The 69,156-nt window shown below is 53.0% G+C and overlaps 3 protein-coding genes across 6 annotated transcripts; all 3 read right to left on the bottom strand.

Annotated features, from left to right (window-relative positions):
• Positions 1-6,680: 6,680 nt before the first annotated feature.
• On the bottom strand, positions 6,681-24,160 carry HPN (hepsin). The gene is made up of 13 exons (XM_033128495.1): positions 23,989-24,160; positions 23,379-23,448; positions 17,250-17,351; positions 17,124-17,165; positions 11,729-11,858; positions 11,534-11,656; positions 11,350-11,390; positions 10,841-11,006; positions 10,550-10,740; positions 7,920-8,015; positions 7,587-7,729; positions 7,263-7,427; positions 6,681-7,047 (listed from the first exon to the last, which is right to left on the bottom strand). Exons 2-13 carry the CDS (start codon positions 23,392-23,394, stop codon positions 7,009-7,011), a joined length of 1,254 nt encoding a protein of 417 aa, XP_032984386.1. The 5' UTR covers positions 23,395-23,448; positions 23,989-24,160; the 3' UTR covers positions 6,681-7,008.
• A 1,915-nt stretch (positions 24,161-26,075) lies between these two features.
• SCN1B (sodium voltage-gated channel beta subunit 1) lies at positions 26,076-35,740 on the bottom strand. Its single transcript, XM_033128550.1, has 6 exons — positions 35,367-35,740; positions 33,548-33,714; positions 32,506-32,746; positions 27,353-27,494; positions 26,795-26,866; positions 26,076-26,705 (listed from the first exon to the last, which is right to left on the bottom strand). The coding sequence occupies exons 1-5, from the start codon at positions 35,404-35,406 to the stop codon at positions 26,800-26,802; spliced, it is 657 nt and encodes a 218-aa protein (XP_032984441.1). The 5' UTR covers positions 35,407-35,740; the 3' UTR covers positions 26,076-26,705; positions 26,795-26,799.
• Positions 35,741-38,008: 2,268 nt separating this feature from the next.
• Positions 38,009-62,886, bottom strand: GRAMD1A (GRAM domain containing 1A). 4 transcript variants are annotated; one of them, XM_033128405.1, is made up of 21 exons: positions 62,771-62,886; positions 61,624-61,942; positions 52,644-52,854; positions 52,536-52,556; positions 52,007-52,091; positions 51,768-51,871; positions 51,586-51,681; positions 50,667-50,747; positions 47,504-47,616; positions 47,183-47,333; positions 46,457-46,655; positions 45,314-45,457; positions 43,624-43,742; positions 43,403-43,545; positions 42,706-42,809; positions 42,449-42,622; positions 42,270-42,357; positions 41,356-41,367; positions 40,922-41,029; positions 40,719-40,839; positions 38,009-39,007 (listed from the first exon to the last, which is right to left on the bottom strand). In XM_033128405.1, the coding sequence occupies exons 2-21, from the start codon at positions 61,890-61,892 to the stop codon at positions 38,915-38,917; spliced, it is 2,436 nt and encodes an 811-aa protein (XP_032984296.1). In that variant the 5' UTR covers positions 61,893-61,942; positions 62,771-62,886; the 3' UTR covers positions 38,009-38,914. The 4 variants fall into 4 exon arrangements, with proteins under 4 accessions (XP_032984296.1, XP_032984297.1, XP_032984298.1 ...); XM_033128406.1 differs by lacking the exon at positions 41,356-41,367 and having other exon boundaries at positions 38,011-39,007; positions 62,771-62,885; XM_033128407.1 differs by lacking the exons at positions 61,624-61,942; positions 62,771-62,886 and adding an exon at positions 58,610-58,763 and having other exon boundaries at positions 38,013-39,007.
• Positions 62,887-69,156: the final 6,270 nt, after the last annotated feature.

Below are 69,156 nucleotides of genomic sequence, written 5' to 3'. Positions count from 1 at the left end.
GAGCCAGAGACTCGGTTGTGTGACAAGGGGGGACAGTGGGGGAGGGTGCCAAGGCCGAGGACGACCGCCCTGAGGGGCAATGAGGCCTGTGGTGAAGACCAGGCTCAGGGAGGCTGCATCTCTCCTGTGACCATCTGTCTGCCTCAGGCGAGTCCACCACGTGATTCACCATCTGTCCACCATTTGTCCACCTGCCCATCTGGCTCCCTGACTTCTGTCTTGCCACCTCTTCTGTTCATCCCAATATCATTCTGTTTTTCTGTTTTTCCATGAACCTGATGCTCTCTGTCCTTCTGCTGAACCATCCTTTCTTCCTGTTCGTCTGATGGTCCAATTTCTTATCTATCTCTCTGTCTGTCAGTCTTTCCATCTGCCTGTCCATCTGCCGTTTGATTCTCCGTCTGCCAGTCTCTGTGACAATCTCTGTGACGGCCCACTGTGCCTATCGATCCATGGGTGCCCCATCCCTGCTCTACCCTCTAGCCTAGCCCCCAGTCTCACTCACCAGCATGTGCCCTGTTGGGCCTGCCAATCTCACCACCACGTCCTGGCCGTGGACCACCCGCGGCATTAGGGCCTCTGGCATCAGGGCTCCCCAGCCCTGCTCCACCTCCATGCAGACACCAGGAAGCAAGGCCAGGGCAAAGTGGCAAGGCTGGAGCTGTAGCTGCCATCCCAAGAGTGTGCACAGATGGCCCTGGGGGCCCCGCAGCAGGAGGGCCCATGCAGGGCCTGGTGCGTGGGAAGCGGTGTGCAGGTGCACACTGCCGACCCACCTGGCAGCCCTCCAGCCAGCAGTGCACCTGGCCTTGCGGCCCACAGTGGAACCGCTGGCTACAGGCACTGCTATTCCAGAAAGAGGAACCAAAGGACAGGAAGTAGGCTGTAGGAGAGAGTGGGGCTGGAGTGGGGGTGCCTGCGGCTGGGGCTTGGACTCCTGGGGCTGAGGATGGAGTGAGTTGGGGGCCCAGTCCCCATGATCCTGGAGGAAGAGAGGGCTGGGACCTTGGGCTCCTGGTCTTGTGGGCTTGGACCTGGGAGCAGGCAGGTCTGGGGTAGGGCCCCCGCCACCTCACCATTGTAGGCACAGCCATGGGCAAGCACAAAGGTGTCAGTGCAGAAGGCTCAGTCCCCTGGGATGCCCACGTTGCTGGTGTCTGCCACACACAGGATGTCGGGGGTCCTAGAGCCAGGGAGGGTGAAGTAGTCCCTCTGCTGGCTGCTATTGAAGCCCATCTGGCGTGTAATTGAGGACAGGGTCAGACAGGCCATCTCCTCATCCTCCTGAGAACTGGGCAGCCTCTGCTGGTTCCCCACTCACCTGCGCGATGATGCCCCCAGCCCATTGTGGGGGTCCTGCCACTGGCTATGACCGTGGTCCACTGCGTGTCCTTGTAGAGAAACAGTGCCCTTGGCCATGGCCAACAACACCGGGAAGGAGGAGAGTGCGGTGGGAGCTGGTGCACTATGGGCTGGTCCAGGAGTAGCAGGCCCCCTCATGCCCACTCCTCAGCTGGGCTCCACCTGCTCCACCAAGCTGGCTTCTTCCCAGTCCCCTGTCCAGCTCCACTTCCATCAGAGCCGGTGGCGGCCTCCCTCTCTATTCGGTCTCTATTTTTCTATTTCTCTTTTTCTGCCTCTCCCCTCCAACCCTCCACCCTCTTTCCTTTTCTTTCTCTTTTTGTCTTTCTCCATCTGATTGTCTTGCTCCCCTTGCTATCCTCTGTCTTTCCTCTCTCTATTTCTCATTATTTCTCTGTCTTTCCTTCTTCATCTCTCTCCTGGTCTCTTTCCCTCTTTCTGTGTCACCCATGTTCTCTGTCACTGTGTCTCTATGTTCCCTTCTGTCTTTCCATGTCTCCTCCTTGTTTCTCTCTCTCTCTCTCTCTCTCTCTCTCTCTCTCTCTCTCTCTCTCTCTCTCTCTCTCTCTTGCTCTCTCCCTCCCTCATTGTGTCTCCCACTTGCCCCGGAACCAAACCTTTCTTCCCCAGGGGCTGGGCCACAGAGCCCCAACCTGGGCCCTTCTCCACCATCCCTTCCTCACCTGGGGGCCAAAGAACCCCAGAAAGGGAATTTGATCCCAAGTGGTCACGAGCAGGGCTCAGAGAGTTTGGAGGGGTGTGGGGGAAAGCACAGGCTGGATCATGTGCCCCCCGCTGCAGCAGCTCAGGCTGGTGACTGCTAGCACCACATGCAGCCCCCCTCAGTGTGGACCAATCCACCCAGGTCAGGGCTGCAAAGGCCCGGACCATCTCCAGGGGAAATGCCTCGTGCCTAAATAGGGACACAGGCTCCCCAAAGGATACCGGCCCATTGCTGCAGATCTGGGGGAGATGGGGAAGGAAGAAACGGACTGAGCATGTCATCAGATCAGGGATGGGGGTGAGGGAGACAGCTCCCAGAGACCTCTGGTCAAGTGTCGGGCCACCCTGTGCATGACTTCAGAGTGGAAAAGGGCTCCAGCAGCTGCAGCTCCTCAGAGCAGCCATTGTCCTTGGCGGGGAGGGGGCCTCATCCCTAGGCTCCAGCCCCTAGGGGTACAGGAGTGAGGCTGAGGACACTGAGACCACTGAGGCTCCCCCAGCCCCACCAGGGCCAAGCTGCATCTTCTCAGACCCCCCAAGGAGACGTTATGTCCCCTCAGTCCCCAAAGGCAGGGTCAGGTCCCCACAGGTCTCAGGATGGGGACATGTACCCTCAGACCTCCCCCAAGTCCTGCCCCCTCACCAGATTAAGGGAGCACGTCCAGCCTCACCTCTGATCCCCTCACTCCAGGTCACTTCGTTCTGCAGAACTGAGGGGAGGGGGTGTCAGCTAAGGGCTGGGGTCCACTCACCACAGCTGACCCCCTTCCAGAGCCCCCCTTCCTATTCACGCACCAGCAGCAGCCAGAGCATCCCCATGGTGGCCCCACGTGCTGGGTGGCTGGGCTGGCTTATTTCTGGAGCTGAGGTGGGGGCACAGGAAGTGGCCAAGGTGGGGACTGGGGCTGGCCTGTCACTCAGCTCCCCCAACCCATTGCTCGTGGATCCAGGGGGCCTAGGAAGCTCCCAGGGATCCTGGTTCTCATCTGGCCTGGCTGAGGCTGGGCCAGGCCTGTGGGTGGAGGGTGGAGCCAGGAGGGAGAAAGAAGAAAATGGCATCCAAGGCTTTCCCAGTGGGCAGGGTTACCACAGGCACCCAGGGCCCAGGAGGGGCTCCCCACTTCATCAGCAGGCCTGAGCCTGGGTCAAGCAATACACAGATGGAGAAACGAGTTCTGCTGCTGCTGGAGAGCTGACAGTGCCGCATACCTCTCCTTCTAGGGACCCTGCTGGTTCTCTCCCCAGTAGGTTGAAGACTGACTCACAGCCTCCTGGAACTCGAATGAGCATGAGCTGAGGGGGTGGTCAAGATGTACACCTGGGGAGATTCAGGAGCCGCAGGCCGGCCGAGGGGCCCAGAGGGGCATCTACAGAGAATGATGGGAGATTCTGTGGTAGAGACTCCTACATTTGGGCGTTTCAGAGTCACAGGGTTGTAAAGTACAGCATAGGGAATATAGTCAATAATATTGTAATAACTATATATGGTGTGAGGTGGGTGCAAGAGTTAGCAGGGTGATCACTTCGTAAGGTGTATAAATGTCTAATCACTATGTTGTACACCTGAAACTAATATAACATTGAATAATAAAAAATGGAAATTAAAAAGATGCCCAAAGCTGAATATCACCATCTAAGAATGAATTTCTGAGATACAAAAACAAATCTGAAAATGTATTAAACATGTATTAGTGTCAGAATTTTATTATCCACATTATAGCAGACAAATCTTTCAGGTTGAACACTTTAGTGAAGATCATTTCTCCACTTTGTCAGACGCCAACGTGTTTCTACAGTCAGTGAGTTTCTGTGGCTGTTCTAAAACAAGGCCCTGAATTTTTCTGACAGACCAAGAGGTGGGGTCTGTCTCTATCTCCTTTCCTTGGGTCTGGGCAGATTTGTGACTGTTTCAATCAACAGAGTGGAGCAGAAGTGAGGCTGGGTGTAAAAGGCAGCATTTGCTGGAACGCTCACTCTAGAGCCCTGAGCCATGTGAGAAGTCCAAATGTCCGGAGGCAGACATGCTGGCAGGATGGCCAAGCTACTGGGACAGATATTGAGTTGAGAGTCCCTGCTGAACCCAATCTCTGAGCCATTCCAGCCCAGGCCCAGGCTTGTGAGTAAACAAGCTCACCATCTCAGTCCCTTTTCACTGAGTCACTCCATCCTTTAGGTCTTCTAGCTGAGGACCTGGACATCACAGAGCAAAGACAAGCTGTCCCTGCTGCTCCTTGTCTGAATTTCCGAGCCACAGAATCCATGAGCATAATAAATGGTTGCTATTTTGCACCACTGAGCTTGGGGTGGTTTGTTATGTGGCAGTGGAACTGGCACAGCTGCTCACTTAATAACTGCAGTATTTAAATAGTATTACTTTTCTGAAGAAACTAAAATCCATTCCCCACTTATACCACTGAACATTCACGATAATGATTTCTGAATATAAAATTAATGGCCATCAAAATCATCGTTAATCATGGTGCCATTTTGCTTGTAGAATAAGTGTTGTGAAAGAATAATTGTACATTTCTCCTTTAACGTGACTGGAGAATGCCAACTTATAAACCACATATGGAGCTTTCCATTCCAAGTTACATCCAGAAGGCTGTTCTATATTTGAAAGTGAATATTCAGATATAAACACTAACTATGAATGCCGAGCCTTGCTTGTGTTCCTGATGTGGTACACTAATTAGATAAGATGCCAAATACTTCTGGCTCAGAGATGCGCAGCAATGTCATAGAAGTAAAGAGTTTCGATATTCAGCTCTTCTGAAGAAGACCCAGCATCCCAGCAGAACTTCAAAGTAATCCTGTGAATGGTATTATTTTTCTAATCTCTGTGTGGCTTCACGGGGAGAGCAGCAAGGTTGGTGGGAACAAAAGGAGAAATTGAGGCTCACTGACCTCTAGCGTACAAAGGAAACTGGTGAACGGCTGTTGGGAATCACAATCTCCCCACCTCCGCCCCCCTCCAAGACAGCACTGCTACTGGCAGAACCCAGAGGCCCTCCTCCTCATTGACATTTTCCCAATAGACTGCCTATTGACTTTTAATGCCCAAACTTCTGCCAAATACCCTAGAATACGGCCACATCCCCTCAGAATCCCCAGGGCAGGGTCATGCCCTCTTCAGCCCCCCACAGAGCAGCGTCACATCTGCTCAGATCAGCCCTCTTCCGGCCAGCAGTGGCCCCTCAGACCCTCCAGGACATGGTAGCGTGTACTCAGAACCCCCAGGGTGGGCCGTGTTCTCTGAGTCCCAGAACATCATAAAAACACATGTACAGTCCATTTTTCAGCTGACATTACAAAGGAAAATTTACAGTCACAGCTCCGTAACTCAATACATTTCTAACAAAGCCATGCGTGAGTCAAGTTTCCAATTATATCTCAAACGGGATGGGTAGGACAGTGCAGCCTCAGGCAGACATTTGGAAAACATGGAGCCCTGCAAAAGAGAGGTTGGGCTGGGGTGCTCCCGAAAGACAAAGCAATGGTGGGGATCAACCACGTTAGCAGTTTGGTGTCCAGGGAGTGATGCGTGAAACATTTTCCAAATGCATAGATGGTAAGTTATTCAAAGGCATTTTCCTGTGTCTATTTACATTTTAGGAAATTGCTTTGGGGCTTGTAGTTGATGGGCAGAACGTTATCATTTTTGTCGTTGAAAGTCATGAAAAACAGGCACCGGTGAGCGATTTCCTGCAGCCTCTGGTTTTGAACAACACGTGGGCAAGACTAGGCAAATAAAAACCTTAATTTCTCACAGTTTCAGGGGCAACAGCGCCCCCTGGTGGCCATCAGGGGCCTATAAGCTCTGCAGATGTTCTCAGAAGCTGGGACCTAACCTCCAGCCTGGATGAAGAGGTGTGGGTCTCAGGCTGTGCTCTCACAGGGCCTGGTCTCCATCCTACAGGACTTTGTTTCCTGTGTTGGTCCATGGTGGATGTATTTGTTCTTTATTGGGCATGTACATCCACTTTTTTTTTCTGGAAATAGCACTCTATTTTCCTTTGGGGAATCCCCCCGCCGCCACACACACACACACACACACACACACACACACACACACACTCATGCAGGTCTTGAGGATCAAACCTCCCCTCAACCCCATGCGTCAGGTGCACAGTGATTTGATGAGCGATGAGCCTAAGACCCAAATCTGTCTAGTGAAAGCCAGGCCTGGGGCTTTTATGTTGTAGCTATTGAGAAAGAAGCATTCCCTTTCCACCGGGGCTGCTAAGTGGTCCATGGCATATAAGCCTAGAGTTTGGGTGCGTGGGGGGGGACATCTCTGTCTCTGGTTGTAGGGGCGGCTGCTTGGAAGTGAAGCTGACCCAGAGAAAAGCAGATCTGAGAGGAAATGAGGCACAGTCCTGACGAAAATTATTTGAGTAACTATATCCAGCGGTACCTGAAGCCAGATGCTGCAGGGCGTGGCCAGTTAAGTGAACCAACTAAAATCTTTTCTCTTAAGCCAGTGGGAGTTGGAGGATCACGGTCCCTGCCTGATTTGTGCCAGGCTCCAATTCCTCTCTTCCCTCCCCGCAAAATGTCCTTATTGCTACTTACATTTGCAAACTCAGAGGCCATTTTAATCAAAACCATCTTTATTATTTAAAGAGCAGCCTGTCATCAGGGGCACCTAGGTGGGGGCCCCCAGATGGCAGAACAATATTTACATGGGGGTCAGGAAGGTGAGGCTCGGGTGGGTGGGTCAGGGTGGGTGAGGCCAGGGTTGAGTGGGCCCGCCACTGAGGAAGACAGGACACTGGACGGAGGGTATCCTTTGATCTGTGGGCGGGGCCCAAGAAGAAAAATGTTCCAGCCCAGGCCCAGGGTGGACCCCACCGTGTGGGGCTGGGGCCACCTAGATCAACTTGAGCCCTGGAAGCACACGAAGCAAGGAGAAGCCACAGGTCAGAGCTGAGTCACCATGCCGCTGGCTTCGGAGTGAGTCTGGGGAAAGACAATTGGGGGCTTCTGAGGTCTGAGAGACTTCCCAAAAAGATCCATAACTAACCTTCACTCCCCAGAAGCCCTCTGAAATCCACTTGTTCCATAGGGTGCCTCTTCTAGGTCTGAGCACAGGTCTCAGGAAAGCTTCCCCTTCCCCCATGAGAGTCCCGCCCAGACAATCCCACCCTCTGGCTCTGTATGGGCCCAGCTTTCACCTTTATGGCCTGGAAGATCCACTCCCGGAAATCGCTGACTTTGGTATAGACGCCTGGCTTCTGGGCCAGGGCACAACCGGTGCCCCAGCTCACGATGCCACACAGCCGCCAACGCGGCGTCCGAGAGATGCTGTCCTCACACACAAAGGGACCACCGCTGTCGCCCTGGTGGGGGAAGGGGAGGCCTGGCTGGAGGCCCTCTCAGATGGCAGTAGGCTGTGATCAGAGCCCTCCGGCCCTGAGATAGGGAGCCCCACCGCCCACTGCCTTGTGCCTCCATCCCTGGAGTGGCAGGGCCAGGGGCTGCCCCACACGCTCCCTCACCTGGCAGGCATCAATGCCACCCTCAAGGTAGCCGGCACAGAACATCTTGGGCTTGATCTGGTTCCCATAGAAGTCAGGACCATTGCAGACATCATTGCTGATTATGGGGACTCGAGCCTCCTGGAGGACCCCAGCCTGTTGGCCTGGGGGTAGGCGGGCAAGGCTGGCCAGAGCTGGGGAGCATGCACACCCCTCTTCCCTCCTGGTACCCACCCCAGGCTCCTCAGCACCCCTACGCTCCAGGGCCAAGGGGCACTCAACCTGCCAGACTGCCCTTCCCCGGCCCAGATCAGTCTCCCTAATGGTGGCTTCTCAGGCAGGGAAGGGACTCACCATAGTACTGTGTGTTGCCCCAGCCAGTTACTGTACAGATCTTGCCATCCACCAGGGCCTGGCCAGCAGCTGGGAGGCACACGGGCTGGATGTATTCTGTGAGAGAGATGACGCCAGTCCAGTCCCACCTGGTACCAACCTCTGTTTAGCTGCCGCCAGTGCTCCCGACACAACTTTTCCTCTGTTCTTTTATAGCAACCACCATAGAAGTTGCCCTCTACTGGGAGCTCATGTATTAGGCACCTTCCTGTGTCAGTTCCATTAATTTTCCATCAGCCCACAGACGTCGGAGCGACTATTACCCCATTTTACAAAGGGGGAAATGAGGCCAAGTCACTTGTCCAAAACTTCATGAGTCAATGGCAGAACCAGATTTCGAACCCAGGTGGCCCAATTTGCAAGCCTTAACCATGGCCCATGGGGCCGCAACCCACCTACTAGAGGGTGCCCTTGTGAGAAATAGAAAAATGCACCCATCTTAACGTACGTGACTTCCACCTGTCAGAAAATTGAAATAATAAATACACAGGTCTATACCAGCTGCAGTGTGAATGGCACCCCTGAGATGTGACGTCCTTGTGCAGTGCACAACCCACACAGCAGTCCTGGCAGCCCTGCCTGCTGCCTGTTGGTGACTTCACCTGCCTGAGCCTCAGAGCTCTCTGGTGCAAAATGGAAAAAATAATTGTTTCCCCCAGAAGTTGTAGCGAGAAATTGGTGAAGCATTGAGTAGCGTGCCTGGCTAGTAGGAAATGCTTACATATCTAGTAATAGTAATAAACAACAACAAAAGCAATGACTGCTAACATTAACTGAGGGCTCATTATGTGCTGGCATTGCTCTAAGCCCTTTACTCATGTTCACCTTTTTAATCATCTCAATAACCCTAGGAAGTCATTTTACGCTGAGGAAAACTGAGGCACAGAGAGGTGAAGCTATGTGCCTGAGGTCACACAGCTGGCAAGTGCCTGCACCTGCCCCGGAGGCTATTACCCCCTCGGCCAGTGTGTCTCAAACCCAAGCTGCTCCCACCTCACGCCTTGTGGCCCATGGATGACACTTCCTTACTTCAATGTTGTTAACCCCACACTCTTTTCACTAAAGAAGAGGCTGTGTTGCTTTAAAGAAAAAACAGAGATCACTTCCTTAAGTGAAAAACCAGTATCACTGACCATTAAAAAGTAAATAACCATAACAATAAGTATAATGCAAACCACAAAATGGTCCTGACTTCCCTGGCAGCACAGCCTGGGGGTTATGGGCACGGATTCCAGCGCCAGGTGGCCTGATCTCAAATCTCTGCCATTTGCCAGCAGCAAGAATTTGAGGCCTTATTTACTTTCTCGATGTTGGAACCTTTCTCCATGTGGAAAACAGGGTCATAAAAGGACCCACCCTTCCGGGCTCAGTAAAAACCAAATGAGTGTGTGCTCAGGACCGTAAGAACAGTGCCTGGTACACAGTGCCTGGTACACAGTGCCTGGCGCCGTGAAAGTGTTGGTGGTCATTACTCTCGTCACCACGATATTATTTTTTTGAATTATTTCATTATTAGTAGCAGATGTTGCCAGCTGGAGGCTGATTGATCATCATCACTATTATGACTCTGGAATCATCATTGTCACCAGGATTTTTATCATGACAATCCTGGCCTGCTAAGAGCTGAAGCCCAAGGCCTGCTCGCAGCACCCCAAGCGCACCTAGAGAAGTGTCAGAGACACTCTGGCACCCACGTGAGTCTATCTGAGAGCAAGGAAATGCTCCAGAGAGCTGTAGAGGGAAAAATGCCTAACTGCCTCTCTGATTCGTTGATTTAATTAAAATATTTTTTTTTCATTTCATTTAATTATTTGTTTTGGTAACAGTTTTTGAGCTATAATTCATATACCATACAATTCACCCACTTAGGGCGTACAAGTCAAGGGGTTTTAGTGGGTTCACAGATAGATGCTGAGTAGGGTGCCGGGCAATAGGAAGGTGAATCCACCAACACAATCAGTTTTAGAACGTTCTCATCACCCCAAAAGGTATCCTTTACCTATCACCTCCCAATGTCCCCATCCCCATCCCCACCCCTGGCAACCCTGGCAACCACGCATCTGCTTTCTATCTCTATAGATGTGCCTACCGGGGACAGTCCATATACATGGAATCACGTAGTGGCTCCTTTCTGAGCATATTGTTTTCCAGAGGCATCCATGGCGTATCATAAATCAGTACTTCATTCCTTTGTATGGCCAAATATTATTCTATTGTATGGATTGACCACATTTTTATCCATTTATCAGATAGGCATCTGGGTGGTTCCCACCTTTGGACGACTGTGTATAACGCTGCTGTGAACGTTTGTGTACAAGTTTCTGTGTGGACACATGTTTTCATTTCTCTGGGGCATATCCTGTCGGAGTGGAATTGCTGGGTCACAAGGCAATTCCATGTTTCCCTTTTTGAGGAATTGCCCATGTTTCCCTTTTCTGAAGCAGCTGCACCAATCATTTCTACTTGATGGAGTCTCAGTTGTGCCCCCTCAAGAGCGTTTGCCTTCACACCATGGACTCCTAGACCCCTGGCCCCGCCTCTGTCCTCCGGCCTCTAGAGTCCCCAGGCCGAGGCTCAGCCCCTAGACTTACCTGTGAAGGGCAGGGGGCTGGAGAGGTGGACCAGGGCAATATCATTGCTGTTCTCCTCGCTGTTGGGGTCTCGAAAGGGGAGATAACCCCTGTGGTAGACTACTGCCTGCACCCCCAGCTGCAGGCCATGGGGTGAGGCCTGGGCCACAGCGCCAGCAAACACTCGCCATCGAGATAGGACCCGGTTCCGCCTACCAGGGAAAAGGAAGGGAGGGTGGCAGCCTGCTTGGGCACAGCCTCTCCACTTCGCTACCCACTGCTACCCCCCTCGGCACTGTGGAGGTCACTCACTCAGGGAAGCAGTGGGCAGCTGTCAGCACCCAGTCTCCAGAGAGCAAGGAGCCCCCACAGAGGTGTGCTCCATCGTAGCGAAGACTGACTTGCCATGGCCACCTGCCCAGGCTGGTGTCCTGGCCTCCCACAATGCGGTCTACGGGCGTCTTCCTACGGCCACAGTCTGTGGGAGATGGGCAGTTAGGGGCAGCAAGGAGCCCTGGAGCCCTAGGAGCCAGCCCTGTCCTAGGGGTCTGAGAGAGCATGCCCCAGTCTGGGGCATGTGAGGGGAAAAACCCAGACCTGGTCTGAGGGTGCGTGGGCCCACCCTGGGGGGGTCTGAGATGACACAGCCCTGTGGGGCCCGGAGGAGACATGGCCCTACCCGGGGGTGTCTGATGGGACATGGCCCTGCCCGGGGTTGTCTGATGGGGCATGGCCCTGCCCTGGGGTGTCTGATGGGGCATGGCCCTGCCCTGGGGTGGGGAGGGGTCTAAGGAAAAGGGTTCTGAGTTTCAGGGTCTCACCTTGGCAGATCGTAGCCAGGAAGCGGCCCCTGGGACAGTCACTGTGAGAGAGACAGGGATGGAGACAGAGAGAAACAAAAGGAGCGGCCAATTGAGACAGATGGAAGGAAGATGAGGAAGAGCCGGTGCCTTGGGGGCTGTGGGGCCCGGGTGTGTGCCCCCACCTGCCCGCTGCCCTCCTCACCACACAGAGATGACCTCCAGCAGCCTCTGGGCGTAGGGCAGCCTTCCCTCGTCCACGCAGAAGAAGCCCGATGTGCTATTGGCGCCTGCCGTCCGCACGTCCAGCTCCGAGTGGGCGAGTGCCCTGAGCAGGGCAGGGGTCAGACCTGCTCCTCCCACACTCCCACTGCCACCCTTCCAAGGGGCACCCTAGTACCTGAGGAAGCCCATCTCCTCACAGCTGAGTCCTGCCACCCTGGCGTTGGAGCGTGAGGAGCACAGCAGCCGCCACGTCCCCTCTGTCTCATCAAACACCGTGAGCCGGGCATCTGCTGGACTGACCTGCACTGCACGGCGACAGGACAGGCCACCTGGGTCACCTTCCCGCTCCAGCCCCTCCTGGCCTGTTCTCCGGCCACATGGTTCTAGTCCTGAGTCCCCGCAGGACTGATCGGGGCACCCCATGCCCCCCATACTCGTGATTGCGTGTGGAAGGGCACGTGCCTCAAGGCATGGCGGTGGCACTGGGACTTTGGCTGGCCCTGCTGAGAATTGCCTCTTTCTGGGATTCCTGAGCTGGTTGTTCATGCGTTGTAAGTATGGAACTTTACTGAAACATTCGGAAAGAGGGAAATTCTTTCAACCAATCTCCCAAGAAAATGGTGTGGGAGGCTGGATCTACTGGGGCCGTATTTATCCCTTGAAGGGAAAAATAAGCCAACATGGAGAAAAGCCAAGAGATTATAGTTGTAAAGCTGATAATAATTGTAAAGCCCCTTGATGGTGCCAGGCTTTAAGAACCCCCAGAATTGCTGGTTAAGTGAGTTAATCATTTCTTTTTTCATTTAGCCAGTTCCTTTATTTTTTTCTTGTCTTTTGCTGTCTGAAGACCCTTGACTAACACATCATACTTCTAAAATATTTAAATAGATATCCTATAGTCTAAAAAAAAAAAAAAGGAAAGAATAGCTATCTTTTCCGCAGAAGTTGTCAGAGCCTTGATTATACTACAGTACATGATAGTCCTCCAAGCAGAGGATGTAGCATTCATTCATTCATTCATTCATTCATTCATTCATTCCGCAAATGTTAACTAAGTGTTAATTAGACACATACTCCATGCCCAGTCCCGTGAGGCGTGATACTGGGTACACAAAGAGGACCGAGGTAGCCGTCACCAAGCCAAAGTCTGGGGTGGGGGAGACAAACAATAAAAGAATCATCCAACCAAACACATCCTCACAAATTGAGAAGGGGCAGGGTGACAGTATACGGGAAGGCTGGAGAGAGCTTAGGGGGGTGTCCTCAGGTCTGGGGCTGGTGGTGCTGGAAGTGATGTCCCCTCAGCCCCTCACAGGCTGCTCCCTACACATGGCCAGAGGACCCTGTTCACACCTAAGCCAGGTCACAGCCCTTAAGCATATTTATTTCCATTCACCAAACACCCCCTACATGCAGGGCCTAGTTTAGGCAATGAACAAATCAGACAAAACTCCTGCTCTGTGGAGCTCAAAGGCCAATAGGTGAGATGGATAATGAAAGGGATGAATAAGGAAAATAGATTGTGTGTCACAAAAGAAGAGGCCAGGGAGACAAATCAAGCTTGATGGAGGCAGGGGTGCCGGTGTGCAGGGTGAGGTCGCGGTTTTCGGTAGGTGGGAAGAGAAAGCTTCACTGAGAAGGTGGGGAGTGAACAAAGATCGAAAGGAAGTGAGAAAGAGAGTTGTGAAGACAGGTGAGGGAACAGAGAACAGGCCAAGGAAACTACCAAGTGCAAAGATCCCAAGGCGGGGGTGGGGGTTGAGGAACAGCAAGGAGGCTGGAGCAGAGTGAGTGAGGGGACATGAGGCGGAAGATGGACTGGATCAGCACGAGCTAGGACTTTGCTTTGAGCTGAAATGTGCTGCAGCCAGGGAGGCTCTGAGCCAGGACTCAGGCTCTGGCGTGACTCAGGGGTTCACAGCTCCCTCAACCTATGTGTGGGGAGCAGTCTGTGGGGACAGGAGCAGGAGACCAGGGAGGAGGTGACTGTGAGGTCCAGGAGGGAGAGGATGGAGGCTGGGACAGTGGGGGGGGGGGCTTAGATTCTGGAAAGATTTTGTGGGTGGAACCCACAGGGTTTTTGAACAGACTGGATGTGGGTGTGAGGGGAAAAGGGGGCTCAAGGGCAATTCCAAGGTGTTTGGCCTGAGCCACTAGAAGGACAAAGCGGCCATGGACCAGGATGGGGAAGTAGGGGAAGGAAGGTTTGGGGGAAGATGAGCTCTTGTCCTTTTCTCCTGGGCCTCCTGCTTGGCTGGTGTTCTGAGAGCACATTCTGGGAAACCGAATCTGGTGCAGTCACTTTTGCATCCTCTCAGGAGGAACCTGGCGAGGCCACACCCAAACTAAGCAGTCTTCTGGACACGGGGAGGCAGGACTTCCAGGGAGAACCCTGTCATGAGGAGGACCTGCTGTGTGCCAGCCAGCGCGGTGCTACATGCTCTCCCTGCCACCATCAACCGAGGCCTCACCATACCTCCGAGGCCACAAAGATCATCCTCATTGTCTAGATGGGGAAGCTAAACTTGGAGACATGCAGTGACTCGCCCAACATTGCCCACTGACTGAGCGGCAGACAGAGGATTTGCATTCAGGCCTGAGTGACTCCAAACCCCAAGCTTTTAACAGCCTCTCAAGTGACTTCCCCTCCTGAGGGTTAAACAATAATAGCACAGTAATAATAACACTGGCTACCTTTCCCGGGGATGTCAGTGGGCTGGCCTCATGCTATCTGTCATATCTGGGGGGTTCTTTGAATCTCGCAATCATCCTGGAAGGAGAGACCATTTCTATGCCCATCTTACAGATGGAGAAACTGAGCCTCAGAAAGGATGTACTTGCCCAGGGGCATTCAGCTAAGAACTAGCAAACTCAGGATTTGAACCCAGACCTGCCAACCTGCATATTCCCTACTCCTGTGGGTCTCACAGAGACACTTCCTTACTTGTCCCCACCTCCAAATACATTCACTTACAGCCCGGACTAAGACCTTCCTGGCTGGCTTGGCTTAATCATGACCACCTGCTCTGGGGAGAGGGCAGGGGGTTCCTGACACCTCTGAAGGGTAGTGACCACCACCCTAAGTTCCAAGATCAAGACTTGGGGTTTGAAACACCAACTGGGGTGGGGGTGAATTCTTATTTTGAAATGACTTCTAAGTGCTCCAGAAATATAATTTCCAGAAAGTATGAGGCTTTAGGAAAACATAATCATTTTATGGATGTGTGTTCAAGAAGATGGAAAGGGGAGGGAATACAAAATGCCCACTCCAATTATTTTTAAAGCCACATTCTGTGCCACTGTTTCCCACTTTTAAATACTTTATTCTCTCGTTTGTATTATTTTAAGCAATGCACACTGTGTTCTGGGTTGCCTGGTTGCTTACGAAATTGTCTGATATATTTGGAAGTGTGACAATCCCAGAAAAATGAGGTGAGGATACAGTTTGGGGGGTTGTTTTTGTTTGTTTTGTAATTTCCAAGTGCTTTTGAAAAACCCAGGTATAGATGAAGGGTAAAAGTGCTAGCATTGGCCAGAGCAGGGTCTGAGTTGGTGCCTGGTGACCTTCCTTCCAGCTAGAGGCCCAGGACAAGCTAGTTAATCTCAGCAATTTATCTTCATGCTTATTCATTAAAGCAAAGATTTCCTGAGCACCTACCATGTGCAGGACACTTTGGAGCAGTAAACAAAAAAACAAAATGCCCCTGCCCTCCTGAAATTCACCAGGAGTCAATAACCCACTACGAATGTGAGAGCTTTAGTCGGGGCAGTGGGGATGGCCACGGGCTTGGGGGAAGCATGGAGTCTGGGGTTACAGGAAGGCCTTGCTCAGGGAAGTTCAAGCCTGAAGGGTGAGACACAAAAGCCAACATTTACCAAGTTGGCTAAGAGCCAAGCCCTGGGTGGATCATCATGTCCTTTAATTCTCACCCCCAGCTTACAGATGAGGACATCGAGACACAGAGAGGGCAGGACTGGTGAGGTCCAATCGCCCGCAGTGACACTGCAGAACCCTGAAACCTGCCTCTAGGTGTGAGCTGGAAAGAGGTGGGTGACAACAGGCTGTGGTGCCAGGAGGGTCCGCCGAGGGTGTGAGTGCCGGGAGCACGCGTGAGGTCAGGGTGGAGAGGGCCCACACCCGGGGAGACGGAGCCTGCAAGCCTTTGGGATTTTAGCCCAGTGGTAGTGGGGAGCCACGGACAGGCTTTCGGCAGGGGCATGATCTCTCTACCCTGCCACTTATGTCATGTGTGGTCTTGCGCAAGCCAGTTCACTTCAATGGGCCTCAGTTTCCCCCATCGGCACAACAGGAGTGATGAGAATAGCCCCAACTTCACAGGGCTATTATGCCCAGGCTGTAGCCAGGCATATACAAGCCCTCACTATGGCAACTCACCTGGCTGTTTCTTGAGAGAAACAGTATCGTATAGTAGTTAGTTTTACACAAGAGCTGGACCCAGGCTGCCTGGGTTCAGATTCCAGACCTGCCATTTACTAGCTCTGTGACCTTCCGTAAGTCATTTGGCCCTTCTGTGCCTCAGTTTCCCCATATTAGAAAGGGCTGTTGTGAGGATTGAATGAATTAATACCTGTAAAGCCCAAGGCCGGTGCCTGGCACGTGTAAATGCTCTCTAAGTGCTTGCTGGCTATAATGACTACCACTGATGTTGGCTTTCCTTGTCTGGATTTCCATTTCTTCTCTTAATGTGCGCTGAGTCCTTTATGGAACTAGATGAGGTTCATGGGAGTGAAAAATACATCCCATCACCCAACTTCCTCTTTCTTCCTGCTGCCCTGGGCCAGGGGATGGTAGCTTGGCATCGGCATTTGGGATGATTCATTCATTCATCCCACAATGACCCTCTGTGTTTATTTATCAACATGGCCATTCTTTCCTACGGCAGACACATCCTTAGCAGGCAAGTCTAAGAGCTATTCCTGGCCTCATCACTCATCAGCTGTGTGTTCTCTCTGGTCCTCACTTTCCACATCTGTGAATGGGAATAATAGCTGCTACCTCCCAGGTAACTATTAATATAAGGGTTTACTAGTTTCATATGGCATCTCTCAGACATGTTTTGACTGCGCCCTGTAGTGAGAAACAGTTTTCCACTATGATGTGGTCCTGAACTCCTGTTTTCGGAGGCAAACCATCCCATCGCTCTGAGCCTCAGTTTTCCCATCTCTAAAATGGAGAAAATAACAGTCCCACCCTTATAAAACCAAAAGATTAACAAGAGTTTTTCTTACTGAGAGGGATGCATGCAAATATTTTCTAACCTAATCTATTTCATACTTTTAAAAGGTTTTTAAAAACCTTTCGACTCACTAGTTTAATTGCATGATACATTAAGGGGTCACACATTTAGAGCCTGAAAAATACTGGGTAAGACAAGTGAAGTGCTTAGAATAGCGCCTGGTCCACAGCGGGCTCACAATACGAGTGCACTCCTATGAATAGCATTTCTTCATGCATTTGTGCATTCATTCAAAAAGTCCTTCCATTGAGCTCGCACCAGATACAGGTTATCTACAGGGCCCCCCAGGGGTTCGCAGCCTGCTTTACTCACCCGGATACAGCGGCTCCTGATCACTCCTGAGTAGAACGGTCACTGCAGAGAAGGCAGAGGTGAGGGCAGGCATGCCGGGGCCACAGGGGGGCAGGGGAGGGCAGAGGCGCAGGGAACCACTCTCACCAATGGCCCAGGACGCTGCCCCGATGCCTGTCAGGAGCAGCAGGGTCCCCGCAGTGAGAGCTGCCACCTTGGGTCCAGAGCAGCATGGCACAGTCTGGCCACCTGCAACAGACACCATGCTGGGGTCACTGCCAGGCCTGTCCTCATCGGGGCAGGGTCTGAGCACAGGGCCAGCTCTGCCCTGCCCCCAAAGCTAACTTAGCATGCCTGAGCCTGCCAGGCCCTGCTCTTAGTTTCCTGGGGCGGAGAAGTTGGCAGAGTTGTCCCTCGCCTCCTGAGAGGACGACCAGGTGTCCAGTTCCCCAGGGGTTCCAACTGGGAAGGGGTGTGGCTAGGATGGTGGCCACGTTTCCTGCTTGCACTCCCAACACTTAGGAGGTGTCTCCTCCTCAGTGACACTGCACTTCTGTAGCTCCCTCATCACAGCCGGTCATCTCTTCTTGGATCTCTCACTTCTGCTAACTTTCCCAAAGGTTCTTGGAGCCTCTTAGGGGCTGTGACCCCTAACCTTTGCCCCCTTGGCAGCTCTCTTCCCTGCTGTTTGGCATTTTCTCACTGCCTCACTTCTTTTTGCTGTTCCAGATCCTCTGTCCCTGGGTACCCCCAAAAACCAGACCTCTCCCACAGGACCCAGCTCCAAGGTCAAGTTTGCCCCTGGAGGTTGAGAACTTAAGTGTGGAAACTTGCCAGCCTCACTTAAAAATACTGGCCTTCCCCACTCTTAGCTGGGACCTTGAGCAGGTGACATCACCTCTTTGAGCCTCAGCTTCCTCATCTATTTAATGGGTATCCACCTAGCACTCACCTCTAAAAATAATACTTTAAAGTTCTTTCTAATAATAATAATAACAATAATAATAAGAGCCAAACTCTTATCAGATGCTTACTATGTACCAAGCATTGCTCTAAATGCATTAACTTATTCAGTTCTTATCTCAGTTATGATTCCCATTTTTCAGACAGGAAAAACTGAAGCTCGGAGAAAGAAAGGCACATGCCCGAAGTGACTCAGCCAGCAAGAAGCAGGGGACAGATATGGTGCTGGAGCCCAAACGTATAATCGTTAAGCCACGCTACCCCTCCCTGTACTGTAGTCCCTGGCACACAGCAAGTGCTCAATAAAGGCTTTTAAATCATTAAAGCTGTGTGGTCCTGGGCCACTCCCTTCACCTCTCTGGGCCTCAGTCTTCTCATTGGTAAAATGGAGCTTTATTCATTCATTATCCTCTTGAGCATTTGCTATGTACCTGGCGCCACTCTAGGCTCTGGGGACACATCCCAAAACAAGATGGATGAGATGCTGGCTCTCTTGGGGTTCACATTCTCATGTGTGTAACGTGAGAGTGATAAATAAACAAGCAAATGCACTTGATAATTTCCAGATTGTGGCAAAGTCTATGAAGAAAATAACGGAGGCCGGGGCAGCAGATGGCTTCTCTAGGGTGCTCTAGGAGGGCCTCACTAAGAAGTGGCTTTTGAGCTGAGACATGAAGGTCGAGACCCGAGACGCAAACACCTCAAGCAAGAACTCTGTGGGCAGAGAGAACAGCACTGGCACAGGCCTTGAGGCGAGACTATACATGATCTGTTAGAGGGCAAGACAGGCCATTGATGTGGCCAGAACTGCACGAACTTGGGGAAGGCTGTGGGACGAAGGCTGGGGCCTGTTAGGGAGCCTGGGGCCCTGAGGAGAAGAGGGGTTTTATTCCCAATGCTACAGGGGCCCTGGGGATTAAAAGCCAGCCCGTTTCCTAGGGATTGCAGGAGGACCAAAGAGAAAAGGCTGCTAAAAGCCTTCAGCCGGGCCTGGCGTGCAGCCGACTGCCATGGCATCTGTGAGGCACTCCCAGGGCTGCAGGAGAATCCAGCTCTCCCATCTCTGTCATGGTGGTGAGGCGGATAGGCACAGAGCTAGGCAAGCACCCAGAGCAGAGGGGGGAGTGGTCCAGGACCTCCCTGGGGTGGTCACTGTCTGGGTGTCTTAAGAATTTGAGAGCCCAGCAGTACCCCTCAAGGCATAAGAGAACACTCTCTCCCTCCAAAGAGGCCCCAGTGGGCCAGGCCAGCTCAGCCCCAGTTGGCTGACCTCTCCCTGTCTCAAGAGGGCCTCTCAGGCCCGCCCCCCAACTCTGTACCAACCTTCTTCCTGGTTCTAGTGGGAGGTCTTGGCTCCCTGCAACCATCAGGCTGGTGCTGGTTCCTTTGTTTTCAGATGTGTTCTGACATTCAGAGCCCAGCCTAGAGGCTCTGGTATGTCTGTTGGAGCAGGCAGCATTGCCACCCATATCTCTTAGGGACGAGAAAGAACCTCCTTCCGTGACCTCTGTTTCAGGGGATTTAGGACAACCTCAAAACAGGTGCTTCTGGTGGACAGGACGCATCCTTACTCTGTGAGAGGACCATCCTTGTCATGATTCTTCTGGAGCTATAGGGCCTTGGCGATCAGTAAGCCAGCTCCCCGCCCCCCCCGCCCCAACTTCTCCCAGAGGCTCTGCTCTCTGTTCCTCCATGGACAGTTCTTCTGCCCCCATTTGGCTGCAAAACTCTCACAAGTGACATCTCTCTGGGTTGGCCCAGCGGCTCAGGTGGTTGGAGCGTCCTGCTCCTAACACCGAGGTCGCTAGTTCGATTCCCACATGGGCCAGTGAGCTGCGCCCTCTACAGCTAAGATTGTGAACAACAGCTCTCCCTGGAGCTGGGCTGCCATGAGCAGTGCTGCCATGAGCGGCTGGTGGCCAATGTGAGCGGCCAGCAGCCAGCATGAGTGGCCGGCAGCCGGCAAGAGAGGCCGTGAACTGCTGTGAGCGGCCAACAGATGACTGGCAACCGACTGCCTCAGCTGGGGCAGAGCACAAGGCTCCTAATACCAGCATGAGCCAGGAAACTGTGTCCTACACAACTAGAGTGAGAAACAACGGCTTGAACTGGAGTGATGTGTGGGGAGGCGGAAAAAGGGGGGGGAAATACAAGCGACATCTCTGGCTCCTTGTCTCTAAAACAGGGGTGTCCAAACTGCAGCCCGCGGGCCAACTGCGGCCTGCGATCCATTGCTTATTGGCCCGCAGCAAATTCCAAAACTATATTTAGTTTACTTAAATAAACCAGGTAAGGCAATACGTCCTTCACCTCGAGTGAGTAGCCCGGCTGTTTGTGAATTTTACCGCATATGGCCCTTGGTGAAAACCGTTGAAAAACGTTTGGACACCCTGTTCTAAAACCACTCAACTGATAGGTCTGTGTCTTAGTCCTCTTCAGACCCAACTCCAACTTCCGGAATGAAAGTCCCCTCATTTAACTTCCGGACACGACAGGAACCTGACTTTCCTTCTACTTCCCTGATGGTGCCTTCTGCTATCCACTTCCTGAGGTCTGGAGTTCATAGGGTGGGCCAAGACCTTCTCCCCCTCATGTCTCCTTGGTTCCAAATCTGTCTCACCCACCTCTACAGCCTCAGTTTCCCTTTTCTGTCCCGAGCCCTGGACTCTCCTTAGTCCCAGATCAAGGGTCCTGCTGCCTCTTAGATACCTCCCCTGAAATTGCCTAGGTCCTTCACACCTCCCCGGTCCCATACTAGCCTCCATGTCTCCCCAAATCCCCAGGTACCGTCTCAGGGGCCCTCACCCTTAGCACTGTCCCGCCACTGCAGGACGCCTCCTTCCCTTCAGAGCTTGCCAGCTCCACAGCCTGCAGGCTTCCCGAGTGTCTCCTGTCCATCCTCACCTTCCCTGCCCCTAGCCCCACTCAACCCCTGGCTCAGGCTCCCCCTCTGGTCCAGCCTCCATGTGGAAGCCTAGGGCTCTTCCCAAATATCAAATGCAACCTGTCTCTTCTTTACCTAGAGCCTCCATGACTCCCAGTGTCCCCCAGGACAGAGTCTAAGGCCCTTAGGCCTGTGGTGCCAGCCCCTCTAGGATACAAGCACGGCTGTTAGATATTTAAGAGTGGAATATTTCTCCCAATCTTCAGACAGCCTCATGGTCATTATGAGACCATGAAAGTTTCCAAAGTTTCCAAAAAGAAAACAAAACCATAGAAATTATAAATTACAAGTTAGAAAAGAGAAACAAAGAATAACCTCCGTGCCATCTTGTGGAAAGGCCCAACACTGTCAAGGTATTGCCCTGCCCTTCATCAAAAACAATCTGAGCAGAGCTTGGTCCAGCTGGCACACCTTGTCACCTTCCAGCTCCAATTCCAACTTTACCTCCAGAAACACCCAAAATAGCTATGTGCTACTGCACCCCCAGTAGTTTGTCACCCCCCAGCATTTAGCTAGGCTCTTCCCTCTGCCTAACACACCCTACTTACTCCCTCCTCATCCTGAATGTCAACTCAGATATCACCTCCTCCAAGTCTAACACCCCAGGGAGCACAAGACCCTTGGCCTTGGGTGTACTTCAGCCCATAACGGTAACACAAACGCGAGCAGCCATGGCAGCAGGAATGGCTCTCAAATCACACAACGACTCATGGCCCTATCCGAACCGTCCTGCAGTTTCCTTAAGTCCTTACAAACTGTTCATATGGAAAGTGTCATTGTCATCATCCCTGGTTTATAACTGAGGAAAGGAGGTCCAGAGAGGTGCAGCCACCTACCCCGGGTCACCCAGCAAGTAAGCTCAGCACCAGAACCTTCTGGTATCTGTGTCCAGGTTTGACCACCCCCTCCAGCCCCAACAGTCTGACTGCCCTCCAAGACCAGAATGAGCTGCCTGGGAATGCCCTGGGAGCCCACTCTGCCTTGGTTCTCTCTGTACACACAGACCTGTCTCTGGCCATCCTTCCCAGGATGCTCTGCTTTTCTTCCCTGGTTCATTCACCCATAGGCCCCAGCCCTGGTGACTCCCTTCAGTCGGCTCCAGGAAGGAATCCTCCAGAAGGTGTGGGGCTCTACTGTCCACTTGCTCAGCAAAGACGCAGGGCCTTCTCCTGAGCCACTGGGAGCCTGGCTGCACTCTGGGCCATAGCTGAATGACTGGGGAGTCTGAATGCCTAACTGCTGAGACCCAAGGAGGCCAGTGATCCACACTGATCATTTCATAGGACATACTCAGCACTTCCTGCATTTAAATCCTCACACCACCCTGTGAGGTGTGCACTGGTACCATCTCCATTTTACAGATGAAGAAACTGAGGTTCAGAAAGGGTAAGCTGCTTGCTTAGGGCCTCACAGCTAGAAAGTGCTACTGCCTAGGACTGAACCCAGCTAGCCTGGTTCCAGGAAGGCGAGAGGGAGTCAGCCCAGCTGGGGAGGGCAGGAAGAAAAGGCTACCAGTCCTCAGCCCCTCCAATTGGCTCCCAAGTATGGGAGAGATTGAGAGGAATCTAGGCTGTAGGAAGCCCTGGCTCGGGCTGCCAAGAGCCCTTGAGTGCCGACCACTCAGCGGTGGCTTCTCTACGTCATCCTGGAATGGTTTCTCTGCTCTCTCTCCCAACTCCATCCATCCGGCCGAGTCCAAAGTCCTCCCTCTGCTCTTTTGCCCACAATTCCAGGAGGTGGGAGGAATGTCTGGAGTCGGTGGGGGGTCTTGAATCCCTTGGACTCCAAGTCTGCTGACCTCTGTCATAACGGCTTTGGTTCACAGTGTGTGTCCGACATGCTAAGCCCCCTGCTGGTGTCCCTGCTCCCAGCAACCTCATATAGGTAGGTAGGCAGCATGAGGATCCATGCTTGACCCAGGTGGGAATTGAAGCCCAGAGAAATGATGTCATTTGCACAAGATCACACAGCAAAAAAGTGGCAGAAGCAGATTGGCAAATGCAGGCCAGTGCCTTCAACTTCAGTGTCTGTGTCCTTAACCGTGACAGCTAGTCTCCCCACTGTAGCCCCAAGTAGAGGGCAGGTCCAAGGTCAGCTGAGGAATTGCGGGGAGGGTGAGGGGAAACTGAGGCAAGGAGCCAGGAAGGTCATACAGGGTAGCAGGGAGGCAGGTGGTGGCACAGCCCCACAGAAAATTTGGTTAATAGTTAATCAGGTGGAGAAGGCTTCAGAAAGGGTTGGGGATGGGCCCAGGAGGGGTGCCAGAGAGAGGGGGCTCTGAGGGGGGCGGAGGATTGGGAAGAGAGCACAGAGGGAGGGAAGGGTGCCAGACAGAGCTGAAGTCGGGGACCGAGGAAAGGGGGACTCACCCTCCTTTTCCGCCATGTCACGGCCTCTTGTTAATGATTCCCCGGCTGACCTCTTGGGCCGGGGCAGGACCTGTGGGGAGATGAACAGGGAGGCAGGGCCTGGGGGAGCCCAGCCCAGCCCCGGTGCCCCCAGTCCCAGGCGCCCATCCAGGGAGGCTGGAGAAACTGGGCGCTGGCCAGAGCACGCCATGATCACGAACGCAGATTGGTCTAGGTTCAAGGATGGGGTCAGTGTCTGACCAGTGACCGGGGGACACCTGGATTTGCAGGGCTAGGGGCTCCCATGCCTGGGCCTGGAGGGGAGAGGACGGAGGGTCTGGACTGCTGAGTCTGAGGAAGGAGAGAGCAGGGGCCTGACATTCTGGGTCCTGGGGAAAGAGGGCAGAGGGGTGTAGGGGCCCGGACTCCTGGGTTTGAGGGAGGAGGAGACGGAGGCCCAATCTCTGAGTCTGAAGAAGAGAGGGCTGGAGCTCCGAGGTCCTTGGAGAGAAGTCAGAGAACCCACCCTTGGCGTCCCTGGGACTCCCTTTATTGGGAGGTGGGCATTAGGTTGAGTGGGGGCGAGGGGACCCCCGTCTTGGGGACTGGAACTGAGGGCGCTGGTCCTTACCCTGGGGTCCTGTAGGTTGGGACGAAGCTGAGAGATGGTGCTGGTTGAGGGTCAGTCTCCAGGCCTGGGCAGGAGCATGGTGGCCCCGCAGCAGCGGCAGCCAGGAGGCAGAGGCAGCGGCGTGGGGCCTGCTAGGCCTGGCTGCCTCACCTGAGGAGGAGGGGGCTGGGCAGGAGGCGGGGATAGGGGCGGGGAGGGGCCGGGCACAGGGATTGGCAGCGCCAGAGGCCACCTGGCTGGTGGGGCAGGGTTTGCAGGGGCTGGAGCTGGCCAGCCCAGCCACCTGCCTCCCTCCCGCCTGGGAGGTGGGCCCAGGTGTGCCAGTCTGAGGGGAGGTGGGAGCAGGGACAAGCTTGGCCTGAGGCCTGAGGGTTTGGGGAGACAGAGCAGGTTGGGTGTGCTTACAAGGACTAAAGGATGGGGATATGAATTAGAAGGAATCAGAGTGCCCCAACTGCCCAAAGCCCACCCTGACCCTGCTACTTCTGCCTCCTGCCCAGCTCCTGCCCTGCCGGAACTCAGGCCTAACTCGGTTCCTGTCCACCCCGGCCCGTTCCAGCACCCCCTGTCCAACTCCTGAACAAGGCAGTTCCTGTTTCTTCCCCAGTTCCAGGCCCTGCTCCAGACCTCTCCCCACAACCTCCTCCCCTGCCCCAACTCTTGCTCCAGCCTCTGCCCCTTCCCATGTCCCCAGCCCAACCTGTCTGCTTTTCCCTGTTCACCCTACCCCCCCTCAGCCCCCTCCCCCCAGCTGCTTTCCTACAAGTCACGGGGGCTGGTTTGCTTTGGCAGCCTCTCTGCAGCCTGCAGCAATGACCTCTGGAGCCAGGAAAGTCCTAGATAGGGGGAAGGGGGCTTGGCCCGTAAAAGCCAGCGCTGAGTGTGGAGGCCCTCGCCAAGTGGCCGGAAGTGTCCAGAGGCAAATACACTGTCCCGCCAACAGTCAAGAGTGATCCACGTCACACCCCAGGACCAGATAAACACCCAGACACACAAGGGTCACCATCAGACACCTGCCTGTAGGCAGCCACACAAACACAGACTACAGCAGCTCACCCCCAATAGGCTGTCCCCATACAATCGGACCCATCTGCTCACCCCATTACCCCCTTCACTCAGAGCCACAGCCTCCCACAGGGGACAAATTGGGGTAGAAATGGGGCTGCCCATCCCCTAGTCTCTCCCTATCTCTCCATGTTCTTCTCTCTCCTTCCCTCTCTCCAACTCCTACCACTCCAGAGAGACCCGTACTGCTGAGGAAAGAGTGAAGAAATAAAATGGAGTCACTATAGTCAAGCTGGTAAATTACTGAAATCAAGTAGGTTGAGGTATGAGGAAACAATTTTATTCTTGCTTTAACTAGCCTGGGAACTTAAACTTTTGAACTTTCCAATCATGCATCAATGCCTGGAGATATAGATAAACCCTATAGATAAGCCTCTGAAGAACTTAGGAAAGAATGGTCACATATCCAGACCCCTGACATCTGGAAGATCATCCGCTCAGACCAATACAGAAGCTAAGAATGCAACTGATTTTTTTTTTCCCCTCAAGAATGTACTTTTTACTCTAAGAGCTCTCAATTTTTCTCTTTTCTTTGGAACACTCTGGATGTTGCCTGGTAGTGTTTCTGGGTTGGAAAGCCCAAGTCCCTTGAATAAAATTTTGCCATTTTCAATTTTAACAAAGCCTCCTGATTCATTTATGTTCGGTCACCTGGTCGACACTGCTAGCCTGGAACACAGCAAACCCCACAGAACTGCTGCCTGGCCTCTTTTCTCCATAGCAGCACCCCCCTTCCCGGGCTGCCTCCTTGGCTCCATCCCGACCTCCCTCCTACTCATGGTCCCCACTAAGCTAATGACCCTCTCAATCCCACATTAATTAAGTACCAAGTGGCTGCATCTGCTGGGTCCTCAGGCAGGTGCTGAGTCTGAGATGCTGCACCCACCTGATCCTTAGCCATCCTTATACCTGAATGTGTGCAGAGGCCCCACTGCCTGCTTGAGAGGGCACGTCCTCAGAAAAACTGAGGCTCATGGATTTGGGGTCTAGAGGGTAAGTGGGTTCACAAGAGAGAATATGAATCAAGTCCAAGAATCTTTATTTCATGAACAAAACTATTTGTGTAAAGAGAGACGAGGCTGAATGGGCCCCTTTCTAAGTGGCCACAATCCAAGGCTGGTGAGAGAAGGCGGGGTTGGGCCGGGCAAGAGTGCATCACAGGAGAGGGGACCCCAGGTCCAGCCAGAGGAAGCAGGAGGGGAAATGTCACTGAGGGTTGAAGTGAGCCCCAGAACCCCCTGCCCCAAACTGTTCCAGCCTGTGACAACCCACTCTGGGCAAGGAGGGGCTGGGCCCCAGTAGTGCATGTCTGAAGCGGCCAATGTGTGCAAATCAGCAAGAAGAAGGGGTGCAGAGCCACCGCCCCACCTCACCGCCCCCCCTCCCCCCGCAAACAGGCAGCAGAAGCAGGGGTGGGAGCAGCGTTAGTATTGCTTTACCCATCATGCATGGTGAGGGTGGGTGAGGGGGCAGGAGGAAGAAGGCTGGATTAGGGGTGTGAGCCAAGTCCCCTGCCCTCTCCCACCCTGGCGGCTCCGCTGGCAGGACTCTGAGGCTGTGGAGGCCCAGGAATGGCCAACCCCCATTGGGGGCAGGCTGTGCCCAGATGTTCCCCACTAGGGCTGGCTCTTCCTTGAGGCGGAGCCCAGGGCCTAAAGGTGAGGAAAAGACAGGGAATCAGGGACCTAGTGAGCTGACACCCTCCCAGGCCCACCAGCCCTTGCCCACCCACCCACCTTACCAGGGTTATTCGGCCACTTGGACGCCTGTACAGTTCTCTTTGCTTTCTGATGTGATGGCCAGGTATTCCGAGCTGTGGGGGCAAAGGCCAGATGGACAGTGACCCCATCATTAGTCTGGCCCACCCCCAGGAGACTGAAGAGGGTTGTGGTCTCTGCCCCAGGTACACAGGGCTCTGGAGTTAGAGAAGGGGTGGGAGGGTGGCTGCGAGCTGGACTCCTAGGGATCCACAAGAAGTGCAGGCTGGGGGCCTGGATTCCTGAGTCTGAGGTAGAGGGGACTGGTGGCTCAGACTCCTGGGTCCTGGGGAGGAAAGGGGCTGGCGCTTCGACTCCAGTATCTTTGTGGGACAAGATGCTGGCCTGAACCCTGGGTCCTGAGAGCTGGGACCTGAGCATGGCCTTGTCCCATCTCTGACAACAAATGCTCCCCTCTAGGGAGGACTGGCAGATGGCACCCTGGGTTGCTCCCTTGCCCCCTCCCCACTCAGCTCATGCTCCCCTCTGGGAAATCCTGGGTGTCCTGGGATGCCTTAACCCTCCTCACCAAACCCACTTACGCATTTTCTTGTGCAGCAGCCTCTGTAGCAGCAGCGATCTTCTTGTAGCAGTAAACCATCTCCGCCACGAGCCATATGGTCAACACCACGATGAGCACATACATCATGATCTCAGACACGATGGACGCCATGTCTCTGTTGGCTGCAGGGGCCAGGAGGGTTACGTGGCAGCCGAGGCCAAGCTCAGGAGGTATGACAGCCTGAGTGTGCCTCGAGCTTGTTGTGCCAGCTTGGGCAAATGGCTCAACCTCGCGGGGCCTGGTCTGCAAATGAGAACGTGCTGCTTCCCTAAAGTCATAGCTGTTACTGTGATTCTTAACCAGCTGAGGATGGACTCACCCCGCCTCCCTGTGTAACTCAAGGGTGCATCTGTGTCAGTCAAGTGGCTGCAGGTACCCAAGAACTATAGCTCTGCAACCAGAAGGCTCAGGTTCAAACCCCAGCTCTGCCACTTGCAACTGTGTGACTTTGGGCAAGTGACTCAGCCTGTCTGGGTCTCAGTTTCCCCAACTGTAAAAAGTTGATAATCACAATATCTCTTTCATGAGAGTGTTGTGAGAATTAAATAAGCTTTAAAAATCCTTAGAATAGTGCTTGACGTATAGTGACAACTCAGTAAATGTTTGCTATTATTACTGTTATTATTGGGGCAGTACAGCATAGTGGCTAAGAGCAGGGGCTCTGTGGCCAGACTGCCAGGGTTCAAATCCTGGCTCTGCCTCTCAGTAGGTGTGTGACCTTAGGCAAATGACTCGCCCTCTCTGGGCCTTGATTCCCCCTCTGCAAAACGGGGGCAATACTCATAACTTCTCACAGAGTTGCTGGGAAGAAGAAATGCCACTTAACATCCCTCACGTGCTTGGATGCACTCACAGGCAGCACTGCCTAAGTGTTGGCTACTGGGAGCCGTTTTCCGGAAACCTCTATCCTTCTGCAGCATTGGCTCTTGCCGCCACCAGTTTCCTTTCATTGAGCCTAAATTTAAACTGTAACAGGAGAGCGCTTAGCCAGGGAACCAGAGTTGAAGGCCACTGTGTCATCCTGGGCCGGATTTCTCAGGTGTCCACTCTGCATCTCCGGCCCCTCCTTCTGGCTGGCCAGGATCTCATCTCCCCTGCTGTCTCCACATGGTCTTCCTGTCAGTGGGCACTCACTGCTGCTCACCCATGCAGATGGCATCAGTGCTTTCTGGGCCAGAGCGAGTGAGGGTGCAGGGCTGGATGCTTCTCCCCTACTTTCCCACAGGAGGAGCCGGGGACAGGGTCCGTACCTCATTCACTCATTGATTCATTCGTTTGTTCATTCACTCACTCAAAAGATCTCATGAATGCATCTCATGCAGTGAAAACATGCTCATAGCCAGGCTCTGTGCTGAGTTCTTTATCTAAGCATCCCTTGACTCTTTAAAACAGCCCCAAGTATAGAGACAGTCCTAGTTTCCCATGTCAGCTGACCTCAGGAAGTACACTGAGTTGGATATATGTTGAATAAAGCTCACGTCATTGGAATTCTCAACCCTGCACCTGGAACTCAGTGCCCAAACAGATTTAGGTAATCCGGTATCTCCTGCTCTCCGAATATGGTAAGGACAGTGACAGGCTTGGCTCCGTAGCCCATTTCCAGACAAGAAAACTGAGGCACAGAGAGGGGAAGGTGCTAGGCAAGGATGCACAGCCAGAGTTGCATTTAGAGCCAGGATTCAACTCCAACTATAACTGACTACAGGGTCCGAGCTCTTGTCTGATCTGGAAAGCTTCCACAGCCAAAGAAAGACTTGGTAATAGCTGCCGTACAGCGAGTGCCATCTCCATCAACCCACACACACATCTCAGGAGGTAAGACTGTGATTCACCTACATTACAGAGGAGGAACTGAGGCAGAGAGGTCACAGAGAGGGTCAGAGGCACCTTCTCTGGGAGACCTTTGATTTCTTCAAAAACTCCCAGTCTTCCCAGAACTTCCCCTGCCTGCCCACACAGGCAGCCGCCAGATCTGAACCCCAGCCTGCACCTCTGCAGGCTGGACTTCTCACCAGCCTCAGACTGCTTCACCTCAAGACATTCTTCACTCATACTGGGTACATCGGAGGAAAGGAGTGAAGAAATAAATTGGCGTCACTGTAGTCAGGCTGCTAAATTACTAAAATCAAGTAGGCTGAGGCAGAGGAAATGATTCCACTCTTCCTTTATCTTTCCTGGGAACTTAAACTTTTTAAACTCCAGTTATGAATATATATATTTTTATCTCTCCAATTATGAATACATATATACATATATATGTGTATATATATGTTATGAATACATATATACATATACATATGTATATATGTATTCATTATATATATAAAATTCTGCTAGGTCATTATATATACCGTGTTTCCCTGAAAATCAGACCTAGCCGGACCATCAGCTCTAATGCATCTTTTGGAGCAAAAGTTAATGTAAAACCCAGTATTATATTATATTATATTATACCAGGTCTTATGTTGTATTAAATTAAGACTGGGTCTTACATTAATTTTTGCTCCAAAAGACGCATTAGAGCTGATGGTCCGGCTAGGTCTGATTTTCGAGGAAACACAGTATATATGATCTTACGATAACCCTCTGATTACTCTTTAAGGAGTTAGAAAGAATGTCCACGTGTCCAGACCGACTGACATCCATTATTTAGACCACTGGTTACCTAGAAGATTATCATCTCGTTTTAATCCAGAGTCTAAGAATGCAAGACTGATTTCTCTCAACAATGCACTTTTTATTGTAAGAACTCTTAGCTTTTCTTTCTTCTTCAGAACACTATCCAAAATAGAATAAGCCCTCGTCCCCATTTGCCAGCCCCACTCCTGGTGGGGGACCCCAGGTGCTTCCTACCATCTTCTGTACCTCTGCCAGGCCAGTAAAGGTCTCCCCACCAATACCATCTGTCCCTCCTTTGGAAATGACTCAGTTCCTTCCTTACCAGTTATTACCAGGAGCCAATATAGGCTGATGGGTAATGTTAAAACTGCAGTAAGACAGTGGACTATAATAAAACAAGTGTATGGCATGGCTGACAATGCTAATACTACAATAATATGGGTAGTGAAACAAATACTGTAATGTGACCCGTAATGCTAAAAATACTAGAGTACGGTAGGTGATGAATATATTATACCATGTTTCCCCGAAAATAAGACCTAGCCAGACAATCAGCTCTAATGTGTCTTTTGGAGCAAAAATTAATATAAGACCCAGTCTTATTTTACTATAATATAAAGACTGGGTATAATATAATGTAATGTAATATAATATAATATAATATAATATAATATAATATAAGGTATAATATAATATAATATAATATAATATAATATAATATAATACCGGGTCTTATGTTAATTTTTGCTCCAAAATGATTGTCCGGCTAGGTCGTATTTTCAGGGAAACACGGTATGTTGGTAATTTTAAAATAGCATAGTATACATCATAGTATAAAATATTATAGTATAGTGGGCAATGTTAAAAAGGCAATACTATAATGTGGTAAAGAAAAACACTAGAGAATGGTGGATAATGCTGAAACCACAGGCTCTGGGAAGACAACATAAAGAGCTCTGTATTATGGAAATGTAGTTAAGAACACAGGCTCTGGGAGGTATCGTAGATAATGTTTAAAAAGAGAGGCCCTACTGGGTTACGGGCATGCCTGAGCCCCAGCCTCCACCACAGCCTGAGCCAGACCCCACCACAAGATGGAAACAACCTGGGTGTCTGAAGGGCTCACAGAGCCTCCCTGGCCTCCTGACTCTTCACCTCAGCACTGATTTGGGAGACAGGATCGACACAGATTTCATTAGGCCACAGTATTTGGGGGCGTCTTTGTCACGGCCATCCCACTTTCCCCCCACTCACACAGGTGGGGCTCCATCTTCTATGTATATGGGTGGCCACCCACCCAGCCTCATGTCCTACACCGAAGAGTTGCTCAGACATATCTCCCGCATTGAATTCTGCTAGGTCACTTGGATAATAAATACAAAAATGCTAATTATCAGAAGAAACCCACTGGCTCTGGCTGCCAGCAGAGGACAGTGAATCATGCCAAGAACAGGAAATGACAGTCACACAGGTTTGGTTGGCTTCCAATTCAGGTCCCAGCTCTGTGACCTTGCCCATACACTCTTACCTCCCTGAGTCTGCGCTTCCCCATCTGTAAAACAGGGCAGTAAGCACCCCAGCCCAGAGGGTGAGTGGAAGCTTCACCAAGGGACTCCTGTCTCAAGGGAAGGAAGGACAATGCATGTCGCCCATGATTAGGTGTGTGCTGCAGGCCCCAAGGGATGCCTTGCCACAGTTCTTTGGTGGCCCAAGGTCTGGGATGTCTCTCTGACTTTCTATGGGCCATAGAGCTCAATTTACACCCATCAGAAGATGGTTCAGAGAAGAGGTCCAAGGCAGCTGAAGCCAAATGATGAAACAGTTCAAAACCACTTTAGATCCTACTGTTTACTGTGGCCCCAGACCTGCAGCACTGGCCTTGCCTGAGAGCTTGTCAGAAATGAACCCTAGGCCCACCCAGCTCTGCCATCAGGATGTACACATTAGCAAGACTCCCGGGGGGCTGTGTGCACAGAATGTGAGGAGCACTACTCTAGGTGACACACTCATATCTCTTCCTCCACTGTGACAGAGGGAGGTAGGGCTCAGGCACTGGACAAGCAGAACTGCCACCATCACCCCACATACAGAGGCCTTGCTGTGAGCCAGGCACGCCAGCAGCTGGTACCCAAGCATATCACTCAATCCTCACAAGCTCCCTGGAACATAGGAATGGTTCAACTAACACCTTGGAGGTAGATACTATTATCATCCTGTTTCCTACGGGACCCTTCAGCTCAGAGACAGGAACACACCTGCTAGAGGTCACACAGCACAGGTAGCAGAGGTTTTATACCCAGAACTTTCATGGGAGATGCCTGCTGTGCCCCCTCTGTGGGTTGAAGGGAAATGGAGGCAAGAGCTGGCGCTGGAAAAAAGGTGCAGCTGCCCCTGCTGCCATGGGCGGTTGGCTGGCCCAGAAGTGGAGCCAGCTTGTCCCTTACCTACCATCTGTCCCTCCATCTGGCTGCCAGGGGGCAACAGGAACAAGGGGGCAGGCCGGGCCTGACTCACCTTTGTCCACCACCTCAAGGTGGATCTTTTTGACGACAGTGGTGTTGTGTTCGTAGTTCTCGAAGAAGAGCAGGCGGTAGACGTGGCACTCGTAGTCACCCGAGTGGTTGTAGGTGACATTGGTGATGAAGATGGACAGATCCTGCAGGTCCTTGGTGCCCCGGCTGCCGTTCCACACTACACGGCCCTCAAAACGCTCGTCCTCCTCCAGCTGTAGCATCTCGTTCTCATACCGCAGGATCTGGGAGCAGCCAGTACAGGGTCACTGCCTGGGCCCACGTCCCCCACCTAGACCTCTATTCTGTCCCTTGTTCTGACACACAGAGAGACAGATGGACACACACATGGGCTCAGGCACCATGACCTCAGGCAGGAAGGACACAGTGGGATGAGGCTCACCCCTGGGCCTGCCCTAGACCCTGATTGTGCCCCGGGTCCTGAGACACACACACACATTCCTCATCATCCCTGAGCCCCCATTTGGACTTCCTGGCCTTCATTCTCTACGATTCTGTCCTGGCCACCAGACAAACTCCTCATGCAGAGACAGAGGCAGCCTGACCCAGCCACTATACACCCCAATTCTCCAGCAGGCCCTAAAAGTGTATGGTGCCTTCTCAGATGTAATTAAAAATACACATAGTATAAAGGAGGTCCAAAAAGTTCTGCTTCTCCTCCATGATGGCCATCCGAGATGTTGTTGCTGGTACTACCTAATTCTCATAACACTGACTTTGTGCCAGCCATGCGCCAGAGGCATCTACTCAATCAGTCCTCACACAGACCTTTGAGCTAGAGACCACCACCACCCCATCTTTACACAGGAGAAAACTGAGGCTCGGACAGGCTCAGCGACTGGCTCAAGGTCACCAGCTGGTCAGTGGTGGAGCCGAAATTTGAATACAGGTCATCAATAATAGCACATTATTGAAAACAAACAACCCTTCCCTTGAATCCCACCTCCCACTTGGACACCGACGTCCATCCTCCCACTTGGACACCGACGTCCATCCTCCCACACCCACGCTGGGCACCCACACACCTTGACAAAATCCTCAGTGCCCTTCTGGCGGAAGGTCCACTCTGTGAAGGTCTCAGCAGTGGTCTCACTGCGGCGCTTGCAGGAGATGCACAGAATTTTGAAGGCCATCCCGTACACAGCCTCGGTTTCTGAGTCCACCTCCACACAGCCCGCCCAGGCTGAGGACACTGCAGGGGCAGCAGGGGCACCCATCACCCTAGGCCCTGCCAGGCTCGCTGGTTATTGGCCCTCGGGCCCCTGAGAAGCCATCTGTTTCCCCTCAATAAGGATGATGGATGGACAGAACCAGACACTGAGCCTGGCCCTGCCACTTGCTGCATGCCCTTGGCAGGTCACTCATCTTCTCTGAGTCTCAGTTTCCCTCTGTGAATGATGAGGGAAGCAATCATCTTCGCTTCTGGAGGTGCCTGAGCAGATTCCATAAGTTAGGTAAGACCCCAGCAGGGGGCTGGCACTCAGAAGGCCCCCAATCAATAAGGCTGTTACTGGGGTAAGTATTAATAACTCCAAGTCTGTGCTACCCAAGTACCCCTTCCTCAGAAGGCCACTTGTCTGAGGTACTGCAGCATCTAGGTGGTGGGTCTAGAACTCCTGCTGCGTTAGAAGTTCAAGGTGGCAAAGTCATTTCCACCATTATTGTTCTGCAAAACCAGGCAGCCCCAGAAACATAGGCTGGGAGAAGGCAAGACCTGAGAGGGGGAGATGGGCACTGGAACCAGGGCAGACCCACACTCCAAGCCTGTTCCCCAGTCCCACAAGTTCCTGTGTCATCCACCCCCACTCCAACTTCTCCTGCCTCTGTTCCCAGGCTTCCACCTCCGATCAGCCTGTCAAAACTCACCCAGCCTTTCCCTGCCTCGGGGCCTTTGTAACTCCACTGGATACCAGTCCCTTTGGGTCCCTCCTGCATATTCTTACCTGCCACCTCCTTCCTGCCCCCCAAAGCTCACTAGCTAATGCTGTGTCTCTCCAGCTCCAGCTCTGGGTCTTTTTCTTTGTCCCTGAGTCTCTTCCTTTATTAATTTTGGGGGCTTCTGTCCTCCTCCTCTGTTGTCTCTTTCCCTCTCCCTGAGCATATCTGTCTGTCTCCTTCTCTTTGTATCTCGTAGGGGTCTCTCTGACGGTCCCACCACTTTGTATCCTCTTTGCAGGCTCAGACACCCTCTCCCTGTATGGGTCTCTCTCTCCACCTTTCCCTGTCCCCTTTTACACTCCATTTATCTGTGAGTCTACCAGTGTCTATCTCTGCTTCTCTCAAGTTTCTCTCTGCAGCCCAGATTAACTCTCTCTCCTCAACCCCTCTCTTTCTGGCAAACTCTGCGTCTCTCCTATCTCCCCCTTTACTTCCAACTCCCCAGGCTCCCAGAGGAGCACTCAGGAGTACTCCGGGTCCTTCTGCGTCTCTCACCCCTTCCCTCCCGTCACCATTTCTCCCAGCCTCTCCTTCTCTCGTGTCCCACTCACCGAGCACCACCTCCCTCCTTCCTCCCCCCGCCTCCCCGCCCCCCCAGCCGCCTCCCGCGGCTGTGGGTGTCACATTGCAGCCTGCGGGGTTCCGAGAGCAGCTGACTCCGCGTTTCCTCGCCCCCGGCTGAGCGCCCGCAGCCGCGGAGCCGTGCCAGCCGGGCCCCCGCCGGCTCTGGCCCACCCGCACTTCCACCGCCCCTCCAGCCCCGCGCGCACAACTTCTGAAGGGACTCAGCGGGGCCGGGGGATGGGCGAGGGCGGCCCTCGCCCCGCTCTCCCGGGTCCCGAGCGCGACCCCGCCGCCCGGCGGTACCCTGCTGTGTCCCCCGCCGCGCGTCCCCTGCGTACTCACCCAACGCTGCCCCGACCACGAAAGCCAGCAGTGTCTCCATGACTGCTCTGCGCGCGCTGCGACCGCCTTCCCGGCCGCCGGTATTAATAGCGGGGCGAGAGGCGGCGGGACCCGGCGGCGGTTAGAATGTCCCCGGAGCGCGCGGGCGCAGCAGCTGCGGCTCTGGGACCGGCGAGGGGGGAGGAGAGGGGGGGCGCGGCCCCCCCGCTCCGGTTACCGCCGGGGGCCCAGCCCCGGGGCCCGGCGTCCGGGCATCCCCGCCGCGCGGGCGGCAGCCGCTACTCTGGCTGCTGCGCGGCGGGGCGCATCCACCAGATGCCCCGACCCCGGCCCCCTCCGGCTCTGGCTCTCCCGCGCGGGCAGCGCTCTCCTGCGCACTGCAGCGGCGGTGGCGGTGGCGGCGGCCCGGGAAGGAGGAGGGAGAGGGAGAGGGCGGGATGAATCACCGCGGGGGGAGGGCGCGGCCGCCCAGCCTTTGCCGCAGCGGCCCGGGAGGCGCCCGCTGCACCGGCCTCTCCCGGTGGCGCAGGGACCGCGGCTTACGGGCTTGGGCACATGGTCTGGGTGTCGGACCTCTCCAGACGCTGGGGACCCTCAGCATCAGAATCTGGGAAAGGTCACCCCCAGAGTCACAAGGGAGTTGAGAGGGGGGCTTGGGGGACAGGGCTTCAGACTTCAAATTATAGAACAGAGATCATGCTCCATGGGATTAGGGGTACTTGCTGGGACCTCCAAGTGACCTCCCGCTCATATCCCTGGCATCGGGGGAACCCAAGCGGGCATGGGGGGGAGGTGTCAGGCTGCGGTTACTGATAATACTCCAGACCCCTCCCAAGCAGGAGGGACACCCTGGATCCAAACCAGACAGGCTGCCCTGGGGGGTTGGGTGCCATCTTTCAGGAGGAGGGCTCTTCTTGATGCCTCCTCCTCGTCTCTGATGTCATCTTCTACTCCTCTCTGCCCCCGCTCCCAGCTGGCTGTCCAGGTCCCTGCTGTTCCCAACACACCAAACCCATTTCTGCCTCAGGACCTTTGTCCTTGTTCTTCCCTCTGCCTGGACCATTCTTCTGCAGGTGATCAAAGAGCTCACTCCAGCTCCTACTGCAGCTCTTGGCTTCAATGTCACCTTTGGTCTTCTGTACATTCCAGGGAAACTGTTTCCCGGTCCTTTACTTGACCTCCTTTACTTGTTTAAGATTTTTTTTTCCCCACAGGAGTTGTCACCAGACATTATACTCTTCCTTTACATAGTTTCTCTGTTCACTGCCTGTCCCTCCAACCCTGGAACATAAACGTCCCCAAGGTGAAGACACTGTCCTGTGCACCAGTGTCTCCAGCATCTTAAACTGTGCCTGGTACATTGTAAGTTTCGTACTTGTACGGATGAATAAATGCCAATGCTAGAGCCTTTGTGATATGCTGAATCCACGTCTACCTCCCTAAACAGTTGCAGCAAGTTCTATTATCCCCATTTCACAGAATAGGAAAACTGAGGCCGAGTCACTCCCTTGCCTAGGGTCATACCCCTGGCCTCAGGTGAAATCCTATCCTGTGATGGCGGGTGGCCTGTCTTATCAGTAGGTTTTGCCAAATGGAGAGGATGGGGGTGGGGGCTCTGGGCTGTCAGACCTCCGGCAGGCATTGCTGTTCAGGTCCTGGCCACCAGGTCTGGGTGAAGTTCCAGAATCCCCCTGGCCTAGCCTTGCCAGGCAAGAGGAACCAGAGGGTGGGGCAGGCCTAGGGCAGAGAGATAGAGGAAGCCAGGGATACCAGACACCATTGTGGTCTGAGCCTCTGTGCCAGCACCTCCTGGGCTGTGAAATTCCTGTGCAGAAAATAACTTTCTTGCTGTTCTGAGCCCTCCCTCTGGCAGGGGTGGCAGACAGAAGCACAATGGGGACAGGCCTCTGGCACCAGGCAGGGGTACCTCCTGACACCCCCACAAGCTGATGTTCCCTGAGCACCTGCTATGGACTTGGTGCTGCTCTATGCACTTTACTCACATTGCCTCACCTAATTCTCCCTACAAGGTAAGTATCACCATTATGCCTACTTTACAGGTATGGGAAACTGAGGCTCAGGGTGAGTAATTTGCCATGACCACACAGCTACAGGATTGGAGAGGCTGGCTCTGCTCTTCACCACCTGTGGTCCATCCTGCCTTTATCCAACCTCTCGTCCAGTCCTCTGCCCCAAGCCATCAACTACAAAGATTCTTACAGCCTGTGACATATAGAAAGTCTCTATCCCTCACTCACTCTGGAACCAGCACAGAGTTTGAGTGGACAGATCTAGGTTCTACCCAGACCAGAGACTTCATGTCTAAGCCTATTTCCTCATCAGTAACACGGGTCCAGACGGCCTCAACCCGAATGGGCCGTTGTGGGGTCCTGAAGGGGTTAGGACCTTGCATCTAAATATAGAGCCACCAGGGGCCAGGCCTATAGCCCTTGCCTCCCTGCTGAGGGGCCTCAGGCATGTACTATTGTCTCCATCTCATGGAGCCACTGTGAGAATTAAATGAATATCAGACCATGGCACCTTAGCCTGCTACGTACTTGGTGCTCACTACAAAGTTACTAGTCTCCACTCAATTTTTATGCATTAAGAGTAACATTATTGAATATTTATTCTGTGTCGCGCTCTGTTATACTCCTTGCATCCTCACAAAGAGGTTCTCAAAGTGGGGTCTGGACAAGTATCGTCAGCACCACCTAAGAACTTGTGAGAAATGCAGGCTGTCAGCCCATCCCAGACCTGCTGAGTCAGAAACTCTACAGGTAGATCTGGCGGTCTGCCTTTTAACAAACCTTTGGTAGATTCTGATGCAGCTAAAGTTTGAGAACGACTCACTTCTAACAACCCTGGGATACTGGTGCTATTCTTATGCTCGCTGAACAGAAGAGGAAACTGAAGCTGGGAGAAAATGACAGCCCCAGATTATATGCCTGCTAAGTATCAGAGGAAGGACGTAAACGCAGGCCACAGGGCACTAGTGTGTATCCTAGGAGCCCCTGCACTGGACCCTGATGATGCAAAGCTTGTGCAAGATGCTGGGGAATTTCACGTGACATCAGTGACTATGGCCCCAGAAAACGGACAGACCCCCCGCATCCCCTGCAGTGGGATCTGGGTGCCAACAGGGGGCCATCTGCTCTCAGGGCCCCAGAGGCACAGCCACAGCCATTTCCAACCCTTTATTGGGGCTCTGTCAGCCCCAAATAAATATAATACATTAAACCCAGAGCTGAGGAAATCGTGCACCCCGGGAGGCGCCCCCCACAACCCCAGCCCGGCAAAATAAGTTAGCAGGAGGCCTGCTGAAGGCCAGGCCAGCTCCCTGGCTGGGCAGGCAATGGCAGCTGGACTCGCACACGCTGGTCTAAAGTGCATCTCGGTTCTGTGGTCCCCATGTCTGCGTGGCCCCTGGCTGGGCCACTGGGAGGGGTGGGCAGGAAGCTCCCGGCGCTCACACCGTGCCAGCAGTGGCGACCGAGGCTCTGTGTCCGTCTGTCCATTTGGGGGGTCGGCTATGTGGCCTGGCGTCCTCAGGAAAAGCTGTCATCGGGCCGTGGCCGGGAGTCGGAGGGAGGGTCTGAGACAGCGATACCTTGATGCAGCTTCTCCAGCGAGAACTTCATCTGAGGGAGAGGTGGGCAGGGTGGGGGGTGAGCGCGGGGCGGGGTGATGTCGCCCCACCAATCCTGCAGGTGAGAAACTGGGGAAGGTCCAGAGAGGCCATGTCCCCTGCCAAAGTCACAAGAGCAGAGACATACTGGACCCCGTATAACGTCTCACAGGCAGCAGATTAAAGGGGCCCAGATGGCTGGGCTCAAGTCCCAGCTCTGCTACTTACTGGGTAACCTTGGGCAAGTCCCTTACCTGTCCCGGGTGCCTCAGCTGAAAGATGGGTCAGTAACATACCTGCTTCACCAGGTTGTTTCAAAGATCTAATGGTGACCACCCAGGACCTGGCACACAGGAGGTGCTCAATGCATATTGGCTATTCTTACTCCCTGCTGTACAACCTTGGGCAAGTCTGAACGCCTCATAGCTCAGCACCCCTGTGTTAGATGGGGGGACAACAAGAGTATCTATCCCCCTCATAGGCTGGCCATGAGATGCAAAGCAGTTGGTCATTTTAGTACTGAGAACAGCCCTGCTCAATCGGTATCTGCTATTAGCAGTCATTTGAGAAGTCAATTCTGTGCCCATGGCAATTTGAGAGGGAAAAAACAAGAATTTAACTCAGGATGGGGAAGCCCTGCCCTCCCTCGCTCTGAGCAATGGGGTCCCAGCCTCAATACCCTTCCACATTGCCCTGCACAGCTCTTCCCGGCATAAATGTCTCCATCCAAACATTTCAGGGTACAATAAGGCCCCAAAGGTGACCCTCAGCATTATGGCCCATAGTGACGAGACACGATTTTCACTGTCACCCATCACCTTGGGCTCTGATATGCTTGGGTGCCCAGCCAATGCCAGCTGCTCCCCAGCTTCTCACACCTGCTCCCCACCATAAGCACTTACCCCAGCATCTGACCTTTGTGTTGACCCACCACATTGATTGAGCACCTGCTTTGTGCCTGGCACTGGGCTCACTCTACTACCAGCAAAAACATACACAGTGTTTACTATGAGCTTGGCACTGTTCCAATGCGAACTCCATTAATCCTCACAATAGTCTTTGAGGTACTGTCAATCACTACCCCGTTTACAGAGAAGGAAGTCAAGGCCCCAAGTCATTTGCACAAGGTCAGGCGCCAGAAACTTGAACGTGGCCGTTAGAATAGATGCTGCCTCTGAACTACAGGGGTGTCTGGGGCAAATCCTTCTGGAGATGAGACCCCAATACCCTTTGGAGAACCTATCTCCCACCCTTATATGAACCCTTAGTCACCCCAAACAGGGCAGAGGCTCAGGAACCTGGTTCAGGGATGGGCACTGACTTCAGTAGCTATAAGAGTGAGCCCTTTCGTCTGGATGCCAGCCTAGAGCTGCAGGTACCACCTTGGTCATCCTGCGGGAAAGGATGCCCCAAAATTAAGCCAAAGCTGGGGATGGCAGGGTCAAGAGATGGTACCAGAGACCAATTCTTACTACCAATGAGTGGCTAGATCCAGCTATGCCTTAAGTCAGACACCCCTGGACTTTTCCCCTAGGATAAGAGCCAATAAATTCTATCCTCCGTTCTGATTTTTCCAGCAACCCTAGGAGGTGGGGACTATGAATGGCTTTCCCATTTGAACCCTAACAGCAAAGTCAGGGTTCAAACCCAGGCCTGTCTGAGGCCCAGAGGCTTCTGCCCCGTCTTGCAGTTTGGATGCAGGCCCCGCCGCCCCAGGGCCGCACCTCGTCCAGGAGCTCCACAGACGCCCGCAGGATCTGTCTCCACTTGTGCACCTCGACGCTGTGGAACTGCTTCTGCAGGGCCAGGATCTCGGCCCACTCGGCGGCCGTCTGGGGGAACTTGCTGTGGGGGATGCAGGGCCACAGTGTAGCCTTGGCCTCCCCCGACCTGCCCAACTCCCGGCCCCCTCAGGGCACCCACTCACCCCTTGGTCAGGGCCAGACTGTGCCAGGACTCGAACGTGTGGGCCGTCCGCTCCAGGGACCAGAGGCGGTAAAAGAGGAGGACGTTGAGGGCGATAAGGATGATGAGGCTGGGGGCAGGGGTCAGAGGTCAGGAGTTGGGCTGTGATGCTGCCACCAGTCAGGCACACACACAGCCACACCTTGACGGGACACCTACGATTACCTCTTCTTCAGAGGAAGAAGCTAAGACTCAGAGAAGGGGAGAGACATGCATAGGGTCACACAGTCCATGAGCAGCAACGTTGGGGTTCAAACCCCGGCTTGTCTGATACCCACGCCCTTAACCACTACGCCAGACAACCTTACTGGGAGAGCCGAGGGCAGGGAGTAGAGAAGGGGCTGCAGCCAGGGGTGAGACAGGAGGTAAAGGGAGGTACAGGATGCAGGACCCTACCTCACACAGATCCTGAGTAGGCAGTGAGGAGAAGACAAAGAAATGAGAGCTACCCAGCCCGTCCTAGCCACCCCAGCCCTCAACCCCGGCTCCCAGCAGAGCACGCCACACAGCCTCTCACTGGACAGCTGCTGTCGGGAAACTGAGGCTGGACCACAGAGGCTGAGTGTATGGCTGATCTGACTCACACCTCCCAGGGTCTGCTGGAAGCACGGATCTCACTTCCATACCCTCAGAGCGTCCTGCCCCTTCACACCGCCAAGCCTTTGCACAGGTGGGTCTCCTTGCCTAACCCTCAGGTGTCTCAGCTCAGGAGGCCTCTGCTTTCCCTGGAAGCCTTCCGTGACTGCCCCACTGTCCCACCTGGAGGAAGCCTTTGGTGGCCTCCCATGGCTTCCCTATCCAGGCCCTGTCCCCTCTGCCTGTGTTTCCCCCATCACAACCGCTGTCATTCCAATCGGTGTCAGTCTGTCTCCCACAGAGCTGTCTGTCACCACTGTGGCCCCACATCACCCCGCTTAGGGACAGGCACCGAAAGCATTAATGAAATGTCTAAGTGAAATCGCTTCTTTTACATACCTCTCCCGGTTCACCTACTTTTGCCTCCTTTGGGTGTCTGCTCCTCCAGAAAGCCCTCCCTGCCCCGGGGCAAGGTCAGGCCCCTCTAACCTCCCAGAGCCCCAGGGCATCCCTCTCCCAGCAGGAAGACTTCTCCACCATGAACTGAGCAGTACACTGTGCACGGAGCTCTGCTGGGAACATCGCAAACATCGGCTCCTTTAAGCCTTGCTGGGACGTAAGCCCACACTCCCACTTAAGCAGAGGCCCAGAGAGGCCAAGGACTCGCGCGAGGTCACACAGCCAAGATGCAGATGCAGGCCTGTCTGATCCCGAAGCCTGGCCCTCTTACTCACACAATGCTGATGAGCACCAGAGCGCTGGGGATGCCTGCCCCGGGGCCCTGGTCCACGGCCGGTTCTGAGAAGTGGGAGCTGAGGGAGCCTGCAGCAGAGCAACTCGGAGTCAGACCCATCCAGCCCACTCCACCGGGCCCTGCTCCTCTGCTTGCTCTGCGCAAGCCTGACAGACGCACCCGACGTATGCATGCCAGCCCGGACACAGGGGTCAGGGTCTGGGTGCTGGGGCCCGTCACCGTGACCCCTCCAGCTCAGGGGCCGCTTCCGCCTCCGAAGGCCTGACAGCAGTCCCCGGGCATCCTTCCCGCCTTCCTCCAGGGACAGCTTCTCGGCCTTGGCGAGCTCTCGCTCTGCGGACACAAGAGAGGGCTCTGTATGTCTGCGCCCACCAGGCCACAACCCCAGCCCACCCTGGCCTCACTCAGTCCCCTACCCAGGTGGTGGAAGTAATCTTCAATGCCACTCCACGAGTTCTTCTCAATGAGAGACTTCACGAGGCTCCAGGGCTGCTTCCGGTAGCGGATCTCAGAGGACACTCTGGGGTTGGGGGAAAAGAGGGAGGGGGTCAGGGTCTGACTCCAGCCCCGCCCCATTCCCAGGGGTGCTTTCTTTCCCCTAATTCAGAGAGGGCCCTGTGTCACCCACACACAGAACAGATGCACTCTCCCCACCCACCCATGACTACTCTACGATCCCCACTCACCCCAAGTGCCAGCCAGTCAGCCCACAGTCCCTCTGTGTCCACACCCACTACCTTGGCCACTACCCAGCCGTTAAGTGCTGCCTGGGCACTGCCCACACAAACTGGTGGCTTAGTCACACCTGGGGCCGGAACCCCTTTCATCTTGCTGCTGCGCCCAACTCCATACGGAGGTCTAAGAGGCAGCCACACACATCTCCAGCTGAGCTCCTCATCTTCCCCCAAACCTACTCCTCCCCGTCTGCCCCCGCCAGTCAATGTCACCCCCGACCTTCTGGAGGCTCTGGCCACACACCTCTGAGTGTTCCTGATCCCTCAGGGACCCAAACTTCTGCTCGCCTGCCAGGGTGGCACCCAACATTCTGCTGCTAACTTGGGCTGGGGAGCATGGGATGGGGGCCCTGGGATCACCAAGGCGTCAAGTGCTCACCGGAGACGGGCCTTGTTCCGGGCAAGGCCCAGGATGCAGTAGCGGTGGGCGGTGTAGAAGTAGTCCTGGTAAGGGATGCCCTGTGTCAGGACTTCCGAGTCCACGACACACCCGCCTGCCTGGGGGCTGCGCCGGAACAGTGTCTGCAGGGACAAGGGAGGAGGGAGTCAGGGCCGCCCCACCTGGCTGCCCCACCCGGCAGGCCACCCTGCCTGGCCTACCTGCGTCTCTACCACGGAGGCGCTCTTGGGGCCCAGCGGATTGCTGATGGGAATGGTGTAGGTCAGCACTCGGCGCTGATGGCACTTGCTGTCCCCACTCCAGGGGCTCAAGGACACATCTGGGGAAAAGACAAGCAGAATGAGACCATTCTCTAGCGCTTTGCACACAGGCCGTGGGACTCAGCCTCTTTGGAAGGCTCCCGTTCTCTGGGAACTTGCCCCCTAACCCACCCTGTCTCCATGTTCCCATCTTGGTGTCTGCCCCACCTTCCTCTGGACACCTAAAATTTTAGATGCTGACGATACTCCAGAGCCAGGACCTGTCCCCTTCCTATACTTCTTGCCCCTCCTGGGGCCATCGCATCCACTTCTGCAGCTTGTTCCCTCTGAGCCTCAGACCTAGGTTTCCTGCGACCTCCTGAGCACCTTCCCCAGGAAGTCCCCTGGACCTCTCATACCCACTGAGCTCAACGGCCTCCGCATCTCCTCAAACCTGCCCCTCCTCTCGGGGCCTCATCTCAGGGGTGGCCCCACTGTCCTCCAGGCTCCCCCTTGAGCCCCAGGCCTGGACACTCCCGCCCTCCCCCATCTGTTCACTCCACCTCCTAAGCAGCGCTCCTGGTTCAGGCAGTCCTTGCCTGCCCAGGGCCCTCGCCAATCTCCCCCAGCTCCTGGTCTCAATCTCCACCTCTGGTCCACGGATAGCTTCCTCAAGGCTAGCCAGACCCTGCCCTTTATCTGCCTAGAATACTCCATGGCTCCCCAATGCCCTCATACAGTCTGAGTTCCTCCGTCTGATGTGCTAGCCTCTCCAGGATGTAAGCATAGTTTGGGGGGACTTGTAGGCCCCCAACATAAGGCACAATCTTACTCATTCTGAAGGTTCATTTTCATTAATATAGAAAAAAGAAACAAAAATACTACCATCTGACTAGCCACTTCCCTACCTGAATCTCTTTTGCAGCCTCCTGAGCGCCTCTGCTGGACCCCCGTCAACCCCTCTGCCTCACCTGGTGCTGTGGCGTCCTCTCTCCACACCTGGCTGCAGAGGCCCAACCTCAAGGGATTTCTCACAGTGCCTGCCTCCAGCCTCAGGGCCTATGCAGGTACCGTGCTGCCCTCCTGGGATTCCACACCCCCCCGCCCACACAGACACACACACCTTCTCCCCTTTCCCTGGAAAAGTTCCTCCTGCAGGCCTTCGTTTTAATTTCACATCCTTCCAGCAGCCTTTCCTGATCTGATACGTCTCAGATCACAGCTACCCCTGTGACACTCACTTGTTTGTGTGAGAACCTACCCTCGTGCTCACTAGATTCTGGGGACTATCTGTCCTGGGCTCTGTACGGGCAGGACAGAGCGGGCACTACATGTGTGATGATTAACTTGTATTTATGACTTGCTTACTGTATGCTGCTGTTCTGGGCACTCTTCTAGTATTAACTCATTTTGTTCTCCTGAGACACTGACAAGGCAGGTACTATTATCACACCCCCGCCATGCAAAAGAAGAAACATTAAAAGAGGCTGGACCCCTGCCCAAGGCCACTCAGCTCATAAGAGACGGAGCACTCTGGTCTCATAGATGCTGCTTTTAAGCCCACGTCCAGCCACACTTAATGTGCACAGCACTGCCTGTCTGCCTCCCACCCCCACCCCCACCCAGTGCCTGGGGAACCTCAGTCCCTGACCTGTGAACTTGCACTGCTCCAGGAAGCCCTGCAGGAACGGCGAGTCTGAAAAGAGCATTTGTTGGAGTCGCTCGGCACCCACGTGGAAGACGGAGTTGATGAGGAGACGGCCGGAGAGGTCGGGAAGCAGTGCGGCCAGGTCCGCTGGGCGACAGAGAGGGGCAGCAGATGAGGCCACCTGCACTTGTCCCTCCTCAGATCGGTTCCTCGGTTTCCCTCTGGGTGACAGCTCCTCCCCATTCCCAGACTTGTGGGGTGGATGGGCGGACCTATCCCCCTAGACTGGAGTGGACACTGACACAGCGCACTACTCGGCCCCCTCTGCCACTGGGGTGGCTTCAGGGTGGCATGTGCCCCAGGCCCAGACAATCAAAGCCACCACGATCAGCTCAGGATAGAGCACACACGTAGGCCCAGCCAACTGCAGTCCCAGCGATCACAGGGTGGGCACAGGCTGCTAGGCTCCTCAGCCGATGACTCTTGCCCAATAATTGGTTCTGGGATATACATGTGATCTAGGCCAGGCAAGGCAGCCAGTGACTGGTTCAGGAGTTGGCTTGTTCTCCAATCAGAGCCAACCCTAGAGCTTTTGGTGCAGCCACAGGGAAAAGCATGTTTTCTCTCTGCTAAGCTTGTCTAGGGCAGGGTGGGGGCTCTCTGCCCCAACAAAAGGGGAAGCTAGCTGAGAATGAAATTGGCACAGAGAAATGGAGATGATGATGATAACGAAAACAACAGCCAACCTTTACTAACTGGCCCCAGAACTTTATATATATATATTAACTCATTTAATGCTTAACAACAACCCTATGAGGTGAGTACGATTGCTAACCCTATTTTTCAGATGAGGGACATGAGGCTCCCAGAGGTTGAATAATTTGCCCAGGTTACACAGCGAGGAATCACTGTGGCCAGGATTTGAACCCTGCTGATCTGGCTGCAGAGTCTGTGCTCGCCCCCACCCTGCCCTGCTACCTTTAAAGAAGAGCTAAAGACAGATGTCTAACAGCACCATGTGAATGTTTAACCTGCCCACCCCCTAGATTTTTTAGCCCAGTGAGCCAGTAAATCCCTGATTTAAGCCAGTCTGAATAAGGTTTGTCATGTGCAACCGAAGCAAATGACTGGAGCCACCCGCCTCACCTTCCTCCCCCGTGGATGAGGAAGAGTTACTTGTGTCCGTCAATAGCTCCTCACTGGGCAGCAAGTCCAAGGGGCCCAGGGAAGTGGGCCCATCAGATGGCGTGGGCTCTGTACTCAGAGGTTCAGCCACCGCAGTCACCGCCTGGCTGGAGGAGGCATCCAGCTGGTTGTCTGTCTGCTCCTCCTTCTCCTCCTCTGCCTGCAGAGAACGGCTTAATCCAACCTTGTCCCACCTCCATCCCAGCCTGAGGGCCCCCTGGGGGCCCCCACTGTGGCCACAAGGATTTGAGACTGTAAGAAAACCAATGCTGGGAGGTCATGTGGGTATGCAGGGTCCACAGCTGAGGTACTAGGGGCCCTGGGGCTGCCCAGACAAGGGCTTCTCTCAGCCCTTCCAGGACTGTCTTGGATACCTGGGCCATAAGGTTTCTTACACCCGTCCTGTCCATCTGTCTGTCCTACCCATGCCTGGCCTGTCTCCTCCTCATCCATCCCCCCATCTCTTGCCTCTTCTGGCTCTCATTCTTTCTATCTCCTCTTTGCCTGTCTCTCTTGTTCCCTATTTTCCTTGCCCAACTTCCCAGCTCCGTCCTATCCCTCCATCCACCTTTCTCATCCCCCCTTGTCCCCCCAACCTGTCCATCAGTCCCTCTCCCCGATACCACCCCCAGCCTTCCTCGGTCTCTTCCCCTCAGAACCTCCTCTCTCTTCCACCTTCCTGCTCACCCCGTGGTCTGCATCGCTGCTGGCCCGGGAAAGGTTGGGGGTGATGTGGCCACGGCGTGAACCCACTGGGCTGGGCTCCTGGCTGCGGTCAGCTGCCCCCGAGGGGGTGATGTCACTCAGGGCAATCACATCTCCCACGTCCTTGGGGCTCCTACGGGCAAAGACAGGGTATGGGACCGCTGTATCCTGGAGACCCCACACACCCTCCTGGTCTCCCAGACTTTGTTCACCAACCTCAGTCCACCCAGGAGTCCAAGAGCTCTGCAAACAGCCCCTCCTGTCTCCCCCAACCCAGGAACCAGCCGCCAACCTCCGACTCACCCCAGACCGTTCAGCTGCAAGGGGCAGACATAGTCCTCGTCCTCACTGGTAAGGCCCAGCTCTGAGCCGTAGCACTGATGTACCAGGTGCCAGAGCTCACGGGGACTCAGCGTCTGGGCAGGCAGGACGTGGGGTTGGCCTCCAGCTCACCAGGGCCAGAACCCTTCCCACCCCATCCCCACCAGCCCTCAGCCTCAACAGTTCCCCCAGTGTCCACACGGGGGCAGCATGGTCTCCGTCCCAAATGTCACATCCCATCACAGCCCAGTGGGAAGGAGCTCAGGACTTTCCCCTCAGATCCTCACAGTACTCCCACAGTTGCAGGTTTATGGTCCCAATTTTACAGAAGAGAATATGAGGCCCTGGATGGGGAGGTCACACAGGTGACAAGAGGCAACTCAGGGATTCAAACCAGCCCCCAGAAGCTCTGCTGCCACACCCCATCCCGTCCCCCACTATTTCCCAAGAGTTCTCAGGAGCCCTGGGCTTTTAGCTACCCACGGCCAGAAGGGCTGAATGACAAGGATGAAATAATAACCACAACAGTAATAACGTTACCATGTACCAGGCATTCTTCTAACCCTTGCACACGAGCTAACTCACTGAGTCTTCAAAAAAAATTCTGTCAAGTCAGGGCTAATGTCATCATTTGAAGACAATGACACTGACAGAGAGGTGCCCAAGTCGCAGTGCTGAGACATGAACCCAGGGGCTGGGAGAGCACCTAAAGCTAACCACTGGGCAACCCTGCCTCACAGAATAGCTGAGCACTTACTCTCGGCCCAGCTCTGGCTGCTGTGAAGTAGGGACAGTCCCCACCTGACCAATAGGGTCCAATGACTTGCCCCAGGTCACTCAGCTCCTCAGTGATGGGGCTGGAATTCAAACCCTGGCAATCTGGCTTCAGGGCCTGAGCTTTGAACACTCCTCTGCGCTCACGCTCCTTGCAGACTTGGACGCAGCACTGTTCCCTCTCTCAGGCTCCTGCTCCAGCACTCTCGCCCCCAATGGCCATAGCTGGCACTGCCCCTGAGAGGACAGGATGTGAGCACAGCAGCCCTGCTAGAAGAGCGGGTTTGGGCCTTGTGCAGTACTACAGACCATCAGCAGCAGACACTGTGCCATGCCTACCCGACATCCAGCCACCTTCCCTCCCTGCCAGCAGAACCCTCATCTGGGGGTAAAAATCTTCTCCAGCCGCAGGGATGAATTATGATTGGTTTACACAGATTCATCTTTCCTGTGCCACATACCCAGCTTTCTTTGCAACCAAGGTAGTCATGTGACTGAGTACTAGCCAAAGAAATGCAAAGAGAAGTCTGCTAAAGAAGGCTTTTCTTCCCTGATAAAGGGAAGTCCACTTTCTATCCGTACCTTTCCTCCTTCATGTTCGGGAGACTTATGTGAGGGTATGACACCTGGAGCTATAGCAGCCATCTTGTAACCACAAGGCAACACGCATGTGCACAAAACATCAACATGCAGAGGGATGACCCCGTGCAAAAAGGGACAAGAGTCTGAGTCCTTGAGGACATAGGGGAGCCTTCAAACCCAACCTGGACCACCTGCCTCCAGACCTCTCATTACATGAGCGTCAGTGTGACGCAGAGGTCGAAGGGACTCCAGAACCTGACTGCAACGGGTCAGAAGCCCAGCTCAGCCACATCAAAGCCCATGTGACCGGGGACAAGTCTACCCTCCATGCCTCATTAGCGAAATAAAAATAATAAACATATTGCCTCGTAGAGCGGTTGTGAAGATTAAATGAGTTAATTCACGTAATGCTCAGATCAGTGCCTGGCACCCAGCAGCACCATAAGTGTTAGCTATTATTAATACTTTACGAAATAATTCAATTATCTATTTGCTTAAACCATTGTTTGGCTGGGTTTTCAGTCTTTTGTAGCCGAATGCATCCTACGTAAAACCATGCAACCATAGTGGGCATCCCAGGAGAGCCCACTCAGGACTGGCATTCAATAGACTATCAGATTGTGGTTAAGTAAAAATCTAAAATAGAATCCCTTCCTCAAAACCCTTGGGGCAAGACATGATTCAAATTGAGATGTGGGACTTAAGAAAAACAACACAGTGCTAATACCATATTCTACAATACAGCACCAATAATAATAAATGTCTTGTATGCAGTATCCAGTGCAGTGTACACCAGAGGTTCTCGGGGTGGTCCAAGGATTTCTCGGGGTCCCATAGACCCTTTCATGAGGTCCATGAGGCAAAAACTATTTTCCTAAGTATGATAAGTGTTACTAGTAGTATAAGGTGTTACTTGCCCTTTTCACTGTTATCACTCATGAGCATGCAGTGGAGTTTTCCAGGGGCTCTATGAACAGGCAAAGCTGCAACGTGTGCTTGTGTATTCTTGTGTTTACAACTTTCCCAGTTTCAATTTCTAATACGGTAAATACCGACAGATATAACCCACTTACAAAAACACTCTTTGGCGTCTACAATTATTTTAAGGAGTGTAAAGGGTTCCTGAAACTATAAAGTTTGAGAATCACTGGAATATTCTATATTGGATACTATAACTTTAGATTGAATTACAATTATACCTAAGATTTACACATACACGTTAATAACTTTTTGTCCTGAAACACATGAATAGTCACATTAATTGGACTCAATAGAGACCTGGGCTATGCAAGAAGCATGAATGGCCATTGAAGTCAACTAAAATTAAATTAAAAATACAGATCCTCAGTCACACTAGCTACTTTTCCAGAGTTCAATAGGCACGTGTAGCCAGTGGCTACTGCACTGGACAGCACGGATACAGAACACGTCCATCACAGCAGAAAGTTCTATTAGATAGTGGTGATATACACGATAAAAATATGCTACCTCTGATGAGAACTTGCTACCACACACACAAAACAAAAAAGCCTCTACATTTTCAGAGCATTTTTGATTTGTAGATGGTGAGTAAAGGGCCATGGATACACATTTCTAGTGGGCACGGTCTGGCACTGAGCTTGTGCTGGCCTCGGATGCAGCCTCTGGAGGAAGCAGCCAGTACGCTGAGCCAGGTGTCCATGGAAAAGAGCTGCAGGGTCCTCGTCCCTGACTTCTGGCATCCCTGGCCCCATGCTCTCCCCCCTGGCCCACCCCCTAACTCCCTTGGCCAGGTCTCACCCAGGCTCACCTTTTCAAGCAGCGCATTCTGCCAAAGGCGAAAGATGAGAAGGAAGCAGCGGTCCCGGGCCCCAAAGGAGGTGAAGAAATGCTGCAGGAGAGAGAGGGAGAGGTGTAAGGGGGTGGGGGAAAGACAGGGCCAGAGGGGGGGAGCTCCACCCCCATCCATACTCTGTCCCCGATCTCCATCCTGATGTATCCCTTCATTCATCCCTTCACTCATTCCACAAAATGTTTATCTTGGGTCCAGCCCTGCACTGGACCCTGGAGTCACCGTGATAAGGAGGTGACCCCTGTCCCTGTTCCCAGAGCTCACAGTTCAGGGTGGGAGACAGGCACATCTCCAGATGGGGTCAGCCCAGAGTAACTAGGCTGTGAGGGAAGAAACCCAGGGCATTTTCCCAGTCTCCTTTGCCCACTAGAGGTGGTCAACTGGTCTTCTTCTGGCCAATAAAACAGAAAGGGAAGTCTACTATGAAGTGTCACGCACACGTGTGTGTGTGTGTGTGTGTGCGCGTGCGCATGTGTGTGTGGCCCCAATCCCTTCTCCCTTCCTGGCTAGGCCAGTGTTGTGGGGACCACGAGGCAACTATCCTGAGGACAGAATGAGGAGAGCCAGGGAAGGCTTCCAAGCAGAGGGGACGTCTGAGTTGCAGATACATGGGAGGGAAGAATTTTACTGTTAATGTTATCTCGGAGCAGCTGTGTGAGAGGACAAACTGCAGGGACTAAGGGAGGAGGTTAGTGCAGAGATCCAGGTCAGAGATGATGGGAGCCTGGGCCAGGGCAGGGGCAGGAAGAACAAAGAGAAAGCGACAGACTAAGAGCAGTTCAGGGAGCAGAAGAAACAGGGCTTTGGTGGGCGGAGGACAGAGGAGCCGGCGAAGATCGGTGACCACGTGGCCCCGTCAGCAGGTGCTCTTGCTCACCTTCTCGCTCTCCGTGCAGATCTGGATGGCATTGGGGATGAGCTTAGCCGTCTTTTCCTTCTTCAGGCACGTCACTTCTTTCAACTGGATGGAAATCTAAGGAGGACAGGCGGGTCAGGAGCGGCTACGGTCCTGCCTGCACCGGGGCCCCTCCTACTCCCCATGTCCCCGCGTCGGCTCACTGTTGTCTCCCAACGGAAGATGTTGCTGTAAAAGCAGATCCAGTTCTCGGAGAGATAGAGACGGCCCTGGAGGAGGATCTCACGCTGCAAGGCACAGGAGTAATCTGAGGCGGCGGGGAGAGACAGGCGGACACCCGAGTCACACGGCTGGCCCGGCCAGCACCCAGGCGGGGAGGGCTGGGAGGGCAGAGCTGGGAGCTCGGGGTCGGGTCCAGGACAGGGTGGGCATCGGGACTCACCCACAATGAGGCGTTCGGCTTCAGGGAGTTTGCTAAACAGTTTCCGGAAGTCCTCGTTCCGCTGTTTGTATGTGGGGCTCAGCATCTGGGGGAAGTTTAGGAGGTGAGAACCCAGATGGGGAGTCACACCCCTAATTCTGCCTCACAGTGCTCCCAGAAGCCCCTCAGTCTCCTCCGCCCCCCGACAGGCTCTCTGAGGCTTCAAGTCTAGCTTACTCTGGCTTCCACTGCCGGTAACACGCGAGTAACCACGATGAGAGCTCCCATTTACTGATTTCTACATAAGTCAGGCACTGTGTCATGTACCTACCACCATCACTGATTCTTAACGAACGTTCCCTTCAGCCTTGTAATGTTGGGACTATTTCTTAAGAGAGGCCCAGAGAGAGGAAGCAACTCACTTAAGGTCACACAGCACGTACGTAGCAGCACAGGAGGTGACCCTAGGTCTGCTGACCCTAGCACGCCCTCCTTAATTGCTGTCCCCTCCACCCCACCCCTCCGGCAAGCCCCCCTGCCCAATACTTACACTGTACCAGCTCTGCATCTTCTGCAAAAGAGAGAAGTGGAGTCAGAACAAGCCCCTGGATCCCTCCGCCTCACACCGTTCTCCCCACCCTTCTAGGCTTGCACCAACCTTGCTGTTGCGGATGAAGTTCCGGCTGCCCAGGCTCTGGGTACTGGGTGTTCCAGACACCCCACCCTTCTCTGAGGAGCTATCTGACCCCTTCTCCACCATGGTGCTCGGTTCTGGCTCAGGCGGTGGTCGGCTTGGGGGCAAGAGCTGCAGCCGCTTACGGAGAGATGGGGAGCTGCTTGGCGTGCTCCGCCCAGAGTGGGGGGTGGTACTGATTATTGGGGAAGAAGAAGAAGGGGGTTATGGGGGAAAACAAGCCAGGGTGTGGGGACAGGCCTGCTTTGGGAGGCTCACCCATCAGCATATTGACCCCACCCATCCATTCGGCTCCACTTCTAGAAGTGTGGCCCAAAGCAGGTTCCCAAACTCCATTCCCTCGGTTACTTCATCTGTGATCCAGGGGGTGAAAAATACATGTCCTCATCTGGTTATTTGAGGGTTAAATGAATCAGTACACGTGCAGTGCTTCTAACAGAGCCTGGCATACCGTGAGCTCTCAGTAAGCCTGCTATTTTTTGAATTAACTTATTCATTCATACAGTAAATATTTACTGAGTAGCCACTTCCCACTCAAGTTACTTGAGCTCAACACCTAAGCGTCTTTTCTTTCTTGCTCATCCCTCATTTCTAATCTATTAACAAATCCCACCTGGTCCACCTCCAAAATCTATATCCATTATCTCTCTTCTACCCACTTCCCCTGCTCCCCTGCTTTGACCCAGCGTCCACCCTCTGCCTCCTGCATACCAGGTACGTCCTCCCTGGTCTCCTGCCCATCCACACCCCCGCCCTCCCCCGCCCTCACACACACACTTTGCTTCCTCCATGCAGCCAGGGGAGCCTATGAATCCCCAAGGCAGGTCAGGACCTTCCTGGTTGAGCCATCCCCATTCTGCACCTCACTCCAGCTAAAAGCAAAGTCCTTATCATGGCGCCCAAGGCCTTAGTGTGGTCCCTGCCACTCTCTTCATCCCAGCCCCCCCAGCCCCTCTTTAAGTCCATTAAGCTCCCTAATTGTATTCCCAAGTCAGGGCCTCTGCACTGCTGTTCCCTGTGCCTGGAATGTCCTTCCACAGCCCCAGCATACGTGGCTCTGTCTTCTTCCACTCAAATGCTGCTCCCCTGGTGGCCCAACCTGAAGTAGCCCCCGGCTCCCAGACCCAGTCATACTATGTCTGCTCATCCTGATGGTTTATTTGGTGTGCTCATAGTCTGTGAACTTCAGAAGGTCCTGACTGGCACTGTGTTGCCAGCACCCAACTGTAACCGGCACATAGTGAACTCTGAATACACCTTGGTGACTACGTGAATAATCTGAATAATCTGCGCCCTGCCTGGAGCTAGGAGTAGAGAGACCACCAGACAGGGGGTTCCTGCCTTGGGGAATTAGCCTCTTGCTGGGAGACAGCCCCTGAACATACAACGCTCAGAGGACTGAATAAACACAAACTGTCATAGGGCTGTGGAGTCAATCTGGGGAACTTTAAAGGAACACTTTTGTTCACTGTGTTATCAGGACCGTGGCAAGCTCTGCATATGATGAATTGTAAGGTTCCTCACACAAACTATGCATTTGATACTGTTATCATGCGCGCTTCACAGAGGAACAGGTTCAAAGCAGCGAAACCAACCAAACCTCAAGGACACATAGCTGGTTTAATTCAGGGAGAGATTCCAATGTGGGCTCCGTAATCTCCCCTGGAGAGAAGGTGGGAGCCCCTCTACCACTTGGGTCTCCTCAAACGTTTCTCCCCTGCCTCCAAGCTTTAGCACACTGTTCCCTCTGTCCAGACTGTCCTTTCTCCTTTGACTAGCGAACTCTTATAAAACCTTCAGGACTCTTGCTGACAAACCCCCTTCCTCCTGGATGCTGCCTCCCTTCTGTGTGTCCCCACAGCTCCCATCCCAGCCCGGACCACTCTGCCTGTGCTTCCCTCATCCCAGCCCTGACGACTCTGTGCTGTCACTGATGACAGCTCTTTTCCCCACAGGTCTGTGAGCTCCCTGATGGCAAATCTTGGTCACTGCTGTCCCCAGCATTACTCAGGACAAGGCCCAAGGTAGGCATTTGTGAAACGAATTTGTGGAATAAATAAATGAAAAATGGTGACCTGGGCCACCGCCACTCCTCCTGGACTATTGAAGCCACCTTCTCTCAAGGTCTCCCTGCTCCGACCCTGTGCCCCCACATGCAGAGGGAACCTGTGAACCTGAGTCAGCTTAGGGCCCTCCTGGTGCGCTCTCTCCTGGCTGCACACCTCACTCCAGCTAAAAGCCCAGGGCTGGAGCCTCTCATCACCCCCAGCTCCTTCCTTGATTGTTCCCTCTGCCCAAATGCCCGTCCTCCCAGATGTCTGCAGGGCTCCCTTACCTCTTTCAGATCGCTTCTCAATGGACATTTCTTTAAGATACGTTCCCTCACCAATTTAAACCACACACCCCATTTCCCGACCCCATCCCTCTTCATCTCTCTCCTCAGCACTTCCCCCACTTAACCTTCTATATTTTCCCTTGTTTCTGATCCTCCCACACAGGAGGTGCACTCCAGGGGGAAGGGGGTTCTGCTCCTAGAATGAGGCCTGGTGCATGGTGGGTGCTCCTTGAGCACCTGCTCTTGTGGATGGAATGAATGAATGACCCTCCAGCCCTCCTCACAGAACCTGGATTCGACCAGCTGTGCGGCTTGCCCAACCCTCCACAGGCTGAGGCTGTGCCAGGTCTCAGTTTGGCTACTTCCCTGTGTGACCTTGGGCAAGTGTCTGAACCTCTCTGTGCCTCAGTTTCTTCTTAAGTATAGAGGGGATACAATAGTATCCACCTCACAGGGTTGTCTGGAGGAGGCCATACATACCTACAGCCCACCACAGGGAAGGCACTCTAGTGTGATCATTTGGGACTGTCAGACCAAAATGGAGTACAGGGCCCTGCCACCGCCCTCACGCACCTGTGTCCAAGATGCTATGCTGACCCTGACAGGTATGGCACAAACACTTGAGCGTGGCACGCGGAGCCCAAACTGACCCCAAACTGCAGTCATTCACTCTCTGAGTACGCACTGACCACCTGCCCTGTACCAGGCACTAAGCATACACAAGCGAGCAAACCAGGTACAATCCCTGTCCTCAGGGCCTGACATTCTGGTTGGGGAAGGGACTAGCAACAAGGAAACACATAAACGAGGATGATGATCTCACTGACACTTGTCATACCAACAGCACTAGTAGCACCTAGAAGTTGTGAAAAACGCAGGTTCAGGGACCCACTGCAGACTTCCTGAATCAGAGATGGCGGGGGGGTGGGGGGGGGGAGGCTCAGGAGGCTGAAGCATGTCAAGTAGGAGGACCACAGTGATAAAGGAGGGCAAGTGGGTGGATGGGAGGGTGGGGTACCGGGTACACTTGAGCTGAGCCCCAAGGACAAAGAACAAGTCTGGCAAAGGGCAAAAGAAGGCTGTTTTCGGGGCAGGAACAGCGAGTTCAGGAACAGGGCTGAGCTTGGCAGGTCTGAGGAGCGTGGTGGCCATAGAGCTGAGGGAGGAGGACAGGAGGGCACAGGCCCACCCGCAGGCTCTGGTCAGGAGTCTGGGCTTCACCCTGATGGCACTGCTGAGCTATGGCGAGTTCTGAAGAAGGGGTGACACATTCCTCCCTTCTCATCTTCTCCCCTCTAGTCTGAACTGCAGACCCTTCCTCCACTTGTGCTAGTCTCCCGCAGCCACAGGTCTTGGGGAGGGCATCGAAAGACAGGTACAACACACAGACAGAGTAGGGCATGGCCCGCACCCCCAGATCTTGCTCCTTGGCAGGAGGAAGAGGAAGTGCCCAAGGGCAGGCCCAGCCCTGAGCTGTCCAACCAAGCAGGCTGAAGCAGAGGGAAGGGAAGAGCCCCACATGTCTGGAGGACTGTTATGGGGGGAGGGGACTCAGAAGAGAATAGGGTTTTGCCCACTGCAGGCAGATATCTCACCACCAGCCTTCCTCAGCCCAAAGAAGGGCAGATGCATACACAGATGTGTGCATACAAGGGAAACTTGACAGCCAGTGTCACGGGCAAACTCTCATTCTCCCCAGTTGCAATTAGTCCCCCTCCCTCCCCCACTCCCAGCACTATCATAGGTATGTTAGTGACACATAGACCCACTGTCCCAGCATACTTACATACACACAGGCAGCATTTCAAGTATAATACAGCCACAAAGTCCCAGAAGTTACACACATAGCATGTGCGTGCGCGCGAACACGCGCGCAACACACACACACAGCTGCAGAGGGTCACAGAAACACAGGAAACCACAGAAAGTCTCAGATAAATTATATTCATACAGCCATTGGAACATCTCAGAGAAGAGCTGAAAACCAACAACATTCCTATAGTTAGAGAGAGTCACGCAGTGAAAGAACAGTCACATAAGATCCCAGCTAACACATGTACAACCCAGGGAAGTTAAGTCACAGAGTCAGCTCAGTTCCCATGTGGTGCACCATCAGGCGGGGAAGACAAAGCAAAGGCCTACTTGAATTGGCAAGGGATGGAGGTGTTAGCTGCTGTCACAGGCAGAGAACCCTGACACTCACACTACCATGAAGGACTCAGAATAACACAGCCCCAGGGATTATGGACACGTCTCAACAACAGAGCGGCCAGGTATTGAAATAATGCATCGCACATGCTTTATAAACTATAATGGGAACAATGTCAGTTATGATTATTGCTCCAGAGAGTCAAGGGTACACCCAAGGTCCCAAGCCCACTAAGAGGCACAAAGGGTCTCTCTTTTCCCTGCTCTTCACACACAAAGCTCCAAAGGGTCTGGGGTGCACACCTGGAAGCCCAGGCACACATAACAATGTCACAAATGGACACACATAGGAACTTTCACACAAAGACGGAATCTCAGGTAAATTACAGGCACAACCCCAGAGGATCTGTCATACATGCCTGGCCCCAGATGCACAACTGTCTCACACATGGACGCACAGGTAACTGACATTTGCACACAGAGCTAATAGTTTCAGAGGTAAATTGTAGGCACATACAGAGGGTTGGTCAGACGGCAGAGGGTTGTAGCAGCAACCACACACACACACACACACACACAGAGCCTGGGAGAATCACAGCTGTCTGCAAACTAGGAGACCTAGACACGTGTACACACACTCCAAAGCCCCAATCAGACAGCAGAGGTCTGATGGGATGAGATACGTCATACACATACAACCACAGAAGGTCGCAGTCACACAAGCAGAGCCCCAGACACATACTACAGTCACAATCCGACACACACAGGGAACTTACAGTAACAATGGAATTCGAGGTAAATTACACACACAGCCAAAGAGGATCACAGCTGCTGCCTGCACATAGGAACACAGACACGCATACACACTTCCAAGACACCTATAATTCATAATCGGAAACATACGGGGCCCAGACAGGGTGCAGGAGAACTTCAGAGGGGTCAGGCACGCGGTCGGCGGGGCACGCGGAAGCCCCCACCCCCAGTAGCCCCAAGACTCACAACAGACAAGGACCGTAGGAGGAGGCCCAGCCCCGAGGGGCTGCTCCCGGGCCTGCCCCAGGGTCCGCGGCCTGTGAGCCCGCCCTGCCTCCACCCCAAGTCCAAAGACCCGGTTAGCGTCGCGCCCACCCTTCCACTCCCCTCCCCTCCCAGACAGGGGCGATCCAGGCCGCGGGCCCACCCCGCAGGCAGCGCTCCCCGCGGTATGAGCCCGGGACGCCCTGGTGATAGCCCCGCCAACCCGGCGCATCGCGCCATGGCAGCGACCATTCAGGCCGGGGCCTCTCCGGCGTCTGCGCTCAGCCCCCTTTTGCACTCCTGAAACCCCCCCAGGCCTCCTCCCCCACCCCCGGCCGGGCCCACGTGCACGGGCTCCCGGACCGCGGCAGCAGCCGCACTGCCGCCCGGGCCCCCCCATCTTCTCCCCCGCCCCCCGCACGGTCCTTACTCGAACATGGATGCGGCGGCGGGCGCGCCCAGCCGCAGGGCAGGGCCGGGCCGGCGGAGCGGGGCTGGGCCAAGCTGGGCGTCCCCGAAGGGCACCCGCCGCGCCTTCCGCGGCCGCCGCCCCACGGACGCAGCCACCCGCCGCCGGCACAAAAGGCCGGAGCCGCCGAAGGCCGCGGGAGGCCGCCGCAGCGTCACGCACCCTCTTCCTGCCCCCGCCCCCGCGCGTCACAGCACCGCCCCCCGCCCGTGAGGGGTGAGGGGGAGGGACCCACCCAGGCGGGGCGGGGGGGGGAGGACGGCGGGCCTAGGTGCAGGAGGCGGAGAAGGAGCCTGGGAGGAGAGGGAGACCCCCGGGTCTGGTCCCTGCGGAGGAGGGACCGCGGGACTGTGAGAGGCCCGGATGGAGAAGCAGCGACAGGGGACTTGGCGCAGGGGGAGGAAGAGCGTGATGGAGAAATCGAGAGGGGTGACTGGGACGCCGGAGATAGAGGGAGAGAGGAAGATAAAGACAGACGGAGACAGAAATACAGAAGCCGACTTGATTAAAACAAAACACCGCCAAGGCAGCTGCATTGGGACAGGCTACCACCCTCACCCCTCGTCCCCGGAAAGGGGTCCTCATTGGCAATGATGCACCCGGCCCGGAGCTCCCCGCCTTTCCCAGGGCGGAATCTGAGAGGCGGGGCGGAGCTGTGGATGGATGGAGATGCTGGGAAACCCAGGTGTTCAGGCAGCTTGCGCTGGGGGGATCGCAGTTGCGGGAGGGGCGCGGGACCCCTGGGCCTCCAACCTCCCCCAGCCGATCCCAGCACCTCGGTCTCCGGGGACCCCTCTCGGTCCCAGTCCCCGTCATCCAGACCAAGTTAGAATCCAGCCTTCCTAGCGCTTATCTGTGCTGTGACCTTGGGCAAGTCAGCCCAGTTTGGGGGATTCCACTACCTGTGTGGTAAGGGCTTTCCCATGGGACAGCGCGCAGAAGGGCCGCAGCAGCCCTTTCACAGACGGGGAAGCCCTCCCTCAAAAATGGGAAGTGACTGGCTGAGGTCACCTAGCGGGTAGGCTGCAGAGCAGGACGCAAGCCTGCACCTATCTCTGCCCGCTGCCTGAGTACGTTGGTCCTGGACTCTGCCCGAGAACACAGAATGTGCATCCCGCCTTACCGGCGGTGGCCAGAGGAATCCCCACACACAGACTTGCTCCCCACCGCCTGCAAGATACGCTGTTCCTAACGCTTGAAAAAAAGCCCATTCCCATCCCTGGCCCCACCCTCCAAACAACCCAACTTGACCTACCTATTTTGATGGATGGCAGGTCCCAAACTTCAGTCTTTCCTGACTCCTCTTTTCCCCTCACACCCAACTCTAATCTCTCGGCAAACCCTGGGAGCTCCAGCTACACAATCTATCCAGAATTTAAACTCTTCTCCCCCTCCACTGCCCCACCCCCAGCCTCTTGGACCTCATAGCCACCTCCTCCCTGGTCTCCTGATCCTGTTCAGGCCCTCACAGTCACCTTCCTACACGCAGTCGCAAGGAGCCTGAGTCAAGTCAGGAGCCTCTGGGCTCTGAGCCCTCCTGTGGCTCCACCTCACTACAGCTAAAAGCAAAGCCCTCATCTGGGTGCCCAAGGGACCACTCTGACTTCTCTGCTTTCTAGCCCCAGCTCCCTCCCTCCAGCCATCTAGCCTCTCTACAGTTCCTCTAACACGCCAGGCACATTCCTGCCCTGGGGCTTTTGCACGTGCCAGTTCTGTTCTCTCGACTTGGAAGCTCTTCCTGCGGTTCTTTCCTTGACTGCCTCTCACTGTCAGAGATCAGAGAGTCCCTCCTTCCACCATCTCCCTCTGTCTCACTGCTCTCTTTCATTGTATTTCTCTCTGCCTGTTTCTTCTTTTGAAATACTTTTAAATTTTTAATTAGGAAATATTTATTTCAAACAGGAAAAAATGGTCATCTATGTCCCCACCACACGTATATAATTGATATGGATATTTTGCCATTTTTGTTTCAGATCCTTTTTTGTTTTTTCAAAGAAGTAAATTATTACAGTTACAATCAAAGGCCCAACTCCCAGCCCTGCTTTCTCTGACTCTGCCCCCCAATGTACCCGCTGCCCCGAAGTTGATGTATATTCTTCCTGTACACTTTTCCAAACGTTTTCTAACATCGGGATACATCCACCAACACTATGTCCTATTGTTCAAGGTATTTTAAAAAGATACACAATTAGGCTCCCACTGTACTATCATGCAACCTTTCTCCATCATCATTTCTGAGATTTCTCCACATTGATACACAGAGCTATGCTTCATAAACTTTAACTCTTATCCAGTGTTCATTGTTGGAAGAAACCACAGTGAATATTTCTCTTCAGGACCAATGTAGTTCTTTCCTCTTTTCACCTGTCACCTTGAACCTCCCAGTTTTTGTCTCTTTCTGCCAGAGGTAGGGTTTCTTTGCAGAAGTTTTGTTTAAACTTTTTTGCCGGTGAGCTGCAGCAGGAAAAACCTTTTACATTGGCTTCCAGTACACACTTAGAAATATATACAATGTCACAAAAGTTGCAGGAAACCACACTTATTCACTATGCCTCATATGCTGTGTTGCTTTCGATTCTATCCTAGTTTTATTTAGAAAAAAGGGCTGATTGCAATGCACTACATTGGTTTCATGGCTCTTAAAGGGGTCATGACCCACAGTTTGAAAAACACTGGCCACAGTTTGAAAAACATTGGGTGGGTAGAAGAGGGTGTCCACCTCCAGTCTTAGCAAGTAGTGATCCGCTGAGCTCAGAGTCGGTTGTGATCTGCTGAGCTCAGAGTCGGTTTATCAGTTGCCTTTTTGTTTGTGCATCTATTTTACAACTTCCAGTCAGGCCCCTGTGGGGCTAAGGCCACATGCTAACTCACCTTCAGCCCCCCATCTGGACAGTGACAGCCACAGGAAACCCACTCTGGAGCACGAGTTCCTAGAGAGAGAGAATCCCTTTCCTGTCCCTCCGCCCATGTCTCACCTGTCCTGGGTCAGACTCTCCAGGTCTGGGGTCCTCAGCAGCTGCAGGCACTGGGGTGTTGGGATGCAGTGGGGTGACTCCCCATCACTGGATGGCATTATCTGAATGGAGGGCATCTCCAGGAGCTTCCAGGGCTCGGAGGCCAGGCCCTCAGCTCTGCTATCCTGTAGCTGCTGGCTCTGCCAGTCGGCTGGGGGGACAGGTGAGTCCTGGGCACCACCCTGGGTCAGCAGGGGTGCCCCAGGCAGCAAGGGCAAGAGCTCGGCCATGGGGAAATCTCTGCTTGCCCAGTTGGGGACCTTGGACAGTTGTGTAGTCTCTGGTGTAGAAAAAAGAGAGGTGAAGGGGAGATCTCCTGTCTCAGCCCTGCCCCTCCCACCCTCCCCATGCTGTTCCACTAAGAAGGGAGCCGAGCTGAGGTGCATAGCATCGTCTGGGGGTCAGAGAGGTTAGGGTGGGATTCCGACCTCTGCCAACATCCTCCCTTCATGACCCCGAGCTTCAGTTTCCTCAGAAGCTGAAGGTCCTGATGCTGACGTCCTAGGGTGGCTGAGCAGTGTCAGAGAGCTCTGACATATGCCACACCCAGCCCCGGGTCCCGGCACACAGTAAGGGGTCAGTGAATGTCTGTTCATGAAACCTGTTCAGGGCCTGGGTTTATTTTTTCTAAGCATTCACCAAGGCCCAGCCCTGGGTTTTCTTTATACCCGCCAGCCAGCTCCCTTCCACACACAGGGCCAGGAAAGAGCCAGGCCTGAGGGGACCCCAGAGGCCTCAGGCCTGAGTAGCGGCTGATCAAGAGAGGCAGAATCCAGGATTTCCCTTCCCTGTTTGCTCAACTCAGCAATTGCCCCTCCCAAGACAAACAAAGGGAGGGTGGCCCAGGCTGGGCTGCGGCCTCCTCAGAAGGGAGGAAGCCAGGCCAGTTCCTCCGGCTGCGGCTGTGATATTGGAGGCCGCCTGGGTCTGGGGAGATCAGATCAGTGTCTATCCTCACAGCAAGGGCTTTTTGGCACCCAGCAGCCAGAGAATAGGGAAAGAGGCCTGTGGGAACTACAGAAAGCTTTCCCTGGTTCAGGGAAGACCCTGACTCTTATAGGCCAGGCCTGGACCCCAGGGTCCTTCCCAAGTACCCCAATACTCCTACCTGACGCTTCTACCTCCTTCCGTCCTCATAGGGTTTGGACTTCCAGGGTAAGGCCAGGAGAAACAGGCCTTTCCCTCCCCCTAGGAGTCCTGCCTGGGCCAGAGAGTCATGACCTTGCCAGCTGGAATAGCATGTCCGGTGGAGTCATGTTCCCCTCCAGCCAGCTGGGAGAAAGGACAGAGTGGGGGTGGGGATGTGCATACCATGGAGGAGGCTGAAGTCAGACGTCTCACCCTTCCCTCTTGACTGCCCCATTGAGGAAGGGGCTGTCTGCACCCTAGGCCTCTGCTGATCCATCCTCCCATTGGCTAGCAGCCAGCCACAACGTAGCTTCTGTCCCCATTGCTCCCCCAGAACTGCTCCTCCAAGCCCAGAGATCCTCCAGGGGGTCAAGTCCAAGACATTTTCCAGTCCTCATCTTCTCGCCCTGTTCTTACAAGCCGGAAACTGGGAGACCCCCTCTTCCTTCTGGGAGGTTCTCACAGTCTCCAAAATGCCGCAGTTTCTGGCTCTCCTCCCATCTCAACGTTTGTGCACAGTTCTGTCTCCTCTACCTGATCTGTAAAAGCTGGTATTCCCCATGGCTTAGGTCCAGACACTTTTCTCTGACTTTTCCATTTTTATTACATAATAATAAATACTAAAGTCTGCCTGTACTGTAGATGTGAGTTACCAAGTATAACAATAAACTAAAGCCCGTCGCCCTCACCCACCATCCAATGTGAGAAGCAGCATATCACTGGTGAGTGCCCCCACCCCACTCATGGCTGCTTTAGGCCCCTTCCCCATCCCACCTCTGCTTCCCTCCATCATCCCTCATTTGTCAGATATCATGCCCTCACATTTTTAAATAGTTTTCTGTCACCTTGATATGCATCCCTAAATAATATATTTCTTAGTTGTACTTGCTTTTGAGCTTTATAAAATGGAATCATACTATGTGTCTTCTTCTGTGACTTGGGTTTCTCACTCAGCATTATTTCTAAGAATCATCCATAGGGGTGCAGGGAATTACACTTTATCTATTTCACCAGGGCACAATATTTCATTTTTGGAATACACCACACTTTATCTATGTTTCCTGCCCATGGACGCTGGGTTGTTTCTGATTCTCTGCTCTGATGACCGAAGCAGCCCTGAATGTTTCTGGGTGTGCTTCTTGGGTAACTCCTGGGTGGGTAACTCCCACCCATGCCTTACCTGTGCAGGTCTGTCTCTGAGTGCTCAGGTTGGTTCCATGGATCTCTCTAGCTCTGCGTCTATAAGATATTACCTCAATTACTTTAGCTTTAAAGTAAGTCTTGATATCTCGTCAAGCAAGTGTTCCTATCTTGTTCCTCTTCCACCAGAATCAGCTTGTTAAGTTCCAAGGCAGGGAAATAGACCTAGGGTTTTAATATAACCTGTTGGTTATATCATGCTATAACTAACAACTGATATCTTTACACTACTTGTAACAGGGACCCTATATCTTCTATTTTTGAAATTTAAAACTCTGATGTAATTGGATTTGACTGAGGTTTGGCTTGGCACTTTTGAAAATTTTTTTCTTTGCTTCTCTGACCTCACTACAAACCTTAATAACTCTGTTTGCTATACATTTACCGTGCAAACCAGTTTCAATGGTTCTGTGTACTTCTGGCCAGTGTGCACGCCTGGCCCGGTAAGTTGGGAGGGGATTTTTGCATCTGTATGGGATTCACTCCTAACCCTGGGGCAGACCAACCTCTAGGAAGCACTTTTTCCTCGAGTTGCCTAGTCAACTTCTCCTTCCTTTGTTCTGCCCTTCCTCGTGTGCCTATAAAACCTTTTGGCAATATTAAGAGAAAAAAGGCAGTCTCTGTGACAGGGAGTCCACGGTCTTCCCTTAATGCTGGCAATTTGGAATAACCTGCTTTTCTTTCCACCACTCTCACCTCTTGAGTGTTGGCTTTCTTTCAGCAAGCAGCCGGGCCCTTTGCATGGTAACACACTGAGTTTTCCAAAATGTACACATGGAGTCACTCTCCCTGAATTTAGGTATGTTTTAATGTCACTCTCTGTGTGTTTAGGAATTTTTTATTTAATTGTGGTAGAATGCTCATAACATAAAAGTTACAACCATCACCATTTTTAAGTGTACAGTTCAGTAGCGATAAGCACATTCACATTGTTTTGCAATCATCACCACCAGGTGTTCAGGTACTTTTGAAAAATAAAGTTTCTTGTAAAATCCTTTCGCATTTTTGTCAGTTTTTTTTCCTTTGGTATTTTATGTTTATACAAACTTTTTTATATCCGATAAGACACACAAAAAAAGGGCATAAAATATAAATGTAAAGCTAAATGTATATTTATAAAGGAAACACCCATGGACCCACCACCCAGGTCAAGAAAAAGCATGTCGCCAGCAGCCTAGAAGCCACAACCAAACCCTCCTGCCCTCTAAAGACAAATACACCCTGACTTCTGTGATAACCCCTTCCTTTGCTTTTCTTTAGAGTTTTACTACTGGAGTGCACATTCTCCAACACCCTAGTTTAGTTTTGCCTCTTTCTGAACTTCATTCACATAAATAGAATAGCACACTTTGAATTCTTTCATATTTGACTTTTTCCATTTAACATTATATTTGTGAATCATCCACCTTATTGTGCATAGCTGAGATTTGTTGATTTTTAATATTGTATAGTATTCCACCGATAAAATAAATTGTAGATAAATACCACTATATACGTATTGATTATGTTGATGGACATTTGAGGGCTTTCCAGTTTGGAATCTTAAAAATAGTGCTGCTAGGAACATTCTTTTACATGTCTCCTTGTGTTTCTGTTACACGTCAAGTATCCATCCATTCATCCACCCATTTGTCTCGCCCTGTGCAAAACCACACTATCCTAATTAAATATACCTAATTTTCCTATATATGTATATACAGTGTATGTATATATACAGTCCTTGCCTGTCCGTTCATATTTAGAAGTGGGGCCCAGCACAAAGCTTAGCCTTCCAACTACAGGGGCAGTAGAAGACTGAAAGAAGAAAATGTTTTGCAGAAAAACATCGGAGCTCTATTTAGAAAAACTTGTTGGAGATGCCTGTGGAAACTCCAGATGGAAAGGTCCAGCAGGCAGCTGGCCAAGCAAAGAGCAGGACTGGCTCTGGGTGTCCTCAGTATACTGTCAGTGATCATGTGCCCCAAGGTGTCCAGCTGTCAAGATGTCCCTCATCTCACATCTTTGCTGAGAACCCACCCTTCTCTCCCTGCAGACGATGATTGTCGTCTAGAAACACTGAGGTTGACTCGTGGTTCTTACTAAGGGGTTGAGTTATGTGGGGACCTGGGCTTTACCTTTTCTGTTCTTTGCCTTACAGACAGATTCCTGAGTAAAGTTCATGGTTGGCATTAGGGCTGTGGAGAGAAGGAAACCGATGTCCTCGGAAACATGGGAGAGGCTGGTGTGTGGAAATGAAGCCTCAAACAGAGCAGAGCTGCCTAAGAACAACCATGAGAGGATTCCACATGAAGGCCCCCATGTTTCCTATCCTAAAAGCTCTGTGCGTTGAAAACCACCTGCCTCTTAGTCCAGTCTTTCTGCCTTCCCCATATTCAGGGGCGTAGCAGTGTCGTGAGACTGCGCACTGGAGTCTCCTCCCAGCTGGGGTTGGTGTCGTAGGTTGAGGGGTCCAGATTTGGTGCCATTCCCACAGCATTCTTCCACATGGAGAGTTGATGCACAGGTAGAGTCAGCGCTGACTTCCACTTTCCACTCCTATGGGGTGATCAAGAGAGTGCGGGCTTATGTATTTCTGGCAAATAATAACCAATAATGTGATATTTGCACTCCCCAGATACTTCAAGTTTTCCTATGTGTCGCTCAGTTTCCAGTGAACTGCTACTTCTGGTTTCTTCTCTATGCCCATGTGGGTTTGGTAAGTTGACTTCTTACCCACTCTCACCCACACTGTCTACATATGTAAGGTCTTACTCAAGCGTGTCTGATTTTAAGAAATCCTTCCCACACTCTCTACCCTGGAAAGTCCCACATTCTCTGATGTCCTCTCCTTCAGTTGTCTCTTTGCCTCCTGAGATTTCTTCCTCCTGGAGAGATTGAGCTCCATTCTTACAAAACTGATGAGTTCCCAGGTACTAACTGGCCATTCGTGGGACAAGCTGAACTGTTCCCTCCCTGTCACCTGCTGCCTTGACCTCGCCGACAGTGTTGCTGGGGACCTCTGTTCCTCACGAACTGCTGCTCTGTCACTCCAGTATCTTGGATCCAAATGTTGGTGCTTCTTCTCTCACAGCAAAGATACCCTGTCCAAGACCATTTCTTGCCCTTAAACTGGGGGGAAGCTTGGTGTACCTTGACAAGGACAGGGCAGGAAGGATAAAGATGGATGTTTTGCATCTTGTCAACCAGAGGATTAAAGATGAGGCCTCCCAAGGGTTTCTTTCTTCTCCCCCGCTTCCTTCCTAGAACCGTTTTTTTCTGTTTTGCCTTCTCATTTTATATATTTTTTCCGACCCTAAAAACTGCAAGAAGGGGTACAGATATAGTCTAAGAAAGGATGGCTTGTTCTGCTTCTCAAAACCTAAAGAACTGCATTTTTTTTTCATGATCATTTGGGTTCATTTCTGCAAGAGCTTGACAGGACAAAATATAACATTTTCTGTAGAAAATAACTGCTTTGGAGGGATCAATAATGCCCCAGGGAACTTTCATTCAGTATTTCACCTAGACTGGGAACTCTTCAAGGAAACTTCTGACATCGGAGTCTTCATTTCAGCAGTGACGATGGGGAGCCTTTTGATAAACTGTAATGATTTCCTGTTGCCTCCCATGGACATACCGTGTCTCCCCAAAAATAAGACCCAGCCAGACAATCAGCTCTAATGCATCTTTTGGAGCAAAAATTAATATAAGACCTGGTATTACATTATATTATATTAATTATATTATGTTATATTATATTATATTCCCGGTCTTATTTTACTGTAAGACCGGGTCTTACATTAATTTTTGCTCCAAAAGACACAGTAGAGCTGATTGTCCGGCTAGATCTTATTTTTGGGGAAACCCGGTACTTGTCAGCTCCTCTTCTAGAAAATGAGAATTAAACTACAGGCAGATGGACCCAGTCCTGGTAATCAGTGAGCTTACAGCCCTCATCTGTGAAGTGTGGAAAACGTTATTACCCACCTCAGGGGGTTTTGAGAGAATCTAATGAGATAATAGAAGCGAAGTGCTTAGCCTGGGCTTGGGCACGCTGTGAGTGCTCAATCACTGTTTTAGCTATTATTACATGTTCGGGGGGCGGGGGTGCTGGGAGGAGTGTTTAAATGAGCATCCATGGATCGTGATTTCAACAACCATGCTATATACGATGCTGGAAATAAAAATTCTAGAATGCTTGTCATGTCCCCATGTTGGTTTTGTTTAGCCCTGGGTGTTTTTACACACCACTTATTAGACAAATTCTCAAAACGAGAAGGTGATACACGCTTGCTTGCAAAGAGACTAAAGAAGGGAGGAACTGGAAAGATTTCGTTTTGCTGCATAGTCAGGCTTGTGAGGAGGGGAGTCCTGCAAACAGGGCAGGTTTTGTACGGCTATTTTTTTTTCTTTTCTATTTTTTGAATTGGTACTATGCATATTTTTTGCTTTTATTTAAAAAAAAATTTTAATGTAAGTATGGCTAATTTTAGTAGGAAACAACTAGCCTCACCCCTGACAGCCTGAGAAGAGGAAGGACAGGAGTAGGGAAACTGGCCACGCAAGCGGAGGAGGCACAGACCACTTAAGGAATAGACACCTTGAGATGGAACATGGCTTTCAAAGTGGCCCAGACTGCAGTAGATAAGGTTGGCAGATCCACACGGACAAGCCTGTTGGGACCACTCTCAACTCTACTGTACTTGCAACAAAACACTACCTGTTCTCAGAAATGGGAGGAAAAGTCTGGCTACCCACCACTACATCACCCAGAAGAAGAGACTGTAAAGATCCATTAAAAGAAATGTACAAGGATGATAACAGCAACTTTATTCAAAGTCGCCCAAAACTTGAAATGACCCAAATGTCTATCCATAATAGAATGATTAAATAAATTGTGATATAGTCATGATATGGAATACTACATGGCAAAGAAAATGAGCAAACTATTGCTACAAGCATCAACATGGATACATTTCCATTAATACGAAGTTCAAGAATAGGTAAAACTAATCCACGATGCCAGAGGTTAGAATAGTGCTTACCCTCTAGGGGGTTATGACTGGGAGAGAATATTGGAGCTTCTGAGACATGGGAATATTCTATATTTTAATATGCGTGGTTACAGTATATACCAGGGGTGCCAAAAAAAAGTATACACATGACTTGTATTCATCTTTTGTTATC

The sequence above is a fragment of the Rhinolophus ferrumequinum genome, chromosome 15, assembly GCF_004115265.2.
Source record: "Rhinolophus ferrumequinum isolate MPI-CBG mRhiFer1 chromosome 15, mRhiFer1_v1.p, whole genome shotgun sequence".
Classification (NCBI taxonomy): domain Eukaryota; kingdom Metazoa; phylum Chordata; class Mammalia; order Chiroptera; family Rhinolophidae; genus Rhinolophus; species Rhinolophus ferrumequinum.
Note: the sequence above shows the minus strand (reverse complement) of the source record. Positions and strands in the feature narration are given on the sequence as shown.

Coding starts and splice junctions, on each gene's coding strand:
- GRAMD1A (XM_033128405.1), bottom strand. CDS start 61,892: ATGGCCGAGCTCTTGCCCTTGCTGCCTGGGGCACCCCTGCTGACCCAG. Junction 50,748..51,585: donor TCTGCACGGAGAGCGAGAAG/GTGAGCAAGAGC, acceptor TCTCTCCTGCAG/CATTTCTTCACCTCCTTTGG. Junction 43,743..45,313: donor GGAGCAGTGCAAGTTCACAG/GTCAGGGACTGA, acceptor TCTTTTCCCCAG/ATGTGTCCTTGAGCCCCTGG.
- HPN (XM_033128495.1), bottom strand. Junction 11,007..11,349: donor CCTGGCTACGATCTGCCAAG/GTGAGACCCTGA, acceptor CATCTCCCACAG/ACTGTGGCCGTAGGAAGACG. Junction 7,048..7,262: donor GGATCTTCCAGGCCATAAAG/GTGAAAGCTGGG, acceptor GTCTTTCCCCAG/ACTCACTCCGAAGCCAGCGG.
- SCN1B (XM_033128550.1), bottom strand. CDS start 35,406: ATGGAGACACTGCTGGCTTTCGTGGTCGGGGCAGCGTTGG. Junction 33,715..35,366: donor CGTGGTCGGGGCAGCGTTGG/GTGAGTACGCAG, acceptor CTGCCCCTGCAG/TGTCCTCAGCCTGGGCGGGC. Junction 26,867..27,352: donor GCTGCTGCACAAGAAAATGC/GTAAGTGGGTTT, acceptor TTGCCCCCACAG/CTCGGAATACCTGGCCATCA.